This window comes from Bos taurus, chromosome 29 (genome assembly GCF_002263795.3).
Source record: "Bos taurus isolate L1 Dominette 01449 registration number 42190680 breed Hereford chromosome 29, ARS-UCD2.0, whole genome shotgun sequence".
Taxonomy (NCBI): Eukaryota; Metazoa; Chordata; class Mammalia; order Artiodactyla; family Bovidae; genus Bos; species Bos taurus.
In genome coordinates this window covers 38,765,349-38,837,437 of record NC_037356.1, presented here as the reverse complement: position 1 = coordinate 38,837,437, position 72,089 = coordinate 38,765,349, and the positions used below count along the sequence as shown (strand labels likewise).

The 72,089-nt window shown below is 41.7% G+C and overlaps 1 pseudogene; it reads left to right on the top strand.

Annotated features, from left to right (window-relative positions):
• The first annotated feature begins 42,820 nt into the window (after positions 1-42,820).
• On the top strand, positions 42,821-52,035 carry LOC619012 (pregnancy-associated glycoprotein 1-like; annotated as a pseudogene).
• Positions 52,036-72,089: the final 20,054 nt, after the last annotated feature.

Genomic DNA, 72,089 nt, shown 5'->3' with positions numbered 1-72,089 from the left:
GACATATATTTACAAGTGAGTCAAGTGACAGCCCTGCACTCTGGAAGCTGCGGTCTAGTGTGGGCTTCAGGAACTGAAGCAAGAACAAAGCAACATGGTGGGGACAGCTTCAAGATGCTGTAGGAACACTTGGAAGGGGAGCCTAAATCACTCCTCATTTCAGGAGGTTTCTTGAATTAACGACAATCTTCTATTGGTCTCCTTAAAAATAGGCCATAATGCCAAGTTTCATGTAAAAGTGATGCATTTCAAATTCCTTCCAGAGTGTTTTCCCTTTTGATCCAGTGTTTAAGATATGTGTTTGAGACCTGGCTTGGGAAGATTTTAAATGCCCCAGGGCAACTAAACCGGTGGGCCACAACTACTGAGACTGAGTGCCCTAGAGCCTGTGATCTGAATCAAGAGAAACACAGGATTGAAAAGCCAGTGTACTGCAATTACAGAGTAGCCCCAGCTCACTGCAAATAGAGAAGTCCTGAGCAGTAATGAAGACCTAGTACAGCCAAATTTTATTATTTTTTTATTATGGGGAAATTAACAATAACACAAGAATTGTGGGAGACTTTAATATCCAACTGACACCTATGGATAGATCAACTAAATACAGAAATAACAAGGAAACACGAACTTTAAATGATACAATAGCCCAATTAGACCTAATTGATATCTATAGGACATTTCACCCCAAAACAATGAATTTCACCATTTTTGCAGGTGCACATAGAACCTTCTCCAGAATAGATCACATCCTGGGCCATAAATCTAGCCTTGGCAAATTCAAAATAATTGAAATAATTCCAAGCATCTTTTCTGGCCACAATGAAGTAAGATTAAATGTCAATTACAGGAGAAAAACTATTAAAAATTCCAACATATGGAGGCTGAACAACACGCTGCTGAATAACCAACAATCCACAGAAGAAATAAAAAAGGAAATTAAAATATGCATAGAAATGAATAAAAGTGAAAACACAACAACCCCAAAACTATGGGACACTGTAAAAGCAGTGTTAAGGGGAAGGTTCATAGCAATACAGGCTTATCTCAAGAAACAAGAAAAAAGCCAAATAAAAAAACTAACTCTACACCTAAAGCAACTAGAAAGGGAAGAAATGAAGAACCCCAGGGTTAGTAGAAAGAAAGAAAACTTAAAAATTAGGGCATAAATAAATGCAAAAGAAACAAAAGAGACCATAAGAAAAATCAGCAAAGCCAAAAGTTGGTTCTTTGAGAGGATAAATAAAATTGACAAACCATTAGTCAGACTTATAAAGAAACAAAGAGAGAAGAATCAAATCAACAATATTAGAAATGAAATTGGAGAGATCACAACAGACAACACAGAAATACAAAGGATCATAAAAGACTACTCTCAGCAGCTATATGCCAATAAAATGGACAACTTGGAAGAAATGGACAAATTATTCTAAAAATAACTTTTCAAAACTGAACCAGGAAGTAATAGCACATTTTAACAGACCCATCACAAGCACGGAAATTGAAACTGTAATCAGAAATCTTCCAGCAAACAAAAGCCCAGGACCAGATGGCTTCACAGCTGAATTCTACCAAAACTTTAGGGAAGAGCTAATACCTATCCTACTCAAAGTCTTCCAGAAAATTGCAGATGAAGACAAACTACCAAACTCATTCAATGAGGCCACCATCACACTAATACCAAAACCAAACAAAGATGCCATATATAGGCCAATATCACTGATGAACATAGATGCAAAATCCTTAACAAAATTCTAGCGAACAGAATCCAACAACATATTAAAAAGATCATACATCATGACCAAGTGGCCTTTATCCCAGGGATGCAAGGATTCTTCAATATCCACAAATCAATCAACATAATACACCACATTAACAAATTGAAAGATAAGAACCATATGATTATCTCCATAGATGCAGAGAAAGCCTTTCAAAAAATTCAACATCCATTTATGATAAAACCCTCCAGAAAGCAGGAATAGAAGGAACATACCTCAACATAATAAAAGCTATATATGACAAACCCACAGCAAACATTATCCTCAATGGTGAAACATTGAAACCATTTCCACTAAAGTAAGGAATAAGACAAGTGTGCCCCTTGTCATCATTACTAATAAACACAGTTTTGGAAGTTTTGGCTACATCAATCAGAGCAGGAAAAGAAATAAAATCAATCCAGACTGGAAAAGAAGTAAAACTCTCACTGTTTGCAGATGACATGATCCTCTACATAGAAAACCCTAAAGACACCACCAGAAAATTACCAGAGCTAATCAACGCATATAGTAAAGTTGCAGGATATAAAATCAACACACTCAAATACCTTTCATTCCTATACACTAATAATGAGAAAATAGAAAAGAAATTAAGAAAACAATTCCATTCACCATTGCAATGAAAATAACAAGATACATAGGAATATATCTACATAAAGAAACAAAAGACTTATATATATAAAGTATAAAACACTAGTGAAACAAATCAAAGAGGACAATAATAGATGGAAAAATATACCATGTTCACGGATAAGAAGAATCAATATAGTGGAATTGAGTATACTACCCAAAGGAATCTATAGATTCAGTGCAATCCCTATCAAGCTACCAATGGTATTTTTCACAGAACTAGAACAAATAATTTCACAATTTGTATGGGAATACAAAACACCTGGAGTAGCCAAAGCAATCTTGAGAAAGAAGCATGGAACTGGAGGAATCAACCTGCCTGACTTCAGGCTATACTACAAAGCTACAGTCATCAAGACTATAGTACTGGCACAAAGACAGAAATATAGATCAGTGAAACAAAATAGAAAGCCCAGAGATAAATCCATGCACCTATGGACACCTTATCTTAGGCAAAGGAGGCAAGAATACACAATGGAGAAAAGACAATGTCTTTAACAAGTGTTGCTGGCAAAACTGGTCAACCACTTGTAAACGATTGAGACTAGAACACATTCTAATGCCATACACAAAAATAAACTCAAAATGGATTAAATATCTAGACATAAGACCAGAAACTATAAAATGCCTATAGGAAAACATAGGCAAAACACTCTCCAACATAAATCACAACAGGATCCTCTATGACCCAACTCCCAGAGTATTGGAAATAAAAGCAAAAATCAACAAATTGGACCTAATTAAACTTAAAAGCTTTTGCATAATGAAGGAAACTATAAGCAAAGTGAAAAGACAGCCTTCAGAATTGGAGAAAATGATTGCAAATGAAGCAACTGACAAAGAATTAATCTTAAAAATACATAAACAACTCCTGCAGGTCAATTCCAGAAAAATAAACAACCCAATCAAAAAATGGGCCAACGAACTAAAAAGAATTTTCCCAAGAAAACATGCAGATGGCTAACAAATACATGAGAAGTTGCTCAACATCACTCATTATCAGGGAAATGCAAATCAAAACCACAATGAGGTACCATTTCACGCCAGTCAGAATGGCTGCTATCCAAAAGTCTATAAACAATAAATGCTGGAGAGGGTGTGGAGAAAAGGGAACCTCATACACCATTGGTGGGAATGCAAACTAGTACAATCACTCTGGAGAACAGTGTGCAGATTCCTTAAAAACCTGGAAATAGAACTGCCTTATGACCCAGCAATCCCACTGCTGGGCATACACACTGAGAAAACCAGAAGTGAAAGAGACACATGTACCCCAATGTTCATCGCAGCACTGTTTATAATATCCAGGACATGGAAGCAACCTAGATGTTCATCAGCAGATGAATGGATAAGAAAGCTGTTGTACATATACACAATGCAGTATTACTCAGCCATTAAAAATAATACATTTGAACCAGTTCTAATGAGGTGGATGAAACTGGAGCCTGTTATACAGAGTGAAATAAGCCAGAAAGAAAAACACCAATACAGTATACTAATGCATATATATGGAATATAGAAAGATGGTAATTATAACCCTGTATGCGAGACAGCAAAAGAGACACAAATGTATAGAACAGAATTTTGAACTCTGTGGGAGAGGGAGAGGGTGGGATGATTCGGTAGAATGGCATTGAAACATGTATAATATCATGTAAGAAATTAATCGCCAGTCTAGGTTCGATGTAGGATACAGGATGCTTGGGGCTGGTGCACCAGGATGACCCAGAGAGATGATATAGGGAGGAAGGTGGGAGGGGGGTTCAGGATTGGGAACTCATGTACACCTGTGGCAGATTCATGTTGATGTATGGCAAAACCAATACAGTATTATAAAGTAAAATAAAGTAAAATTTAAAAAAAGGAACAACAACAACAAAAAAAACTTGGAAATAGAACTGCCATATGACCCAACAATCCCACTGCTGGGCATACACACCAAGGAAACCAGAATTGAAAGAGACACATGTATCCCAATGTTCATCACAGCCCTTTTTACAATAGCCAGGGCATGGAAGCAACCTATATGTCCATCAGCAGACAAATGGATGAGAAAGCTGTTGTACATATACATAATGGAGTATTACTCAGCCATTAAAAAGAATACATTTGAATCAGTTCTAATGAGGTGGGTGAAACTGCATCCTATTATACAGAGTGAAGTAAGCCAGAAAGGAAAACACCAATACAGTATAGTAACACATTTATAAGGAATTTATAAAGATGGTAACCATAACCCTATATGTGAGACAGCAAAAAAGACACAGATGTATAGAACATTCTTTTGGACTCTGTGGAAGAGGGCGAGGGTGGGATGATTTTGGAGAATGACATTGAAACATGTATATTATCATATGTGCAATGGATCACCAGTCCAGGTTTGATGAATGAGACAGGGTGCTTGGGGACAGTGCACTGGGATGACTCAGAGGGATGTGATGGGGATGTGGGTGGGAGGGGTAAGGATGGGGAGCACATATACACCTGTGGCAGATTCATGTCAATGTATGGCAAAACCACTACCATATTGTAAAGTAACTAGCCTCCAGTTAAAGTAATTCAATTTATATTAAAAAAATATTCTCATAGACAAATCGGTGAAGTCTCAGGGGAAGCAGGACATGAAAAAGGATGAACCAATCTGGGTCTGATGTCATGCAAGTTGTTGAGAGGAAAGCTACAGCCTGTTTTCATAGGGAACTTGGGACATAAGTTGTGCCTCAAACGTGCCCCAACCCAAGACTAAGGAGTTGGGATTTCACTCCCCCACTAGCACCTCCCTCTCATCCTTCAACTAACACCGAACTGGTGTCTCAGGGCCTTTGTATTAGATTCTCCAAAGACAAATCAAAGGTGACACTGGAAGCAGAAAGACATCAAAGCTCAGGAAAATGCAACCTCAGATAATGTCTCAATTTCTGCACCCACTCTGCCATCTCCAGCATCATATCTGGAATCATGTGAGTCTAAAGAACTCCATGAGTCTCTAGACATAAACATTTTTCAAAATTCAGCTTTTAATTTATATAGGAGTATACTTAATTTACAGCATTGTATTAATATTAGTTATATAGAAAATTAATTCCCTTATACATACACATGTATCCATTCTTTCTTAAGTTTTTTTCCCCCCATTCAGGTTATTACAGACTATTAAGCAGAATTCCTTTGGTGTACAGTAGGTCTGTGTTGATTATCTATTAAATAAATTATTATACAGATATTAATCTCAAACTCTCAATTTATCCCTCTCCCACCTTTCCCCTTTGGTCACTATAATTATTGTTTTGATGGAGTGAAGTGTTTATAGGCAATTTTTGGATCAGGGTCTGTGCATGTGAGAGTGGAGTGGCCAGGAAAAGCAAGCCTGAGAGTGACTCATTTGAGATGATGGTAAATGTTGAGAAGGACTTGGCCAAACAAAAACTCAGAGAAAAATATTGTAGATGTGGAAAGTAGCACCTGCTAAGGATCAGGGTAACCAAGCTTAATAAATGGCTGCCCTTCCACTACAATCTTTCCTTCTATGCTTGGAACTTGGCCTACAGGTCAACCACCATGACCTCATCCCATGCTTCAGTTGTGAGTTAGCAGCAAATGAGCCATGTTAGCCTTCCCAAGAAGGGAGAACCTGGGGCTATCATGAGGCTGAATATGCTCTGGACTCAGGGATGTGTCCACAAACTGGTTATTACCAGGAGCATCAGGTGCCAGGGGCACCACCAATGCCTCTGACTATCTCCATGTACTTGTTCTCAGGAGTAGAAACGCCAAGGAACTGATAGAGCAAAGAAACAAGTAATGACTCCTGTTTCATATTATCCCAGGTGATTCCCACGGCTCTTTGAACACACTGCTCTTTGCTCAAAAACTCTTTCCTCTATTCCTTCTTCAAAGGTGGCTTGTGAATAACATCAGCACCTGACTCTGAAGCCTGGTGGCTGGAACTTAACTCACAGTCAGCTGGGACCCAGAAATGTCCAGCCTTGTCCTGTGTTTCTGTCCTTTTCTCCAACCAGATTCATAAAGTAAAGTCCTGATAAAACATAAGTGTGGTTGTAACCCTCTCAAGGCCTTTGAAGCTCCAAGGTCTATTTTGAGCATTAAAGCAGGAACAGATACATTTCATTCAGGCTAGTCTCAGACCCAAGCCTTGCTCACCAGGGGTCCCCTGAGGAAACATAAGACATTTATCTAAGTTACCAGAAGGCTGAGAAAGGAATGCTTCTTGATTGAATGCAGGTGCATGTTATCCAGTCATCCAGGGTCTGTGTTGTGTGAATGAGGAGCGGTAGCTCTGGAGATTCTGAGTTGGGAGTGAGTCAGTCACCACCAACAGGACTGCCTCCTGGGGTCACTACAGCTAGGGCTCCCCCACTGTGCCTGGAATCCAGAAGAAACAGCTCTAAATATTGCTTTCCTGCTGCTACATGGAGGCAGGTCTGCTGATAAAATCAGAACCTGACTTGAGGGGCAAAGGGAATGGAACTTCCACTCTGGTGCTTGCAGACATCTGAGAGCTACCCAGCAGTGGATGCAATTGAGCTTTCTCTCATCTTTCCCTTCCTTGAAGTCTCCTAGCCTAGGAACCAGAGTTCCTGGGTCCCAGGTCTTCACTAACTTACCTGCAGCATTAAGGTGAATCATACACCCCAGGGTTCAGTTTCCCATCTCTTGGATGAGGGAGACTGGACTTGCTCCAGAACACTTGTTCCAGACTGAAGCTCAGTACCAATCAGTGGCCAAGCGGCTCAGAGATGGGTGTTGTTGAGGAAGCTGATTCTGCCTCTCGTGGGCAGGGGGCTGTAACTGTCTGGTGATGTTCATGGGTCCTGGGCTCAGGACTGGGAGTGGTAGACCACTTGGCACACAGCTTCTGTGACACCGAGGACCTTAGAGGCCTTGCCCACTGGAACTTACCATCATTTAGGTTCTGTGGGATGAGATCGGGTAGTTATAAGTCAGAAGTTACCAATGGGGAAGCTTGTAGATTCCTCAGCAGAACCCAAATGAAGCTAACAAATCATCTCTCCTAAAAAACTCTGGGAACAAGATATGCCAGGACACTTAGACAAATTTTGTAGTATTTTAAATACTATTTAAAGTAGGTCATTTTTTTCTCTGATGTGCCATTTGCTCTCTGGCTTGGGATGATGCCCACAGTTAGAGTGTAATCAAAGGGCTCCTGGTGGAGGCTGTCCCTCTCCCCATGACTCATTAGCAGTGAGTACAGCTCTATCCCCTCCAAATCTGGAGTAGAAATTAAAGCAGGAAGGAAGCAACATCCAAGTTTAACAGGAAGACTCAAGTAGGTCTGGCCCTCAGGTAGGCACTATTCTTTCCCCGGTGCTTCTTCCTTCCCTCCTGTGTCCTGTGCAAGCTGCCCACCTCTTGGTTATTGGATTGTGAATTCCTCCTCCCTTCTCTTGCAAATATGCTGAGCCCTGGGGCTGGCCAGAGCCTCCCACAAAACAAACCACCTGAGAGTAAAGGGCTGTCTGGGACACTGATCATTCTGAAATAAATGTGGAGACAGCATACCATGCTGGCATGGTGGAGTTGCAAGGTGAAGGGAACACTCAGGTCCTAAGTCCTCTAAGAGCTTCAGTTCAATCTGAACCCTCAGATGGAAGAACACGGAAAGTCAGCTCTAGCAGCCTTGAAATAAGTCATGTGACAAGGAGAATGGCTGGGGACAGTCCCAGTGTGCTCTCCCACCATAGGGATTAACAGTCTCCCTTCACTTCTCTCAGTTTTCCTGGTTTGGATGATAAATCACATGGTCACCCTAGTTCTAGGATGCATCTTCCCCAACTCTGGCCAGGTGCCCACTTTGAGAGTCAGGCTACCCGACCCCTCTGTGGGGAGGCTGGATGCTAATGTGAATAAAGGGTGCACAGTGACTGAGCAGCCCCAGCACAGGGTTGAGGCTTCATGTCAGATTCTTAGGGGAGTTCAGAGCTGGCTGATAGGCTCAAAGAAGACTTTGAGGAAGGGAGGGAATTTCAGGAATACTACTCATGGAACCATATGAAGGGTTGCTTGGTTCTAGGCAAAACTGCACTGGATTCTATGCAAATGGCATCCCAAGGTGCTCTGCATTGGGGCACTGGGGACTTACTCGGGGTGATAAGAGCTACGGACTGACCAGTGGGGATGGGGAACCAGAGTATGTTACCCAACCAAACCTGGAGTGACCAAAGAGGGTGAGTGCAGACCGAAGGAAGCTTCCCAGAGTTCCTAAGTTAAGTCATCAAGAACGTGTTGAGGGCACTGCTCTATTTAAGATGGATAACTAACAAAGAGTTACTGTGTGGCACAGGGAACTAGGCTTAATTATATGACAACCTGGATGGTAGGGGTATTTTTGGGACCAGGATACATGGATACATATGGTTGAGTCCCTTTACTGTCCACCTGAAACTCAGAATATTGTTAATCTGCTATACTCCAATACAAAATAAAGTTTTTTGATAAAGTATGGATTGTGGGGATGCAGGAGGAGAACCAATATTCTCTGCAGAGAAAACAAGGATCAGGAGTCAGAAGGAAAGAAACAGGGAGAGAGAACTATGAACACTCTTTTTCTTTTCTAAAATTTTTATTGAAGTGTGGTTAACCTTCAGTGTTGCATTAAGTTCTACTGCACAGCAATGTGACTCAGTTATTCACATACAGAAATATATATTTTTTTCCTTATTCTTTTTCAGGCAGTTTATGACTGGATATTTAATATCTTTCCTTATGCTCTTCAGTAGGACTTTGTTTATCATTCCTCTGTATCTTGAACTACCAGTCCTCCCCTCCCCAACACCCGGCCTCATGGCAACCGCATGTCTTGGCCGTTTTTGGTTGTTGATGAACCCTCATATCCCCTGCTAATGAGAAAATCCCCTTGATACTTACCAAAAGAGGGAAATACAACCAAGTGTTGTGCTTGGACTGGATATTTGTGGGAGTCGCACGTAAGGGCTCATGCTGACTGGTGTGTGTCTCTGACTCCCCCACGATTCTAGAGGCCACTGCTATATCACCTTTAAAGAGAACACAGTTAGGGCGTCTAGAGAGACCTGGATCCTGGGTAATGTCTTCTTGAGGCTGTATTTCTCAGTCTTTGATAGAGGAAATGACAGGATTGGCCTGGCACCAGCAGTATAAATGCTTGGAGTGGTTCAAGAATCATTAAGGCCATTCCGAGCAAACAATCACTCACATTTAGGGTGCTCTTGCCCAGGATGCTGGTGAACAGTATTTCGTGGTCTGCACACCCTATGCTCATTAAATAATAAAGGGTTTCACTTATAAGGGTGATGAAACAAATATGTGCCTTTTTTTGTGTGTTTGGGAGGTGTACAGTGATTGGGAAGGATCTAGAACCAAGTCTAAATCACAGTTGAGAGGAGCCCACCTTTAACTGGCTTCAAAGAAAGGGGAGAATCACTGAAATGATTCTGGGAATCCAGGACACAAGACTCAGAGCAAATACAAAGATCTCAGTGACTGGACCCAAGAAATCAGAAGTCATCTGTTCTCTATTTCACACCCTCACTGTTTCATTCCCTCTTCTTTGATGGTCTTAGCCTGACAATTTTCTTCCTTAAGGCTTCTACACCTATTGAGGGAGTCCAAGCTACCTACCCTAGGGTTTTATATCCTGAAGGCATCTCCAATAAGAAAATAAAAGATTGAAGACCTCAGAGATCGAGGGTGTTCTCTGAATGACCCACCTCATATCATGTGTACAGTCCTAGATAAGCCATCCGGGCAGGGCCATGGGGTACTATGATTGGCTTTGCATGGTCATTGACCCTGACTCAGAAGCACACATGATTGTCAATTTCCTCCAGAACTACATGCTTAAAGTTGGGGAGAGGCAGAGCCAAAGAAAGTGACTGGGAGATAGTCTAGGTCATGAAGAGTTTGTGATGACCCACCAACTCCACCACCTGCTCATTCAGAGAAATTATAAGGGATAATGAAATAGACTCTCTTCATCCCATCTCAGATAAACTTATCACTGGGCTTCTCCTCCAAGGGAGTTTGGGTGAGGTACTTCATGTAGAGCTGGTTCCCTTTTGTCCCACACCCAGTCACCAGGTCTCTGAGACATAAGCCAGCTCTGTCCTTTCCAGTCCTACTTGGTAAGTGATGGCCCCAGTGGATCCTTGATCCATCCCCCTCCTCCAGGGCCCAGAATGCCCCTTCCTTGGCTTCCAATGCTGCTGGGGAGAATGCAGCACATGTATCTGGAGACCCAGGGTACACAGAGCCTTCAGCCTTTCTGATCTTCTCTATGGGTGGGGCTACAAACTGTTTGCTTGGAGCTGCCATGGTTAGGCACTTTTGCAGTGGAAGCAAACGTTCTTTCCATCTGGAGGTCCTCAGTAGATGCCTCAGCTGAGACAGCAGGGGTCAGAGGTTGATTTCCTTTCAGGTTGACTGGTTTGATCTTGTTGTATAAGGGACTCTGAAGAATCTTCTCAAGCACCACAGTTCAAAAGCTCAATTCTTTGGCATTCACTGCTTCTTATGGTCCAGATTGCATATCTGTACCTGATTACTGGAAAAACCATAGCTTTGACACTACAGATCTCTGTAGCAAAGTGAGTCTCTGCTTTTTAATACACTGTGCAGATTTTTCATAGCCTTTCTTCCTTCCAAGGAGCAAGTGCATTTTAATTTTGTGGCTGCAGTCAAGGTCCATAGTGATTTTGGAGCCCAAGAAAATAAATCTGCCACTTTTTCCAATTTTCCCTCATCTATATGCCACGAAGTGGTGGGACTGGATGCCATGAATGTTGAGTGTCTTTTTGTGAACAGTTTTTTGAATGTTGAGTTTAAGCTAGTTTTGCCATCTCCTCTCCTGATCGAGAGGCTCTTTAGTTCTTCTTTGCATTCTGCTATTAGGGTGGTGTCATATTCATATTTCTGGATGTTGATACTTCTCCCAGCAATCTTGAATCCAGCTTGGGATTTATCCAGACCAGCATATTGAATGAAGTATCCTACATATAAATTAAATAACCAGAATGACAATGTATACCTTGGCATTCTCCTTTCCCAATTTTAAATCTTTCAGTTGTTCCTTGTCTGATTCTAACTTCCGCTTTTTGACCTACATACAGACTTGTTAGGAGAAAGGTAAGGTCATCTGCTACTCCCATTTCCTTAAGAATTTTCCACATTTTGTTGTGGTCCACACAGTGAAAGGCTTTAGCATAATCAGAGAAGCAGATGGAAACATTTTTCTGGGAATCCCTTGTTTTCCCTATGATCCACTGGATGTTGGCAATTTGATCTCTGGTTCCTCAAACCAGTGTGTATATCTAGAAGTTCTCAGTTAGTGTACTGTTGAAACTTAACTTGAAAGATATTGAGCATTACCTTGCCAGCAAGTGAGATGAACAAAATGGCATAATAGGTTGACATTCTTTGGAATTGCCTTTCTTTTGGGTTGGAATGAAAACTGACTTTTCCAGCACTGTGGCCACTGATGAGTTTTCCAAATTTAATGACATATTGAATGCTGCACTTTTACAGCCTCATTCTTTAGGAATTTTAAACAGCTCAGCTGGAATTTCATCACCTTCCCTAGCTTTTCCTGTAGTGATGTTTCCTAAAGCCCACTTGACTTCATAAACCAGTATATCTGCCTTTACGTGAGTGACCACAGCATCATCCCTACCCTGGTCATTATGGCCTTTTTTTTGTATAGTTGTTCTGTGCATTCTTGCCACCTCTCCTTAATCTCATTTGCTTCTGTTAGGTCTTTGAATTTTCTGTCATGTATTGTGCCCATCTTTGCATGAAGTGTTCGTCTGGTATCTCCATTTTTCTTGAAGAGATCTATACTCTTTACAATTTTATTGTTTTCCTCTAATTCTTGCACTATTCACTTATGAAGAGTTTCTTATCTCTCCTTGCAATTCTCTGGAAGTCTGAATTCCATTGGGTATATTTTTCCCTTTCTCCTTCGCCTTTTACTTCTCTTATTTTCTCAGCTATTTTTAAGGCCTCTTCAGGCAACCACTTTGCCTTCTCACATTTGTTTTTATTGAGGGTGATTTTGATGACCACCTCCCGTACAATGTTGCAAAACTCCATCCACAGTTCTTCAGGCTAACAGACCTAATCCCTTGAATCCATTTTTCATCTCCACTATATAATAATAAGGGATTTGATTTTGGTCATAGTTGAATGTTCTAGTGGTTTTCCTTATTTATTCAACTTAAACATGAATATTGTTTGCTTCTCCCTAAGCATTGCTTCCAGATCACCACCCACCACCCCCAATGGGTGTGGAGCAAAAACACACAATTTGAGGACTGTTACCCTGGGTTTGTGCTTGGCTTTTCACATGCTTAGCTGTATGAGCTTGATCAAGTCTCTTAATCTCAGTTTTCTCATCTGGAAAATGGGCGTCGTGATGACAATTCCACCTTCTACATTGCATGTGTGCCTGCAAAGAGCAAGTGACCCTGAGTGGGCTTTCTGGGTTCCTGAGTCTGGTACAAATATGAATTATTCTGCAACCTGGGAGAAAGAAGTCTTCTGTTTAGACATTATGACTGCCATCCCCAAGGCTAATTATTGATTCAAGCCAATTGATGTCTATCTCTGAACCATGACACAGAACTCTGACTGAGCTGATGCTTCTGTTTTCTGGGGTCCCAGAAAAGCTAATGATTACTGGCTCAGATTACTCCCTTCCTCAGCCTTACCAGTCAGCCTTTCCTTGTCAACTACTTCTCCCCTTAAAACCAAACTGCAAGGAAAGTATCTTGTCAGTTTCCCACATCTCCAGCATAGCAACAAGTAGCTATTACGGCTGTTTGTCATAGCAACAACTATGGCAACTTGTACAGTCCAATCTCAGCCTGTTAAATGAATTTTTCCCCATTTGGCCCCTCATGTTTAAATTACCTATAGTTGCCTTAGTAACCTTCCTTTGCTTGCTGTTTAATGTCGAAATATGTGTGGACCTCATCTAGTTGTTTTTCCCAACCCTAATTCCAACCATGCAATTAAGTAACCAAACATTTAGTCATCTAGCTACCCACAGGAATCTGCAAATGCAAACCACCCATCATGCATTTCTTGCTTGCCCCAAAACACCATTGAAGTGATCTGCTGAAACAATGTAATATATTGGCATGTACACTCCAGAAGGGACATGTTTTCTCTGGATTTGCTTTCCATCTAGTGCAGAATGTCTATCATAAGCCTGACCCTCTAGCAGCTGGTCACCTAATTTTTGCAGACTTAGCCCATTCCATATCCCTTCCACACCCCACAGTAAAATCTTGAGAACAGACTCAGTCAAAGCTCTCTGTCCTTCAGAAAACAGTTTTTTTGTTGTTGTTTTGTTTTGTTTTTTTTTTAGAAAACAATACTCGGTAACACGTTCAAGATCTTGTGCTCCTTGCCTTGGATTCAAGGACCTGCACCAGAGAATGGGAAGCCTCCCCTTAGACCTAAATCTTTCACACCTCCCACAAGGGTCACAGGCTTTACTGGACAAAGACTTCTACCGGCCCCCTGATGTCCTCTGTACATCAGTTCAGTTCAGTCTCTCATTCATGTCCAACTCTGCTATATCATGGGGTGCAGCATGCAATATTTCCCTGTCCATCACCAACTCCCAGAGCTTGCTCAAACTCATGTTCATCAGGTTGGTGATGCCACCCAACAATTTAATCTTCTGTCTTCCCCTTTGCCTTCTGCCTTTAATCTTTCCCTGCATCAGGGTCTTTTCTAATGAGTCAGTTCTTCTCATCAGGTGGCCAAAATATTGGAGGTTCAGCTTCAGCATCAGTCTTTCTAATGAAGATTCAGGACATATTTCCTTTAGCATGGACTGGTTGGATCTCTTTTCAGTCAGGGGACTCTCAAGAGTCTTGTCCAACACCACAGTTTAAAAGCATCAATTCTTTGGTACTCGGCTTTCTTTATGGTCCAACTCTCACATCCACTCACCATTTCTGGTAAAACCATATCTTTGAATCTACAGACCTTTGCTGGTAACGTAATGTCTCTGCTTTTTAGTATGCTGTCGGGTTTTTCATAGCTTTTCTTCCAAGAAGCTAGTGTGTTTTTTTTTTTTTTTCACAATTGCAGTAACTATCTATATTAATTTTTAAGCCCAGGAAAATAAAGTCTGTCACTGTTTTCATTGTTTTTCGAGGTATCTGCCATGAAGTGATGGAACTGGATGCTATGATCTTCACTTTTTGATCTGTATATATCACATCAAGACCATCCCAAAGAAAAAGAAATGCAAAAAGGCAAAATGGTTGCCTGAGGAGGCCTTACAAATAACTTAGAAAAGAAGAGAAGCAAAAGGCAAAGGATAAAAGAAAGACATACCCATCTGAATGCTGAGTTCCAAAGAATAGCAAGAAGAGATTAAAAAAAAAAAAAAGCCTTCCTAAGTGATCAGTGCAATGAAATAGAGGAAAACATTAGAAAGGTAAAGACCAGAGATCTCCTCAAGAAAATTAGAGATAGGAAGGGAATTTTTCAGGCAAAGATGGGCACAATAAAAGAGAGACATGGAATGGACCTAACAGAAGCAGAATATATTAAGAAGAGGGTGAAAGAATACATTGAAGAACTGCACAAAAAAGATGTTGATGGCCCAGATAAGCACAATGGTGTGATCACTCACCTAAATCTAGACAATCCTGAAATGTGAAGTCAAATGTGGATTCAGAAGCATCACTAAGGGCAAAGCTAGTGGAGGTGATGACATTGCAGTAGAGCTATATAAGTTCCTAAATTTGATGCTGTTAAAGTGCTGCACTCAATATTACCAGCAAATGTGGAAAACTCAGCAGTGCCCACAGGACTGGAATGGTTGTTTTCCTTGCAATCCCCCAAAAAGGTGATTTCAAAGAATGTTCAACTATCACACAGTTGCACTCTTCTCACATGCTAACAAAGTAATTTCTCCAAGCAAGTCTTCAACAGTACTAGAACTGTGAAATTCCTTATGTTCAACCTGGATTTAGAATAGGCAGAGGAACCAGAGATCAAATTGTTAACATTCATTGGATTGTAGAAAAAACAAGAGACTTCTAGAAATACACCTACTTCTGCTTTATTGACCATGCAAAAGCCTTTGACTGTGTGGATCACAACACACTGTGGAAAACTTACATAGGTGGGAATACCAGACCATCTTACCTGCCTTCTGAGAAATCTGTATGCAGGTCAAGAAGCAACAGTTAGAACTGAACATGGAACAGCAGACTGGTTCCAATTTGGGAAAGGAGTATGTAAAGGCTGTATATTGTCACCTTGCTTATTTAACTTATATGCAGAGTACATCATGTGAAATGCCCAACTGGATGAAGCAAAAGCTGGAATCAAGATTATTGGGAGAAATATCAATAGCCTCAGATGTGCAGAAGACACCATCCTAAAGGCAGAATTTGAAGAGGAACTAAAGAGCCTCTTGATAAAAGTGAAATAGGAGAGTGAAACATTTGGTTTAAACTTCACATTCAGAAAATCAATATCATGGCATTTGGTCCCATCACTTCATGGCAAATAGATGGAGAAATAATGGAAACAGTGAGAGACTTTATTTCCAGGGCCTCCAAAATCACTACAGATGATGACTGTAGCCATGAAATTAAAAGATGCTTGTTCGTTTGAAGAAAAACTATGACAAACCTATACAAATGTTTTAAAAGTAGAGACATTAATTTGCTGAAAAAGTTCAGTATAATCAAAGCTATGATTTTTCCAGTTGTCATGTATGTATGTGACAGTTGCACCATAAAGAATGGTGAGCAATGAAGAATAGATGGTTTTGAACTGTGGTTTTGGACAAGACTCTTGAGAGTCCCTTGGACTTCAAGGAGATCCACCCAGTCATCCTAAAGGAAATCAAACCTGAATATTCATTGGAAGGACCGATGCTGAAATTGAACCTCCAATACTTTGGCCAACTGATGTGAAGAACTGAATCATTAGAAAAAACCCTGTTACTGGGAAAGATTGAAGGCAGGAGCAGAAGAGTTTGACAGAGGATGAGATGGTTGGATGGAATCACCAACTCGATGGACATGAGTGTGCCCAAGCTCCAGGAGTTGGTGAAGAACAGTGAGCCCTGGCGTGCTGCAGTCCATGGGGCTGCAAAGAGTCAGACATGAGTGAGCAAATGAACTGAACTGAAGAGACAACATAGCAAATTCTATTTGTAATTGGCCTGTTTCTCCAGAAAGACTGGGGCTCCCTAAGGCCCTAACACATATCCCCAGTCAAGTTTGTCCCCATGCACAAAAGTCAGTGCCTAGCATTCACAAGGCATTCAGTGAATTCTGATTGCAGGGGGACCTCCATTATAGTCAACATAAAGAAGTAAATGACACATTTATCCTCCTGTCTCAAATAACTCCAAAGTAGAAAAGACAAATGAAAGAGCATCGTTTTACACCAAACAACTGGAAGAAGAGAATGGATTCTTGAGGCAGGCAGCAAGCAAGGAGAGTTCTTCAATTGCCCCAACTCTAGAAATAGTTTCCAACACATACATGGAAGGTGTACATAGGCAGAGACAGTCTCCCTAAGAAGAGAGATTTATGACTCTATATAGTTAGAGTTCACAGGAGAGAGCTACATACAGGGAACTGTGGGAAGGAACAGGTGATACTCTTCCAGGTTTCATCAGAGTTGATAGTACTGGTCTGAATTATAGCGAATAATCCTTCAGTCTCAAATTGCACCAAGTCTAATTGTGTCCCACCCACCAGCATGAAAATTACTCATATTTCAAATATAAATTTATTTATTTTAAGTGAAGCTAATTACTTTAAAATATTGTATGATTTTGCCATACATTGACATGAATCTGCAATGGGTGTACACCTGTTCCCCATCCTGTACCCCCCTCCCACCTACCTCCCCATACCATTCCTCTGAGTCATCTCAGTGCACAAGCCCCGAGCATCCTGTATCATGCATCGAACCAGAACTGGAGATTTTGTTTCACATATGATAATATACATGTTTCAATGCTATCCTCCCAGATCATCCCACCCTCGCCCTCTCCCACAGAGTCCAGAAGACTGTTCTATATATCTGTGTTTCTTTTGCTGTCTTGCATACAGGGTTATGGTTGCCATCTTTCTAAATTCCATATATATGTGTTAGTATACTGTATTGGTGTTTTTCTTTCTGGCTTACTTCACTCTGCATGATAGGATTCAGTTTCATCCAACTCATTAGAACTGATTCAAATGTATTCTTTTTAATGGCTGAGTAACACTCCATTGTGTATATTTACCAAAACTTTCTTATCCATTCGTCTGCTGATGGACATCTAGATTGCTTCCATGTCCTGGCTATTATAAACAGTGCTGCGATGAACATTGGGGTACACATGTCTCTTTCAATTCTGGTTTCCTTGGTGTGTATGCCCAGCAGTGGGATTACTGGGTTGTATGGCAGTTCAATTTCCAGTTTTTCAAGGAATCTCCACACTGTTGTCCAGAGTGGCTGTACTAGTGTACATTCCCACCAATAGTGTAAGAGGGTTCCCTTTTCTCCACACCCTCTCCAGCATTTACTGCTTGTAGACTTTTGGATAGCAGCCATTCTGACTAGCGTGAAATGGTATCTCATTGTGGTTTTGATTTGCATTTCTCTGATAATGAGTGATGTTGAGCATCTTTTCATGTGTTTGTTAGCCATCTGTATGTCTTCTGTGGAGAAATGTCTGTTTAGTTCTTTGGCCCATTTTTTGATTGGGTCATTTATGTTTCTGGAATTAAGCTGCAGGAGTTGCTTGTATATTTTTGAGATTAATTCTTTGTCACTTGCTTCATTTGCTATTTCTTTTCACCTTGCTTATAGTTTCATTTGTTGTGCAGAAGCTTTTAATTTTAATTAGGTCCCATTTGTTTTCTTTTTGCTTTTATTTCCAATATTCTGGGAGGTGGGTCATAGAGGATCCTGCTGTGATTTATGTCGGATAGTGTTTTGCCTATGTTCTCCTCTAGGAGTTTTATAGTTTCTGGTCTTATGTTTAGATCTTTAATACATTTTGAGTTTATTTTTGTGTACAGTGTTAAAAGTGTTCTAGTTTCATTCTTTTACAAGTGCTTGACCAGTTTTCCCAGCAACACTTGTTAAAGAGATTGTCTTTTGTCCATTGTGTATTCTTGCCTCCTTTGTCAAAGAAAAGGTGTCCATAGGTGTGTGGATTTATCTCTGGGCTTTCTAGTTTGTTCCATTGACCTATATTTCTGTCTTTGTGCCAGTACCATACTGTCTTGATGAATGTGGCTTTGTGGTATAGCCTGAAGTCAGGTAGGTTGATTCCTCCAGTTCCATTCTTCTTTCTCAAGATCGCTTTGGCTATTTGAGGTTTTTTGTATTTCCATACAAATTGTGAAATTATTTGTTGTAGCTCTGTGAAAAATACCATTGGTATCTTGATAGGGATTACATTGAATCTATAGATTGTTTTGGGTAATATACTCATTTTCACTATATTGATATTTCCGATCCATGAACATGGTATATTTCTCCATCTATTAGTGTCCTCTTCGATTTCTTTCACCAGTGTTTTATAGTTTTCTATATATAGATCTTTCATTTCTTTAGGTAGATATAGTCCTAGGTATTTTATTCTTTTCGTTGCAATGGTGAATGGAATTGTTTCCTTAATATCTCTTTCTATTTTCTCATTATTAGTCTACAGGAATTCAAGGGATTTCTGTGTGTTGATTTTATATCCTACAACTTTACTATATTCATTGATTAGCTCTAGTAATTTTCTGGTGGAGTCTTCAGGGTTTTCTATGTAGAGGATCATGTCATCTGCAAACAGTGAGAGTTTTATTTCTTCTTTTCCAATTTGGATTTCTTTTATTTCTTTTTTTTGTTCTGATTTCTGTGGCCAATGCTTCTAAAACTATGTTGAATAGTAGTGGTGAGAGTGAACACCCTTGTATTTTTCCTGACTTTAGGGGAAATACTTTCAGTTTTTCACCATTGATGATAATGTTTGCTGTGGGTTTGTCATATATAGCTTTTATTATGTTAAGGTATGTTCCTTCTATTCCTGCATTCTGGAGGATTTTACCATAAATGGATATTGAATTTTGTCAAAGGCATTCTCTGCATCTATTGAGATAATCATATGGCTTTTATTTTTTAATTTGTTAATGTGGTATATTATATTGATTGATTTGCAGATATTGAAGAATCCTTGCATCCCTGGGATAAAGCCCACTTGGTCATGATGTGTGATCTTTTTAATGTGTTGTTGGATTCTGATTGCTAGAATTTTGTTAAGGATTTTTTCATCTATATTCATCAGTGATATTGGCTTATAGTTTTCCTTTTTGGCGCATCTTTGTCAGGTGTTGGTATTAAAATAATGATGGCCTCATAGAATGAGTTTGGCAGTTTGTCTTCCTCTGCAATTTTCTGGATGAGTTTGAGTAGGATAGGTGTTAGCTCTTCTCTAAATTTTTGGTAGAATTCAGCTTTGAAGCCATCTGGTCCTGGGCTTTTGTTTGCTGGAAGATTTCTTATTACAGTTTCAATTCAATGCTTGTGATGTCTCTGTTAAGATTTTATGTTTCTTCTTGGTTCAGTTTTGGAAAATTGTACTTTTCTAAGAATTTGTCCATTTCTTCCATGTTGTCCATTTCATTGGCATATAATTGCTGATACTAGTCTCTTAGGATCCTTTGTATTTCTGTGTTGTCTGTTGTGATCTCTCCATTTTCATTTCTAATTTTATTGATTTGATTTTTCTCCCTTTGTTTCTTGATGGGTATGGCTTGTGGTTTGTCAATTTCATCTATCCTTTCAAAGAACCAGCTTTTGGCTTTGTTGATTTTTGCCATGGTCTCTTTTGTTTATTTTGCATTTATTTCTGGCCGCATTTTGAAGATTTCTCTCCTTCTACTAACACTGGGGTTCTTCATTTCTTCCTTTTCTAGTTGCTTTAGGTGTAGAGTTAGGTTATTTATTTGACGTTTTTCTTGTTTCTTGAGGTATGACTGGAGTGCTATGAATCTTCCTCTTAGCTCTGCTTTTACAGTTTCCCACGGGTTTTGGGTTGTTTTGATTTTCATTCATTTCTATGCATATTTTGACATCTTTTTTGATTTCTTTTGTTATTTGTTGGTTATTCAGCAGCATGTTGTTCAGCCTTCCTATGTTGGAATTTTTAATAGTTTTTCTCCTGTAATTGACATCTAATCTTACTGCATTGTGGTCAGAAATGATGCTTGGAATGATTTCAATTTTTGAATTTACCAAGGCTAAATTTATCGCCCCGACTGCGATCTATCTTCAAGAGGGTTCTGTGTGCACTTGAGAAAAAGGTGAAATTCGTTGTTTTGGGGTGAAATGTCCTATAGATATCAATTAGGTCTCATAGATCTATTGTATCATTTAAGTTTGTGTTTCCTTGTTAATTTTCTGTTTAGTTGATCTAGCCATAGATATGAGTGGGGTATTAAAGTCTCCCACTATAATTGTATTATTGTTAATTTCCCCTTTCTTACTTGTTAGCATTTGTCTTATATATTTCAGTGCTCCTGTGTTGGGTGCATTTATATTTATAATAGTTTTATCTTCTTCTTGGATTGATAGCTTGATCATTATGTAGTGTCCTTATTTGTCTCTTTTCACAGCCTTTTTGTTAAAGTCTATTTTATCTGACATGAGGATTGCTACTCCTGCTTTCTTTTGGTCTCTATTTGCATGGAATATGATTTTCCAGCCCTTCACTTTCAGTCTGAATGTGTCCCTTATTTCGAGGTGGATCTCTTGTAGACAACATATATAGGCATCTTGTTTTTTATCCATTCAGCCAGTTTGTCTTTTCTTTGGGGTATTCAACCCACTTACGTTTAAGGTAATTATTGATAAGTATGATCTCGTTGCCATTTACTTTATTGTTTTGGGTTTGAGTTTATACACCCTTTCTGTGTTTCCTGTCTAGAGAATATCCTTTAACATTTGTTGGAGAGCTGGTTTGGTGGTGCTGAATTCTCTCAGCTTTTGCTTGTCTGTAAAGCTTCTGATTTCTCCTTCATATTTGAATGTGATCCTTGCTGGGTACAGTGATCTGGGCTGTAGGTTTTTTTTTTTTTTTCCTTTCATCACTTTAAATATGCCCTGCCATTCCCTCCTGGCCTGAAGAGTTTCTATCAAAAGATCAGCTGTTATCCTTATGGGAATCCCCTTGTGTGCTATTTGTTGTTTTTCCCTTGCTGCTTTTAATATTTGTTCTTTGTGTTTGATCTTATTAATTTGATTAATTTGTGTCTTGGGGTGTTTCCCCTAGTGTTTCTCCTTTTTGGGACTCTTTGGGTTTCTTGGACTTGTGTGATTATTTCTTTCCCCAATTTAGGGAATTTTTCAACTATTATCTCAAGTATTTTCTCTTGGTCTTTCTTTCTGTCTTCTTCATCTGGGACTCCTATGATTCGAATGTTGGGGCATTTAACATTGTCCCAGAGGTCTCTGAGATTGTCCTCATTTCTTTTAATTTGTTTTTCTTTTTTCCTCTCTGTTTCATTGATTTCTACCATTCTATCTTCTACCTCCCTTATCCTATCTTCTGCTTCTGTTATTCTACTCTTGGTTCCATCCAGAGTGTTTTTTATCTCATTTATTGCATTATTCATTATATATTGACTCTTTTTAAATTTCTTCTTGGTCCTTGTTAAACCTTTCTTGCATGTTCTCAATGCTTGTCTCCAGGCTATTTATCTGTAATTCCTTTTTGTTTTCAAGATTTTGAATCATTTTCACTTTCATTATTTGGAGTTCTTTATCAGGTAGATTCCCTATCTCTTCCTCTTTTGTTTGATTTGGTGGACATTTATCCTGTTCATTTACATGCTGGGTATTTCTCTGCCTCTTCATCTTGTTTATATTGCTGTGTTTGGGGTCACCTTTCCATATTCTGAAAGTTTGTGGAGTTCTCTTTATTGTGGAGTTTCCTTGCTGTGGGTGGGATTTGATGGGTGGCTTGTCAAGTTTTCCTGGTTAGGGAAACTTGTGTTGGTGTTCTGGGGGGTGGAGCTGGATTTCTTCTCTCTAAAGTGCAATGAAGTGTCCAGCAATGAGTTATGAGATGTCAATGGGTTTGAAGTGACTTTGGGCAGCCTGTATATGGAAGTTCAGGGCTATGTTCCTGTGTTGCTGGAGAATTTGCATGGTATGTCTTGCTCTGGAACTTGTTGGACCTTGGGTGGTGCTTGGTTTCAGTGTAAGTATGGAAGCATTTGATGAACTCCTATCCAGTAATGTTCCCTGGAGTCAGGAGTACTTTGGTGTTCTCCGGATTTGGACTTAAGCCTCCTGCTCCTGGTTTTCAGTCTTATACTTACAGTAGCCTCAAGACTTCACCATCTGTAGAGCACCAATGATAAAACATCTAGGTTAAAAATGAAAAGTTTCTTCACAGTGAGAGACACCTAGAGAGGTTGACAAAGTTACATGGAGAAGAGAAGAGGGAGGATGCAGATAGAGGTGACCAGGAGGAGAAAAGGGGAATCAAAAGAGGAGAGAGCGAGCTAGCCAGTAATCACTTCACTATGTGCTCTCCACAGTCTGGATCCCTCAGAGATGTTCAGAGTTACACAGAGAAGAGAAGAGAAGAGGGAGGAAGGAGACAGAGGTGTCCAGGAGGGATAAAGGGGAGAATCCAAAAGAGAGAGACTGATTCAGCCAGTATTAAGTACCCTAAGTGTTCTCCACAGTCCGGAACACACAAAGAGATTCACAGAGTTGGACAGATAAGAGAAGGGGCAGGGAGGAGACAGAGACGATCTGTTGGAGAAAAACGAGATCCAAAAAGGAAGAGAGCAATCAGGCCAGTGATCTCGCTCGCATATAAAAATGGTTACTGAAGATTGGGTTCTTAAAGGTACAAAATTGATAACAAATAACAAAAATCAAAGATTAAAAACCTAGAGTAGCGTACGGATTCTCAAAAATATAATATTAAAGGAAAAAACAAAGTAACAAAAATTATATATCAGATCAGATCAGATCAGATCAGTCACTCAGTCATGTCCGACTCTTTGTGACCCCATGAATTGCAGCTCGCCAGGCCTCCCTGTCCATCACCAACTCCCGGAGTTCACTGAGACTCAAGTCCATCGAGTCAGTGATGCCATCCAGCCATCTCATCCTCTGTCGTCCCCTTCTACTCTTGCCTACAATCCCTCCCAGCATCAGAGTCTTTTCCAATGAGTCAACTCTTCGCATGAGGTGGCCAAAGTACTGGAGTTTCAGCTTCAGCATTATTCCTTCCAAAGAAATCCCAGGGCTGATCTCCTTCAGAATGGACTGGTTGGATGTCCTTGCAGTCCAAGGGACTCTCAAGAGTCTTCTCCAACACCACAGTTCAAAAGCATCAATTCTTCGGCGCTCAGCCTTCTTCACAGTCCAACTCTCACATCCATACATGACCACAGGAAAAACATAGCCTTGGCTAGACGGAACTTTGTTGGCAAAGTAATGTCTCTGCTTTTGAATATGCTATCTAGGTTGGTCATAACTTTCCTTCCAAGGAGTAAGCGTCTTTTAATTTCATGGCTGCAGTCACCATCTGTAGTGATTTTGGAGCCCAGAAAAATAAAGTCTGACACTGTTTCCACTGTTTCCCCATCTATTTCCCATGAAGTGATGGGACTGGATGCCATGATCTTCGTTTTCTGAATATTGAGCTTTAAGCCAACTTTTTCACTCTCCACTTTCACTTTCATCAAGAGGCTTTTTAGTTCCTCTTCACCTTCTGCCATAAGGCAATGCCAAAGAATGCTCAGACTATCGCACAATTGCACTCATCTCACATGCTAGTAAAGTAATGCTCAAAATTCTCCAAGCCAGGCTTTTGAGTATTACTTTACTAGCATGTGAGATGAGTGCAATTGTGCGACGATAGTTTGAGCACTCTTTGGCATTGCCTTTCTTTGGGATTGGAATCAAAACTGACCTTTTCCAGTCCTGTGGCCACTGCTGAATTTTCCATATTTGCTGGCATATTGAGTTCAGCACTTTCAAAGCATCATCTTTCAGGATTTGAAATAGCTTAACTGCAATTCCATCACCTCCACTAGCTTTGTTCATAGTGATCCTTTCTAAGGCCCACTTGACTTCATATTCCAGGATGTCTGGCTCTAGGCCAGTGATCACACCATCATGATCATCTGGGTCGTGAAGATCTTTTTTGTACAGTTCTTCTGTGTATTCTTGCCACCTCTTCTTAATATCTTTTGCTTCTGTTAGGTCCATACCATTTCTGTCCTTTATCAAGCCCATCTTTGCATGAAATATTCCCTCGGTATCTCTAATTTTCTTGAAGAGATCTCTAGTCTTTCCCATTCTGTTGTTTTCCTCTATTCTTTGCATTGATTGCTGAGGAAGGCTTTTTTATCTCTCCTTGCTATTCTTTGGAACTCTGCATTCAGATGCTAATATCTTTCCTTTTCTCTTTTACTTTTCACTTCCCTTCTATTCACAGCTATTTGTAAGGCCTCCCCAGACAGCCATTTTGCTTTTTTTCCTTTCTTTTCCATGGGGATGGTCTTGATCCCTGTCTCCTGTACAATGTCATGAACCTCATTCCGTAGTTCATCAGGCACTCTATCTATTAGATCTAGGCCCTTAAATCGATTTCTCACTTCCACTGTATAATCATAAGGGATTTGATTTAGGTCATAACTGAATGGTTTAGAAAAGGCAGAGGAACCAGAGATCAAATTGCCAACATCCGCTGGATCATCAAAAAAGCAAGAGAGTTCCAGAAAAACATCTATTTCTGCTTTATTGACTATGCAAAAGCCTTTGACTCTGTGGATCACAATAAACTGTGAGAAATTCTGAAAGAGATGGGACTACCAGACCGCCTGACCTGCCTTTTAAGAAATCTGTATGCAGGTCAGGAAACAACAGTTAGAACTGGACATGGAACAACAGACTGGTTCCAAATAGGAAAAGGGGTACGTCAAGGCTGTATATTGTCACCCTGCTTACTTAACTTATATGCAGAGTACATCATGAGAAACCCTGGGCTGGAAGAAGCACAAGCTGGAATCAAGACTGCCAGGAGAAATATCAGTAACCTCAGATATGCAGATGACACCACCCTTATGGCAGAAAGTGAAGAGGAACTCAAAAGCCTCTTGATGAAAGTGAAAGAGGAGAGTGAACAATTTGGCTTAACGCTAAACATTCATAAAACAAGGATCATGGCATCCGGTCCCATCACTTCATGGGAAATAGATGAGGAAAGAGAGGAAACAATGTCAGACTTTATTTTTTTTGGCTCCAAAATCACTACAGATGGTGACTGCAGCCATGAAATTAAGACGCTTACTCCTTGGAAGGAAAGTTATGACCAACCTAGATAGCATATTCAAAAGCAGAGACATTACTTTGCCAACAAAGGTCCGTCTAGCCAAGGCTATGGTTTTTCCTGTGGTCATGTATGGATGTGAGAGTTGGACTGTGAAGAAGGCTGAGCGCTGAGGAATTAATGCTTTTGAACTGTGGTGTTGGAGAAGACTCTTGAGAGTCCCTTGGACTGCAAGGACATCCAACCAGTCCATTCTGAAGGAGATCAGCCCTGGGATTTCTTTGGAAGGAATGATGCTGAAGCTGAAACTCCAATTCTTTGGCCACCTCATGCAAAGAGTTGACTCATTGGAAAAGACTTTGATGCTGGGAGGAATTGGGGGCAGGAAGAGAAGGGGATGACAGAGGATGAGATGGCTGGATGGCATCACTGACTCGATGGACTTGAGTCTCAGTGAACTCCGGGAGTTGGTGATGGACAGGGAGGCCTGGCATGATGCAATTCATGGGGTCGCAGAGTCGGTCATAACTGAGCAACTGAACTGAATATATATATATATATATATATATATATATATATATACACACACATACATATATATATATATATATACATATATATATTTATAAATAGGGTCTTTTTTTTTCAATGTAATAGTAGGTTATAAAAATAAAAATTAAAGGAGTAGTAGAGGAGTTAAAATTAAAAATAATAAATTTAAAGAATGAAAATAGTAAAAATATATCTAGGACTTTCTCTGGTGTTGTTGTGGACATTGTGAGGTCAGCTCACTTTCAGATAGTTCCTTGATCAAGCTTATACTTCTATAAGTTCTATAGGCCCCTTCCCATGTTCACTTCAGTTCAGTTCAGTCACTCAGTCGTGTCCGACTCCCTGTGACCCCATGAATTGCAGCACGCCAGGCCTCCCTGTCCATCACCAACTCCCAGAGTTCACTCAGACTCGCGTCCATTGAGTCAGTGATGCCATCCAGCCATCTCATCCTCTGTCGTCCCCTTCTCCTCCTGCCCCCAATCCCTCCCAGCATCAGAGTCTTTTCCAATGAGTCAACTCTTTGCATGACGTGGCCAAAGTACTGGAGTTTCAGCTTCAGCATCATTCCCTCCAAAGAAATCCCAGGGCTGATCTCCTTCAGAATGGACTGGTTGGATGTCCTTGCAGTCCAAGGGACTCTCAAGAGTCTTCTCCAACACCACAGTTAAAAAGCATTAATTCTTTGGCACTCAGCTTTCTTCATAGTCCAACTCTCACATCCATACATGACCACTGGAAAACCCATAGCCTTGACTAGACGGACCTTTGTTGGCAAAGTAATGTCTCTGCTTTTGAATATGCTATCTAGGTTGGTCATAACTTTCCTTCCAAGGAGTAAGCACCTTTTAATTTCATGACTGCAGTTACCATCTGCAGTGATTTTGAAGCCCCAAAATTAAAGTCTGACATTGTTTCCACTCTTTCCCCATCTATTTCCCATGAAGTGATGGGACCAGAAGCCTATGTAGTCAGTGCTAATTGCAGGGTTTTAATCTATTGCACCTGTCACTTCCAGGGCAGTTCCCACTGTTGTAGCTTCTGTTTTCTGGTCTCTTAAGTGTCTAATTTCTGCCCTGTCCCAATGGGGTGATGGTGGACAACTTTTTTAGGCTCACTTTTTCAGTCATGCTGTGGGGAGGGAGGAACACTGCAAACAAATTTCACTGGCATGTGTGGGGAGTGCTCCCAGTGTCTCGGGCACACTGGGTTTGTCCCCGCTCATGGCGTGTGTCCTTTCCCAGTCTACACTGCTCAGGCTCTAGGTTGCTCTGCTGGGAACTGTCTGAGGCGGGCCCTGGGTTGCATCTGCTTCCCAGGTCTGAGCCGCTCAGGTGACCAGGTGTTTGGCAAGCACAGTCGCTCCTACTTACTGCCTCTCCCATCCCTTCCATTCAGTTTTCTGGGTGTACAAATGGCACACCTTATTAGGCTGATATTGACCGTCCAGAATCCCAAGAAATCTTGGTTAGCAATGAAGCCTGCTTGCAGTTTGGTAGATGATGCCTCTCTGGGGCTGCGATTGCCCCCTTCCAGCCCTGGCTTCCCTCGCTCCCCTGTCTCTGGCAGAGTATGGACTGCTCTGCAGCTTGATACCTCTGCTCAGTCCTTTGATCTGTTAGCAGGCCTGGTGGTGTCTTAGTTTAGGGGTTTTCACCGGGGTAGCTATCCTAGGGCCTGGTTTGCTATTTCAAGTTAGTTCCCTCAGATTGCCCTCGGGGCATTCAGGCCTGGTCCTTAATCTAAACAATGCAGCCTGCACCTCCCTGCCCAGCCCCCTCTTGTTAGGAACAGATGCAGGTGTCTGTGCTGCTTCCCCGCTGGGAGTTACCATTGGGCATGTAATCTGTGGGTTTAAATTTTTTATTTATTTTTCCTCCTACTTATGTTGTCCTCTGAGGTTTCAAGGCTTGCCACAGACTCGCCAGTGAGAGTGTTTCCTGGTGTGTGGAAACTTCTCTCTTTTTTAAGACTCCCTTCCCAGGACAGATCTTCATCCCTACCTCTTTTGCCTCTCTTTTTATCTTTTAAATTTTTTCCTACCTCCTTTTGAAGACAATAGGCTGCTTTTCTGGGTGCCTGATGTCCTCTCCCTGCATTCAGAAGTTGTTTTGTGGCATTTACTCAGCGTTCAAATGTTCTTTTGATGAATTTGTTAAGGGAGAAACTGATCTCCCTGTCCTATTCCTCTGCCACCTTAGGACTTCCCCGGAAATTACTCATAATTCACATGAGATCAATAGGGCCTTAAAGACAATATTTCCTTGCTAGTGGAAAATAGTAAACCTGGTCTAAAGGCTGGTTTCATCTCAGCTTAAAAAGCTTTACAGCAAGCCTTCAAAAAATGCAATTGTTTCCAAAAAATTAACAGTGTTTGCAAACAGTGAAAGGAACAATTTATAAAAATTAAAAAATATCCAGCATCCAAAGGTAAAGTGACTGTATACACAATCCAATTTAAAATTTCCATATACATTGTGAAAATATTTGTCCTAGTTTCATCTCAATTTTGTAAGGTGATTTTCCTTTAATTAAGATAAATAAATAAATTTAAAAAGAAAAAAAAATCCAGATGTGTAAAGAAGCAAGATAATCAAAGCACAAGTAAAATATATATTACTTAATTAGCAGGGAAGGACATTAAAATGCTTGCTACATCAATAATGCTTATATTCATGAAGCTGAAGAATATTGAGTATGTTAAATAGAGACATGTAATATAGAAATGCAAAGACTGTGGGAAAAATTAATTGTGCATCAGTGAGCTTTGAAGTAACTTTAAGAGTGCTAAAATATATGTAAATGGAATCCCACAGGAAGTGAAAGACAGGAGAATAGAGCAAAGAACTTCATAATTACTGGCTAAAAATTTTCCAGATATGATGAAATCTTTAAACCCATTAACACAGAAGCTCAATTAAGTCAAGGACAAGAAATATGACAACTCTACAAAGGCACATCATAATTCACGGCTTGAAACAATCAACCAAAGAAATGTAACCAGAATGAAAAACAGTCACGGTAGAACAAAAAATGAGGATGACAGCAGATTAGGCAAATGAAACAATGTTAGCCAGAGGACACTGGCACCATATCTTAAATGCTGAGAGGAACGTAACTGACTCACAATTATACACCCAAGAAAAATACATATCAAAAACAAGATAAAATACTTTCTCAGACATACAACAAATGAAAAACTGCATCACCACCAACAGACCAATGTAGTAAATGTTTCTTAAAGGTCTCAAGTGAGAAGGAATTTAAAACGAAGTGAAAATATGGATCTACAGGGGGAATGAACATTACCCAAAATGATAAACAGGTAATATGTATTAAAAGGTAAATATAGGGACTTCCTTGGTGGTCCAGTGGTTAAGGATCTGCTTTACAATGCAAAGCATGTGCAAATGGCAACGTTTTGTTCCTTTGCCAGAGAACTGTGATCCCACATGCCACTGAGCAACTAAGCCTGCATGTCTCAAATAGAGTTTACATTCTGCAAATACTGAGCATGCTCCCCTCAGATAGAGAGTTCCTTCCACAAGGAAGATCCTGCATGCCACACTAATACCCAGCACAGACAAAGAAATGGTAAATAAATATATAATTTAATAATTGTCATATTTAATAATGATAGACTGGCAAGCTAAAGATGCATCCCATGGATCTTAAAACTACTTAAAAAAGTTACAGTTAATAAAATGACAAAGGATATAATAGGGAATCAGAAAAACTACTCAGTCACAGAGAAGTCAGGAATAAAAAGAGACATGGAAAGAAAGAACAAGGGACAAACTGAAGATAAAGAGCAAGATGATCGAATTAAACCCAATTAGAGTTAACACCTCAGATGTGAACCCAGACTGAAGATATAACCCAGGGCCCAGACAACAGCAGATCCCCATACACTGCACTCCATCCAAAACAGAGCCTGCCAGGCCTCTTGGCCCCTTGAGCCTGGGCACAGAACAGCACCAAAAGTTTATATGGAACAGTAAATTAGAAGACTTCAATCATACAAAGTACATCCTCCATTAATAAAGAAATGGCATTAGAAATCAATGTTCACTAGACAGAAGAAGAATAAGGTGCTAGCATAGTGCAGACCTTCCCTGTTTTACAACTCTAATTCTTCTCAGGAGGGAGCAGATAAATTGACAGGACTTACATCTCTTCAATACTAGACATACATAGACAATACTAGACATTTATGTTTGATTTAAATGGTTCAGTCTCCTCTCTCTTCTCCTGTCTTGCTCATCCTGGGCAACAGGGACTGTTCCTTTAAACCACATCTCAATCACTAAACACAAAGCTGGATGATATTTGCCGAGTCTTTAACATAAACCAGTGAAAACTTGTTTCCTCCTATTTCGCACTTTTGGCTCTTTTCAACCAACCACGGCTCTTGTTCTACCTTCTGGGACTCTGGTCCTCTGTCACTTGCAGCCATGTTCCCATACACCGGGCCTCAATTACACCCAGTGAAATTCCTATTAACAGTGGCCATAATACATGCAAAAAGGGAAAGAACAGGCAGCTCCTTACTCTGCTCTCTTGTTCCTTCACTACATACATTCACTGAAAACCTGTGTAGCAAGTTTGTTACATACAAACGTTCAAGTTGAAACTTTCAAACATGTAAAAGTGCATTTGCATGTGCAATCATATCAGTTAGATCACAGATCTGACACACATTGTCGTGGGTAAATCCAAGACAAGTTGGTGTGCATTTGTGTACTTTACTGTACAGAACTGTATGGAGTACAATAGTGCAGGACTTTATTTCAAGCCTACGCTGTCTGAAAGGAAGCATAAATGCAGTGGTAATGTATATGGTACTACTATTCTATTTTTAAAGGTGTGCTTAGTTGCTCAGCTATGTCTGAATTTTCAACATATGGACTGCAGTCTGCCAGGCTCCTCTTGCCATGGGGATTGTCCAGACAAGAATACTAGAGTGGGTTGCCATGCCCTATCCAGGTACTGCAAGATTAAAAATGTTTTCTATATTGTGTTTGTTTTTTTATGTATTATTTGTGTGAAAAGTATCATAAAGCTATTAAATTGCAGTAACATATAGCCACTTGTCTTAGTTGGCTGTCTAAGTAACTTTGCTGGACTTACGAAGAAATTGGGATTTTTGAACACTCTTTTGAAATGTAATTTGTTCATACTCAGGGGACTTACTGTTCTGCTAAGACCTGTGGATCCAAAAGTGAGTGCATCCCCTCCAGGTCCAAGGAAGTCACATTCTTAGTTGGAATTTTAGAGGAAATGTGAGACCTCCATAATTCTAGGCATATCAGTTCTTCAAAAGACCTTGATCAGGAGAAACTAATATTAAAGTAGAAATAGTCATTGTGTTTCTACCCACTTCTAGAAAGTGTTGCTAAGTTCTCAATACTGGATATTGTAATGCTGGTAGACTAGATGGAGAAGTGATGTGAACAGAAATAAGGAAGGTCAGAATGTAAGGTAACAAAGACAAGATATTTAAAAGCTAAAGAATTGAGAGAGATTTGGGACCTGAGTTGGAAAAGCAGTTTTCAAAACAAATTGGGTAATGTGGTATTTGTAATCCTCACTTCAATCATTAGGAGATCTCTACTGACCAGTCTGCCTCTATTTTCTGGAGCACAGTTCAGATCGATCTAGCTGTTTTTCATTGCTGTTCCTTCCTCCTGGCTCCCACACTGTGGCCAACCATTCAGCCTATTCCATTCTTTTTGTTGTTGTTGTTGTTCTTTAAGGTGGGTGCTGCAGGCTACCTGCAAAATGATCTATTCTTTGATTCTCTTTCAAAACTGAAAATAGTTTGTTATATATCCATGATCCCAGTAGCTACAGGACTGCACTTCCTACTCACCTGTGCTCTTAGTCATGATAGGTGACTTAGAGATGCAAGCAGAACTGTAAGAGGGATTCCTTGGAAGACTGCTTTCAAGGAGCTGATTTAGCTGAGAGATGGGACTCTTCCCTTCCCCACCTACTTCTTAACTGTTGTCTGGGTTTTAGTTGTGATGGCTGGAACTCCCACAGTTATAGTGGACAATCATGTAACCTTGGAGATGAATAGCCTCCAAGCTCTGGCTTGCCCACCTCCAGCTTTGTTTCAGTGGGAGAGAAAAATCAAGTTTATCTTGCTAAAGTTATGGTTGTTTTAGTTTTATGCAATATGCATCCAAACTTAATCCTGATACTACTATGTGTTTAATATGATATAGTCTTATTATTTTGTTGGGTTTAGTGAATATATTTATATTTTATATTTCTCTTTTTTATTTTATAAATTCATTCATCAACCATTATACCTAAATTGTATAAATGCAAAATTATGATTATAAGCATGTTTTCCTTTTGATTTTGCATTTTTATACTTTTTTTTAATCTTTTGATTCATATTTTCTCCATATTTGTTTTTTCCAGTAGCCTGGGCCATGTCCTCTCTTATAACCTCATCCATATCCATATCTACAGGCCAAAACAGACTGAGAGCTGTGTGGGTAGAACCAAAGAAGAATGAATTACAGAGACATGAATGAAGGGTGGTGGCCCTTATTACTCATCATGAATGTTCTTCAGTAGGATCACATTCCCCTGCCCTTCTGTGTGCCCACCACCCCCAGGTTTGCCATGACCATGGAAGATACTTTGGCCAGTGGAACTTGAGTAGAGGTGATATGTCACTTCCAAATGGAAGTATTAATTTCTGCCCCACTAGCTGGAATGCACATGTAATGACAGGAGCTTGAGCAGCCATGTTAGACCAGAGGTAAGTAACACAGGCGGAAGCTGTGACAAGAAAGAAGTGGGCCCTCATCTCTATGGAGAGACCTGCACTAACACTATATGACAGAGAATTGAAACTGTATTGTATTTAAGACAATATTACTAAGATTTTGATTACAGTCGTTGAACTTGTAACCTAACACTCATAATAAAATAACTGATCTTTGTGTTAGCCTTGTCTTGACATTAGGGTCTGAATGAGACAATATCTACTGACATATACTTACAAGTGAGTCAAGTGATAGCCCTGCCCTCTGGAAGCTGTGGTCTAGTGTGGGATTCAGAAAGTGAAGGAAGAACAAAGCCACATGGCAGGAAAGCTTCAAGTTCCTGTAGGAACCCTTGGGAGTTCATCAGTCCTGATCTCAGGAGGTTGCTTGAAGCAGGGACAGTCCTCTATCACTCTCCTTATAAGTAGGCCATGGTGCCAAGTTTCATGTAAAACTTATTTATTTCAAATTACTTCCAGAGTGTTTTCCCTTTTGATCCAGTGCTTAAGATATGCGTTTGAGACCTGGTTTGGGAAGATTGCAAATGCCCCAGGGCAACTAAGCCATTGGCCACAACTACTGAGCCTGAGTGCCCTCGAGCCTGTGATGTACATCAAGAGAAACACATGGTTGAAAAGCCAGTGCACTGCAATTACAGAGGAGCCCCCGCTCACTGAAAATAGAGAAGTCCTGAGCAGCAATGAGACCTGCTGCTGCTGCTAAGTCACTTCAGTCGTGTCTGACTCTGTGTGACCCCATAGACGGCAGTCCACCAGGCTCCCCCATCCATGGGATTCTCCAGGCAAGAACAGTAGAGTGGGTTGCCATTTCCTTCTCCAATGAATGAAAGTGAAAATTGAAAGTGAAGTTGTTTAGTTGTGTCTGACCCTCAGCGACCTTATGGACTGCAGCCTTCCAGGCTCCTCTGTTCATGGTATTTTCCAGGCAAGAGTACTGGAGTGAGTGCCATTGCCTTCTTCACAATGAAGACCTAATGCTGCCAAAATTAAAAAAAAAAAAAAAATTCTCCCAGAGAAACCACTGAGGTCTCAGTGGAAGCAGGGCATGAAAAAGGATGAAACCAGTCTGGGTCTGATATCATGCAAGTCATGGAGAGGGAAGCTACAGCCTGTTTTCACAGGGAACTTGGGATATAAGTTGTGCCTCAAACGTGCCCCAACACAAGGCTAGGGGGCTGGGATTTCCCTCTCCCACTAGCACCTCCCTCTCATCCTTTAAGTAACACCCAGCTGGTGTCTCCAAGCCTTTGTATTAGATACTCCAAAGACAAATCAAAGGTGACACTAGAAGCAAAAGACACCACAGCTCAGGAAAATGCAACCTCAGATAACGTCTAGATTTCCACACCCAACCTGCCATGTCCAACATCATATCTGAAATCCTGTGAGTCTAAAGAACTCCATGGATCTCTACATGTAAGCATTAAAAAAAATCAGGTTTTAAATTATATATGAGTGTAGTTGATTTACAGCATTGTATTAATATTAGTTGTATGGGAAATTAATTCCCTTATACATACACATGTACCCATTGTTTCTTAGATTTTTTTCCCATACAGGATATTACAGACTATTGAGCAGTATTCCTGTGCTGTACAGTAGGTCTTTGTTGATTATCTATTAAATAAAGTAGTATACATATATTAATCTCAAACTCTCAATTTATCCCTCTCCCACCTTTCCACTTTGGTAACTATAATTATCGTTTTGATGGAGGGAAGTGTCTAGGCACTTTTTGGATGAGGGTCTGTGCTTGTGAGAGTGCATGGCCAGGGAATGCAAGTCTGAGAGAGACTCATTTCAGATGATGCTAAGTGTTGAAAAGGACCCGGCAATGCAAAAATTTGGAAGAAAAACATTGTAGATGTGGGAAGTAGCCCGTGCTAAGGACCAAGGTAACCAAGCTTAATAAATTTCTACACTTCCACTGCCATCCTTCCTTCTATGCTTGGTACTTGGCCTATAGGTCAACCACCATGACCTCATCCCATGCTTCAGTTGTGAGTTATCAGTAATGAGACATGTCAACCTTCCCAAGAAGAGAGAACCTGGGGCTCTCACGAGACTGAATATGCTCTGGATTCAGGGATGTGTCCTCAAACTGGTTATCACCAGGAGCGTCAGGTGTCAGGGGCACCAACAATGCCTCTGACTATCTCCACGTACTTGTTCTCAGGAGTAGAAACGTCAAGGAACTGATAGAGCAAAGAAACAAGTAATGACTCTTGTTTCATCTTACCCCATATGATTCCCACGGTCCTTTGACCATACTGCTCTCTGACGAAAAACTCTTTCCTCTATTCCTTCTTCAAAGATGGCTTGTGAATAACATCAGCACATGACTGTGAAGCCTGGTGGCTGGAACTCAACTCACAGTCAGTTGGGACCCGGAGATGTCCAGCCTTGTCCTGTGTTTCTGTCCTTTTGCTCCAACCAGATTCATAAAGCAAAGTCCCTACAAAATATAAGGGTGATTGTAATTCTCTCAAGGCATTTGAATCTCGAAGATGTCTTTGGTGCATCAAGGAGGGAACACATCCCATGAATCCAGGCTAGTCTCAGACCCTGAACTCGCTCAGCCAGTGGTTCCCTGAGGAAACATAAGGCATATATCTAAGTCGCCAGAAGGCAGAGAAGACAATGCTTCTTGCTGTGAATGTAGGTTCATGTTACCCAGTCAGCCAAGGGTCTGTCTTGTGTGAAGGAGGAGCGGGAGCTCTGGGGACTCTGAGTTGGGAGTGAGTCAGTCATCACCTGCATTACTGCCTCCAAGGGTCACTACAGCCAGGGTTCTCCCAGTGCCTGAACCCGGAAGAAACAGCCCTGCATATTGCTTTCCTGCTGCTACACAGAGGCAGGTCTGCTGATAAAATCAGAACCAGACTTGAGGGGCAACCAGAAAGAAACTTCCACTCTGGTGCTTGCAGACATCTTAGAGCTACCCAGTAGCAGGAGAAATTGAGCTTTCTCTCATCTTCAACTTCCTGGATGTCTCTTAGCCTGGGAACTAGAGTTCCTGGGTCCCAAGTCTTCACTAACTTACCTGCAGCTTTAAGGTGAGTCATACACCCCAGGGTTCAGTTTCCCATCTCTTGGATGAGGGAGACTGGACTTACTCCAGAACACTTGTTCCAGACTGAGGCTCACTTCCAGTCAGTGGACAAGGGGCTCAGAGGTGGGTGCTGCTGAGGATGCTGAGGCTGATTCTGGTGGACAGGGGGCTGTAACTGTCTGGTGATGTTCATGGGTCCTAGGCTCAGGACTGGGAGTGGTAGACCACTTGGCACACAGTTGCTGTGACACTGAGGACCTTAGAGGCCTTGCCCCCTGGAACTTACCATCATTTGGGTTCTGTGGAATGAGATCAGGTAGGTATAAGTCAATAGTTAGCGATGGGGAAGCTTGTAGGTTCTTCAGCAGAAACCCAAATTAGGCTGATGAATCATCTCTCCTAAAAAACTCTAAGAACTAGATATGCCAGAACTCTTAGCCAAATTTTGTATATTTTAAATACTATTTAAAATAGATCATCTTTTGGATGACCTGCCATTTGCTTTCTGGCTTGGGATGATACCTGCAGTTAGCGTGGAATCAAAGGGTCTCTGGTGGAGGCTGTCCATCTCCCTGTGACTCATTAGCAGTTAGTACAGCTCTCTCCCCTCCACATCTGCAGCAGGAATTCCAGCAGGAAGGAAGTGACCTCCAAGTTTAATCGGAAGACTCAAGAAGTCCTGGAACTCAGGTAGGCACTATTCTTTTCCCAGTGCTTATTCCTTCCCTCATGGGTCCTGTGCAAGCTGCCCACCTCCTCGTTACTGGGTTCTGAATTCCTATTCCCTTCACTTGTAGATATGTAGACAGTCCCACTTGTGGCTCCATCCCTAGCCAGTCTCAATGCCTCACCTGCAGATGGCACTAAAGAAGGGAAAACCAAGATGGGTCTTCTCAGTACGTTCTTTCTAAAACTGTCTATATTCCTTCTGCTTCCAGACTTTGTCCTGAATCATCAACATCTCCAGCTAGATGACTCAGCTTAAGAGAGGAATGGAGATGAAGATGGGGAAGGGGCGTGGTAAGGGTTTCAGGTGTGGGGGACAGTTTTCAGATGACAAGAGATGTGTTGGAGTAAGGAGCATGTAGTCTTCCAACCACTCAATTGTTGGGGACCTGCCTGAATCTGTTATCTTGGGATCTTCAGGGTATCACTAAGACAGAGACTTCAAAATGGACTTTCTATAAACTTCTTGCTGCTGCTAAGTCGCTTCAGTCATGTCTGACTCTGTGCGACTCCATAGACGGCAGCCCACGAGGCTCCCCCGTCCCTGGGATTCTCCAGGCAAGAACACTAGAGTGGGTTGCCATTTCCTTCTCCAGTGCATGAAAGTGAAAATTGAAAGTGAAGTTGTTCAGTCGTGTCTGACTCTTAGCGACCCCATGGACTGCAGCTCACCAGGCTCCTCCATCCATGGGATTCTCCAGGCAAGAGTACTGGAGTGGGGTGCTTTTTACTGCAAAACAATTTCAAACATGACAAATATAAGAAAGAAGAGTGTCATGAACCCTATATTTCATCATTCAGCATCAATAACTACAAAACTAACCTCTTAGTCCCTCAGGTTGTCATAGACTGGAGACTATGCAACATCAAGGTGGTGGCCAATTGAGTTCCCAGCAGAAATATTCTTGACTTGCATCAGTCTTTATCTTGTTGGTATGTTCTCACATGCGGTGGTTTAAGGGAAGGAAGAAGAGGGAGAATAAGAGAGAAAAAGAGGAAAAGGCTAATCCCATCATGAGGGACCACCATCAAAACCCTATGTCAACCTGGGTACCTCCCAAAGGCCCTACTTCCTAATACCATCACATTGGGAATAAAGGGTGGACACAATTCAATCCATAGCAGCTATGCATAGCATAGCATAGCAGCTATCTGTTTTTTAATCAAGACAGACCATCATTTCATTCTCTTTTTACTCCTTATTCATTTTTCCTGAAGTATTTTAGGACAAGATGAACATTTCAACAAATGTACATAATGAGTATTTTGGGTAGAATGATAAGATATGAAAAAAAAAATGTTCTTTGGTTCCCTCCAAAATGAATATTTTATATCCAGTCCATGTGCAAATTTCCCTGATTCTCAAAAAGCAGATGTCTTTTCACAGTTTACTGAAAGAATGTTGTCCTATGTTGCACTTGGTTGTTCTCCTTTAGGACTAAATAAGTGTTTCTTCTAATTTTAATGCCATTTATTTGTTCAGAAATGGAGAGGAAGTAGTGTGGTTTGTCTTACAGAATGTCCCACTATTGGGTTTAGAGCAGGAGTCCACAATACCAGCACAGTAGGTCAGGACCAGTACCAGTCCTTGGTCTATTAGGAATCAGACCTCCACAGCAGGAGGTGAGCTGCAGGCCAGTGAGTGAGGCTTCATCTCTATTATAGCAGCTCCCCATCACTCTCTCATCACCCCCAGAAGGGACAGTCTAGCTTGTTTTCCTGAAGCTGTTTGTAGTTATATAACCTATGCTTAATAGAAACAAAAATAACATAAACATTGATGATTATTTTCTTTTCTCAGTGCTCAGAATGGTGAGTTGGTGCCCTAGCAGTCTACCACAGTGACAAATTAGATGCTGCCTATTAACATTTGGACACATATGGCCAGCTTAAAATTAAATATTAAAAAGCTAAGATCATGGGATCCAGCCTCGTCCTTCATGGCAAATAGAAGGAGAAAATGTGGAAGCAGTCACAGATTTCTTCATCTTAGCCTCTAAAACGACTGTGGATGCTGCCTGCAGCCATGAAATCAGAGGACGTTTGCTTCTTGGCAGGAAAGCTATGACAAACATAAACATTGTGTTGAGAAGCAGAAACACCATTCTGCACACACACACAAAAAAACTGGTAGGTATTTGGCCTTTTCATTTGGATTCCTCAACTTTCTGTCCAATCCCCATTGGTCTTTGAAGTCCCTCAGCTTTCTGGTCCTTCACGATTCCCAAGATCACTTTGTGCATTTCTTTACCCATTCCTGAAATGAGCCATCTCTTTAAGATCATCTAATGGGAAATGTAGTTAGAAGCTACAAGTTAGACCTCAGAATAGTCACTGTTATCAAGTTGTCACTGCTTCTAGGCTTTACAGTGGTCGGAGGAGGAAGTACACATTTTCTTTAAAAATTAAAATAAAAAGGACTATAATTAGTTGGTACAAACTTGTACTTTCAGTTCAAGATTTAAGACAGCAGGGTTTGAACTGAACTTCTATATATTATGTGTGAACCTCTTTTTCTAGCCACTGAATGGCTTACTTCAGAACATTAGTTTTAATTATTATCTTGCTTTTACCTGTTAACATATATACGATTCTGTCACAATAACAGAAACAATATGTGGAACAATAAGTTGTTGAATTATTGCTGGCCTCAGCTGCAATGGCGGTGCAGATGTATGGCGGCTGCCACGTCAGTGCCAAAGCGTGGTGGAAAGGAACTTCCCCACATCCAAATCAGGGGCGGCAGCCAAGAGGAGCTACCCCACTACCAAGGTAAGGAGCAGTGGCTGTGCTTTGCTGGAGCAGCTGTGAAGAGATACCCCACGTTCAAGGTAAGAGAAACCCAAGTAAGATGGTAGGCATTGAGAGAGGGCATCAGAGGGCAGACAGACTAAAACCACAATCACAGACAACTAGCCAATCTGTCACACGGATCACAGCCTTGTTTAACTCAAGAAACTAAGCCATGCCATGTGCAATCAAACAAGATGGACAGGTCATGGTGGAGAGGTCTGACAGAATGTGGTCCACTGGAGAAGGGAATGGCAAACCACTTCAGTATTATTGCCTTGAGAACCCCATGAACAGTATGATAAGGCAAAAAGATACGACACTGAAAGATGAACTCCCCAGGTAGGTAGGTGCCCAATATTTACTGCAGATCAGTAGAGAAATAACTCCAGAATGAATGAGGGATGGAGCCAAAGCAAAGACAACACCCAGTTGAGGGTGGGACCGGTGATAGAAGGAAGATTCGATGCTGTAGAGAGCAATATTGCATAGGAACCTGGATTGTCAGGTCCATGAATCAAGGCAAATTGGAAGTGGTCAAAGAGGAGATGACAAGAGTGAACATAGACATTCTGGGAATTAGCGAACTAAGGTGGGCTGGAACGAGTGAATTTAACTCAGATGACCATTATATCTACTACTGTGGGCAGGAATCCCTTAGAAGAAATGGAGGAGACATCATAGTCAACAAAAGAGTCTGAAATGCAGTACTTGGATGCAATCTCAAAAATGACAGTATGATCTCTGATCATTTCCAAGGCAAACCATTCAATATCACTGTAATCCAAGTCTATGTCCCGAAAGTAACACTGAAAAAGTTGAAGTTGAAGGGTTCTATGAAGACTTACAAGACCTTCTAGAACTAAAACTCCTAAAAGATGTCATTTTCATTATAGGGGACTGGAATGCAAAAGTAGGAGTCAAGAAACACAAGGAGTAACATGCAAATTTGGCCTTTGAGTACAGAATGAAGCAGAGCAAAGGCTAAAAGAGTTCTGCCAAGAGAACACACTGGTCATAGCAAACACCCTCTTCCAACAACACAAGAGAAAACTCTGCACATGGATATCACCAGATGGTTGGAACCAAAATCAGAGTAATTATATTCTTTGCAGCCAAGAATGGAGAAGCTCTATACAGTCACAACAACAAGACTGGGAGCTGACGGTGGCTCAGATCGTGAACATCTTGTTGCCAAATTCAGACTGAAATTGAAGAAAGTGGAGAAAAGCACTAGACCATTCAGGTATGACCTAAATCAAATCCCTTATGACTATGCACTGGAAGTGAGAAATAGATTTAAGGGACTAGATCTAATAGACAGAGTGCCTGATGAACTATGGGCGTAAGTTCATGACATTGTACAGGAGACAGGAATCAAGACCATCCCCAAGAAAAAGAAATGCAAAAAAGAAAAATGGCTGTCTGAGGAGGCAGAGCTGTGAAAAGAAGGGAAGCAAAAAGCAAATGAGAAAAGCAAAGCTATACCCGTTTGAATGCAGAGTTCCAAAGAATAGCAAGGAGAGATAGGAAAGCCTTCCTCAGCGATCAAAGCAAAGAAATAGAGGAAAACAATAGCATGGGAAAGACTAGAGATTTCTTCAAGAAAATTAAATATACCAAGGGAATATAGTTGTTGAATATAGTGTCAGGTTTCTTTCCTTTTTTTCTTTTGGTTTTCTTTGGTTTTGTTTTTGATGGCCAATATTTTTTTTTCCCTTAGAAGATATTCCACTCTGCATGTAGATTCATAAGTCTGAATTTTAAAGCCACTTAAGTAATGTGTTGTTATAGGTAGCTAGTCAACAACTTGATTCAATTAGATTAATTAGTCTTTTTTCTCAATTTGTTCAGTTTAGTTCAGTCCTTCAGATGTGTCTGTCTTTTTGCAACACCATAGACTGCAGCATGCCAGGCTTCCCTATCCATCACCAACTGCCAGAGCTTGCTGAAGCTCATGTCCATCAATTTGGTGATGCCATCCACCCATCTCATCCTCTGTCTTCCACTTCTCCTCATGCCTTCAATCTTTCCTAATATCAGGATCTTTTCCAATGAGTCAGCATGTTTACTATGAATTCAGTCTCTTTAAAAATCAACCAACATGGACTAAATTCCTCTCTGTCCCCACTGCACTCCCAACTCTAGGCCAGAAACAAAAATCTGTGGAGACTGAAGGCTGATTCCAGCACATCACTGTGGAGATTTCATTCCCACTGTTTTTTTTTGGGGGAAAAAAAGATTAGTTGCTAATATTAAAATCAGTGGATTGTACATAAATATCCAAACTTCTGATTCTCTTGAAAACATGGCCATCTGGCCTGCTTTCCAACAAGGGTGAAGTGGAGGAAAAGCTGCACCCAGTGGTAAGGCTTGTGCTGCCCCGATTCCAACAAGGCCACCTAGTCCTAGGATCATATCTCCTGCCTTCTGGGGCCATGGATTTGTGAGAACTAGACTTCTAGCTCTCTTGAGCTAATGACTATTTTTGTCTTGATCAACTTTGTCTTTGAAGCCTTTAATCCACAACCTAGCACACAGTTCTTCCTTGTACAGTTGTTAGATGATATAAAATATCTTGAGGATGCATATGACATTTCTTCCAATACTGAAACCATGAAATTGAAGTACTGCTCTGCCCTAAATCTTTGATGCAGCCTGGCATCATAGGTGCCCCTGACGTCTGCCATTAGACCCACTACCTAGGCCAGTTGTGTGTCCCTGGGCTGTCCCTGAAGTCTTCACTTTGCCATTCGACAACTTATCCTCCTAGCAATCTCCTCTCCAATGAAGACAGCAATGCATATTTCATGAAATGGCTAGGAAGATGACATGAAACCACACGTGTCGAGCATGGCCCCTAGAATCCATTTTCATGATGTTCTTAGCTGTTTTTCCTCCAAGTAGGCAAGGTTCTCTGTCTTCTTAGATATCCATGCAGATTAGTTTGATTTTCCAGCCAAACTTCAAAGAAGAGATTACAGTTCAATTCTCTGTATTCTGAGAAGCTTCAAAGTCCACTCGCCAAGGACACTGATGAAGGTAAAGATTTTATCGAGAACTTTGTGATTTTTTTCAGATCTTTTAGTGGCCTAAACGGGAAAACTAGGGTAGGTCAGAGCATATATAACTAGGGTCACCACTACATGCTACAAACCCAAACTTCCCTGAGTACTTGGAGCCAGGAAAGAAGCATGAAGTGGCTTGTGCTCCTCGGGCTGGTGGCCTTCTCAGAGTGCATAGTCAAGTAAGTATGGGGACTGTATGTCGCATCATATTCTTTTCTCAGACTTTTCTTTTCATCTGATTATTCTTCCACCCACCAGGTTTAGAAGGGAATGGAATATTTCCCTAAGAGTCTTAAAGTTCAACTCTTACTTACTGATAAGTAACTTACTATAGGAACTGTGGATCCCAAGGTCTTGGTGTAGATTTGCATGGTTGCACAAATCTTGGGGTCCAATCATGTCATGACCTATTGAAAATGCAACTCCTTGCAACTGTTCAGTGCACAGTCTAGGAATATATCAATGTGATCCTGCGGAATAGCACTTTTCTACATTTTATTCAACATGTCCTCTTTTTTCCCTGTCAACTTCAGTGTGTATATGCCTATGTCTGCATCTATGTATCACTGTCATTTATCTCTCCATCTCTTTGGAAGTCACTGGGAGTGTATTTCTCTTTCTGTTGTTTCTTTTAATTTTTCATTTGACTTGTCCTTCCTTCTCAAGCCTCTGGATTTCCCTTACTTGTTCCCTATATCTTGGATTCTTCTTTCAACTCTCTCTTCTCTGACAACTTGGAGAAAGATACACTGTTTTATATCTGACAAGCAGTGTGACTACAGCCAACTCAGAAACCTCTTGCATTTCAAATTTCTCCCTTGTAAAAGAGAATAAGAGTTCCCCATCTACCTCCTTCCTTGAGGTTCTATGAGAAGGATAGTGTGGGATGGCAACAACAATGTTAATGGCTGTCATTGTTGAGATTTCTTATTTATCAGGTACCTTATATACATCACTTCTCTTATCCCCAAGATATTCTATTTTGAGGGTTTGTATTGTTACATTCCACCATTTTACCAAAGGGGAGACTGAGACACCACATGGTCATATGGCTTATCCAAAAGATAAGAACCTGTATTCAAATCTATGTCTTTGCCATGGTATAGGCATAAAATTCTGATAATAATGTACCTCATAAAAATGATTAGAAAATACACAGGGCCATTACAATGACAGTTATACCTTAACACTGACAGCTAATTGTAGCATCTTCTTTGTTTTCTTTGTCAAATGCTTGGTGAAAGAATACCTCTAAGGCAAGTGAAGACCATGAGAAAAACCCTCAGTGGAAAAAACATGCTGAAGGATTTCTTGAAGGAGCATCCTTACAGACGGTCCCATATTTCTTTTCGTGGCTCAAAACTAACTACCCGCTGAGAAACATCATGGATGTGAGGTATTTGGGGAGGATGGCGCTCCACAGCACCCCCTTGTTCTCTAGCCAAGCATGGGGCTCATTTGGAGGTGCCAGGTGGGATGTTGAGGTTGGGGTTCCTGCAGGAGGCAGAGATACTGGAAAACAGGGACCCCAACCAGAGGAGAAGGCACTCTCATCCTCAACTGTTGGTCTTGGTGACTGGGCCTGGCAATTACCAGGTGGCAGGTAAATATTTATTTCTCTGTCAAACATGTGTCATTAGTTTGATGGTGATTGCTCCTTCTGAACTACATGAGCCACTCAGCTACAGATGAAGAGTGAGCCATCACTAATCAAAAGGTAGAACCAACTGCAAAGCAATTGTGAATCCCCAGGCAGAGGAATTCAGTTTCCACAGATGCAAGAATGACAGCAGTAAAAAGTTACTGAATCTGTATTCCATGTATGGCCATAATGATCACTGTGGTCACTGTTTTGAGATTAGATAAAGGGCTTATTTTGTCTTCAAGAATGCCCATGCCAGCCTGAGACATAGGCAAAGGGTAAATACATGTCAAATGAAAGTGTCACCTGTGCGGTGTTGATTGGATGTGGTCTGAGTTTAGAGGGAGTGGCTGGGTTGATCAAGAAGGAGCACCTGGAGAAGCAGGTGCTAAGGCTGGGTTGGAGAAGCAGGTGCTAAGGCTGGGTTTGAAGAGATTACAGAGCTTCTCAAATGAAGGCACCAGGACCTCCTTGGGTGTCCAGCGGTCCTAGAGGCCCAGTGGTTATGCCTCTGGGCTTCCCATGCAGGAGGTTCCACTTCAACGCCTGGTCATAGAGTCAATATCCTACATACAATGTAGCACAGGAAAAATATATCAAATGCAGATACATCTGTGACCAAAGTCTGTGAGGTGCACAGTGGTTAGAAAGTGATCTCAAGAGATATGTGACACCCAGAGGGAGGCATCAGTGTGGGAATAGAGGGTAGCCAGTTCTGCACTAACCCACTCCCTCCTTCTCCCTGTAGTTGGTCTACATGGGTAACATCACCATTGGAACACCCCCTCAGGAATTCCAGGTTGTCTTTGACACAGCCTCATCTGACTTGTGGGTGCCCCCCGTCTTTTGCACCAGTCCAGCTTGTTGTGAGTACAGATACCCGCTACCCAGACCATCCTTCACTTGCCCTGCTGCCCTGTTTTCCACCCTTGGCACCTGATGACACTCATCTCTTGTGTCTGCAGCTACACACATTAGGTTCAGACTTCTTCAGTCTTCCACCTTCCGGCCTACCCATAAGACCTTCACCATCAACTATGGATCTGGGAGAATGAACGGAGTTGTTGCTTATGACACAGTTTGGGTAACAGTGTAACAAATGCTGAGTCAGCACTGGCTATGGTGTGACCACAGCTTGCAAAACACATGCAGGACCATCTGGAAGGACCCTTCCTAGCCTAATTCCCATATATATTGGCCATGATATCCATAGGATATGTTTCTGGGGAGGCAGTGCCTGTGGTGACACAGAAGTAAACAAATTAGCTAACCCAGAGATTTGCTTGAGATGTGGACTTGAAGCTCCTCTGCCCATGACCAGTTCAAGGTTCATTTTGCTGGGAGAGAGGAGAAGGGATAAAAGCACACACTTTTATATTAACAGACTGTTCCAGGCACTTTCAGGTGGTAACTGGTTTAATCCTGCAACAACCCCACACAGCAGTTACTCTGATTAGTTCATGAGACATATGAGGAAACTGAAGTACAGACCACAAGGGCCTTGCTGAGGGCACACATGTGGTAAAAGGTAGAGTTAGGCTGGCTTTTCAGGGCTGAAGTTGCTGTGGGGTATTTGGGGACAGGATAAAACTGATCTGGGGACCCTGGGGGCAGTCAAGGGCTTCAGGTATCCAGATTGGGAAACTGGGGGCCTGAGAAGTCAAGGGGCCTGATAAATGAGTTCTTACTCTAGGGGACCCTTGAGAGTCTAATAAACCTATGGCATGCCTCCCCCAAAATACCTGAGTAGTTCCCCTCTCTCTCTTTCTCTCTCGTACACATTCACAGAAATATACATGTATCCCCAAAAGTGAATTCCTCAGGCAGTAATTTCATAGATCCCGGAAGCAAGATTGTGTTTTCAGCTTCTGTCTTCCTGGACAGATGCAGAATCCACAGTACATTACAGAGAATGCAGTCTATTCCTGTCATTAGGTCACAGTGATGCCAAAGAGAAGGCTACCTTGCCCTCATTCATTTTATCCATAAGGTGGCACCAATGGGACCTGGCCTGACTCTTGGTTGCCCCACTTGTACAGAAGCCATGAGGCCAATTTGACTCACTCAGGTGGTGTTTTTCAGAGGGTCGGATGTTTTAAAATTCATAGCCTCTCTCAAGTGGAACCCAGATTCCCCTCCCAGCTTTGTCTAACCGTCTGTGGGTCACCAAAGATAGAGCCCAGCCTCAATTCTTCTCTGAGGATCTAACAGCAAAGCATCCCAGGCCAGTCCTAGCCCCACTTCACATATCTTTAAGTGGGATCACTCTTCTCTCCCACAGGTTGGGGACCTTGTAAGTCCTGACCAGCCATTCGGTCTAAGCGTGACGGAATACGGGTTTGAAGGCAGAACTTATGATGGCATCTTGGGCTTGAACTACCCCAACATATCCTTCTCTGGAGCCATCCCCATCTTTGACAAGCTAAAGAATCAAGGTGCCATTTCTGAGCCTGTTTTTGCCTTCTACTTGAGCAAGTAAGTCTGAGATGGACAATCACTTTCTCCAAATAAGCTGTAAGTTGCTTTCAGTTGCATGAAAATTATAGAACACTTGCTAAAGAAGTATCCTGAGAGATAATCTAACCCAGGATAACTATGGCCCCTGGGCCCTACCTGGCATCACTACTGGCTTTTATAAATAAAATTTTATTGGAACACAACCCTACTCCTGGGCTCAAGATCAGTAAATTGGTCTCCAGGGGTGAGTGAGGAGGAAGGCTAATGGAAGGCAACAGGAAACAAGTTGAAGGAAAAGGCACTAGGATTTGCTTATTAATTTGATAAGGAAGGAAGGAGAAGGATGGTGGATATCTTTCCTTCCTCATTAGCATTTCACTGGGAGCCCAGGACCAGCTACCCAATTTGTGGAGCCAGTGCGAAATGAAAGTGTGGGACACAAAAGTGTGGTACCCCTTGTTCAAGAAATATTAAGTGTTTCAAGACAGGGAGAGCAGAGTTGGGGTCCCTTCTGAGTGTGGGACCCTCTGGACAGTAGAGGTCACAGGTCAGTAGAGCCAAATCTGGGTGACCTGAAGCCACACCCTTAGAACTCCCAGGCCTTGATTTTACTGAAAAATGACAAGGTGGACAAGGGGAAAGCCAAAACACTTCAGCACCCTGTCCTCTGAGGGTGTCTGAGTACTCAGGTCACAGGAGATCCACGGCATCTTCAGAAGACATAGTGGGTGGAGCCCAGCCAAGTGATTTAACTTCTAACCTCCTCTGTGCCACTCCTTAGTTAGTAACAGACCTCAGTCTGGATCTCAATCTCTCCTAAATGCTATTTCTGCATCTGTACATGGGGACCTTATTAGGGCCTTGATGAGTGGACAAGCACAGCTCTCAGACAGTGCTGTGGTTATTGTCCTCCAAGTATCCCAGCCTGTCTTCTCTACAGAGACAAGCAGGAGGGCAGTGTGGTGATGTTTGGTGGGGTGGACCACCGCTACTATAAGGGAGAGCTCAACTGGGTACCATTGATCGAAGCAGGTGGTGGAGTGTACACATGGACCGGTAAGCCTCTCCCTCTGAGGGTCAGCCCAAGTGGTGTTCCCACTACTGTACATGGACACAGGCAGACACACACAAATACATTCTTAAACATACAGTCACATAGACATATACACCACCCACAACGACACAGACAGACACACAGACACATGGAAACACACTAGCAGACACATATAAACCTTCACAGAGACACATAAGAACATGCATAGCTAGTCAGAGACACACAAGCACTCACAGAGACACATACAAACACACATACAAACAAACACACAAGCACATAAATACACACAAAAAACATGGGTTCATAATACCCAGGCCTTCTGAGAAAGGCTCTGACCACGGTCCTAAAAGGGTCCAGAGAGGTCTGTGCAGCTGGGAGAGGGCTGCACCCACTGCCCTGTGAAACATGGAGCATGGTTAGAGGACTCTACAGTGTGGTAAATAGAGGATCAGGGAGAATTTCTCCAGCCTGAACAGAGTTATGATAAGATGACCAACTGTCCAGGGCTACTTAGGACATAGGAAGTTCTCAGTACAGATAAATGTCATTTTAAAAACAGGGACAGTGAGAAAATGGGGAAAACTGGTCTTCTTAGGGAGCAACTACCCAGCAGTGGAGAGAGGTTGGCTACAGGCTTAAGACGTGAAAGCAACTAATAAAAAAACATTCCACGTTCTTGGGCACACAGTGGGACAGGGGCTATTACAGAGAATCAGGAAGGTGGGATCCAGGAGTGACCTGAGGATAAGAGGCATAATTGATAGGATTCTGTGTGATACCCTCAGACAAAAGCTGACCTGTCCTTTGGAATTTCTGTGGGCTAGTCATGTATTTCCTGGCCAGGGTCTCAGCGTCTGAGCTGGTTGTAGGAGCAGTGCTGGCAGACACCCTCTCCCAGAGGAGCCCCTCTCTCCTACTATGAGAATCTGCTGCCCTTGCGAATCTCCATCTCCACTCTGTGTGCGACCCGTTATTTGTTCCCCATCACATACAGCTCTCTTGATGTTTCTTATTGTTTTCTAAGTCTTCATTCACTCATTGAACAGACCAGCATTGGGCATCCACTGTGTGCCAGGAACTTTAGGGAGGCAAGGAGAATAAAACTCGCCATCACATCTAAGAAGGCAGATGTACATGAAGTGACTCACCTACATAGTGAATTGTGACTTTGGTACATGCTAGACATGAGGAGGAGGAGGCAATGTCAACCCAGTCCAGTACTCTTGCCTGGAAAATCCCAGGGACGGCGGAGCTTCATGGGCTGCCCTTTATGAGTTCTCCGAGAGTCAGACACGACTGAAGTGAGTCAGCAGCAGCAACAGCAGCAGACATAAGGAAGGGTCTACAGAGAGACCAAGACAGGAGACTGATAAACACCAGGGGAAAGACTTCCCGAAAACAATACAATTAAGGTGGAATCTGGAAGATGAGAAGAAATTTGCTAGTCAAAGTGGAGTGGAGTCTTCTAGGAAGGAAGACCAACTTGTGTCATGGTACAATATATCCTGGTGCATTCAAGTACTGCATTCAAGGATGTCAAGAAAGGTGCTGTGTCGAGAGCAAAGGAAAAGAGGGCAAGAGACAAAGGGCTGTTTAGGAGACAGTCAGGAAGGGGGCAATTCTGGGAAGAATCTGAGTCACCTTGATGCCCTCTTTCTTCCATTGTCTCTCAGCATCTCCATGAAAAGAAAGTTTATTGCTTTTTCTGATGGCTGTGAGGCCCTTGTGGATACTGGGACATCACAACTGAAGCCCCAGGAAGACTGGTCAATAATATACAGAAGCTTATCGGCGCCAGGCTACAGGCTTCTAAGGTGAAGGGTCATGCCCCAGGGTTACTTCCAGTCTCCAAACACAACAAGGAACTCCAGGGCCAACCTCTCACCCTCTCTCTCTAATTGCACTACGTTTATTGTTCTGTGGTCAATACCCTTCCCTCTATTATCTTCACCATCAACGGCATCAACTACCCAGTGCCAGCTCGAGCCCTCATCCTCAAGGTGAGGGAACAATATTGAGGGTTGGTTCTCAAACCGGAGCTTGTAGGAACCCTTGGGCTACTGCTGGGAGGAGGGCCCCCTCTGCAGGCCATGTCACACCACTGCAGATGCTGCTGAGCCCTGTGGCTGGGCTGGTGCCTCCCACAAAACCAATCACTTGAAAGTAAAGGGCATTGTGGGACACTGATCTTCCTGAAATAAATGTGGAGATACCACACTATATGGCATAGTGGGAGTCAGGCAGAGGGGAATACTAAGGTCCTCAGTCCTCAAAGAGCTTCAATTCAATCTGAACTCAGAGGTGCATGAACATGAAACTCAGCACTAGCAGTCCCTGAAATAGGCCATGTTACAAGGAGAATGGCTGGGGACAGTCCCAGTGTGATGTCCCAGCATAAGTTAACAGGCTCCTTTCCCTTCTCAAAGTTTTCCTGGTTTGAATGATAAATTACATGGTCAGCCTAGTTCTCAGCTGCATCTTCCCCTTGCTCTGGCCAGGTGCCTCCTTTGTGAGTTGGGGTACCCGACCCCTCTGTGGGGAGGTTGGATGCTAATGTGAATAAAGGGTGCACAGTGGCTGCTCAGCCCTGGCACAGGGTGGAGGCTTCATGTCAGCTCCCTGAGAGAGTTCAGAGCAGGTTGATGGGCTCAAATAAGGCTTTGAGGAAGAGAGGGAATTTCAGGAATTCTAAAACCACAAACTCATTGAGCCATGTGGAGAGTCCTTGGTTCTAGGCAAAACTGCACTGGATGCTATACAAATGGCATCTCAAGGTGGTCTGCACTGGGACACTGGGTACTTACTAGGGGTGATGAGGGCTACGGACTGACCCGTGGGGCTGGGGAACCAGAGTACCTTACCCACCCAAGCCTGGAGTGGCCAAAGAGGGTGAGTGTGGGCCGAAGGCAGCTTCTCAGATTTCCTGAGTTAAGCCTTCAAGAACGTGCTGTGGGCACTGCTCTATTTAAGATGGATAACCAACAACGAGTTTCTTTGTAGCACAGGGAACTCCCCTCAGTTATATGACAGCCTGGATGGAAGGGGTGTCTTTGGGACCAAGATACCTGGATACATACAGTTGAGCCCCTTTACTATCCACCTGAAACTCAGACTATTGTTAATCAGCTATACTCCAATACAAAATAGAGTTTGATAATAAAGTACGGATTGTGGGGACGCAGGAGGAGAACCAGCAGTCTCTGCAGAGAAAAAAAAGAGCAGGAGTCAGAAGGAAAGAAACAGGGAGTGAGGAGAGCTATGGACACACTTGTTCTTTTCTAAATAATTATATTGAAGTGTGGCTAATCTGCTGCTGCTGCTGCTAAGTCGCTTCAGTCGTGTCCGAAGTTGCACAGTGGTCGACTCTGTGCGACCCCATAGACGGCAGCCCACCAGGCTCCCCCTTCCTGGGATTCTGCAGGCAAGAACACTGGAGTGGGTTGCCATTTCCTTCTCCAATGCATGAAAGTGAAAAGTGAAAGTGAAAAGTGAAAGTGAAGTCGTTCAGTCGTGTCCAACTCTCAGCGACCCCATGGACTGCAGCCTACCAGGCTCCTCCCTCCATGGGATTTTCCAGCAGGAGTACTGGAGTGGGGTGCCACTGCCTTCAGTGTTGCATTAAGTTCTGCTGCAGAGCAATGTGACTCAGTTATACACATAAAATTATATTTTTTTCTTATTCTTTTTCATGTGGTTTATCACTGAATATTGAATATATTTCCTTACGCTCTACAGTAGGACTTTGTTGTTTATCATTCCTCTGTTTCCCAAACTCCCAGTCCTCCCCTCCCCCACACCCTTCCTCATGGCAACCTCATGTCTTGGCCCTCTTTGGTTTTAGATAAACTCTCATACCCCCTGCTGCTGAGAAAACCCCTTGATGCTTACCAAAAGAGGGAAATAAAACAAAGAATTGAGCTGGGTCTGGATAGTGGGGGGAGTCACCAGTAAGGGCTCATGCTGACTGGTGTGTGTCTCTGATTCCCCCAGGATTATAGAGGCCACTGCTATACCGCCTTTAAAGAGAGCAAATTGAGTCCATCTACAGAGACCTGGATCCTGGGTGATGTCTTCCTGAGGCAGTACTTCTCAGTTTATGATCGAGGAAATGACAGGATTGGCCTGGCACAGGCAGTGTAAATGCTTGGAGTGGTTCAGGAATCCGTAAGGCTGCTCCTAACACACACTCACGCACACTTTGGGCACTCCTGCCCAGGATGCTGGTGAACTGTATTTGGTGGTCTGTACACCCTATTCTCAGTAAAGAATAAAGGGTTTCACTCTTAATGGTGCTGAAATAAATGTTGCCTCTGTTTGTGTCAGGGAGTGAAATCTGAATCAAAATTGAGAGGAGCCCTACTCCAACTGGATTCAAGGAAAAGGGAGACTCATTGAAATGATTCTGAGAATCCAGGATACAAGAATCAGAGCAAATACAAATATCTCAGTGACTGGACCCAAGAAATCAGAAGTCATCAATTCTCTCTCACCCTGACTCTTTCCCTTCACTCTTCTTTGACAGTCTTAGCCTGGCAACTTTCTTCCTTAAGGCTTCTACACCTAGTGAGGGAGTTCAAGCTACCTGCCCTAGGGTTTTAAATCCCGAAGGCATCACCTAGTAAGGAAAGAAGATTGCAGACATCAGAGTTCAAGGATATTCTATGAATGACCCACCTCAGATCACTTGTACAGCATTAGATCAGCCATCCTGGCAGGGAAATGGCGTATTATGACTGGCTTTACATGGTCTTTGACCCTGACCCCTCAGGACATGATAGTCAATTTCCTCCAAAACTACATGACTGAAGCTGGGGAGAGGCAGACCCAAGGATAGCAGCTAGCAGATGGTCTAGGCCATGGAAGAACCTGTGATGACCCACCAACTCAACCACCTCCTCATTCAGAGGAATTATAAGGGATAATTAAATAGACCCTCTTTGTCCCATCTCAGATATTCTTATCACTGGGCATATCCTCCAGGGGATTTTGGGTGAGGTACTTCATTGAGAGCTGGTTCCCTTTTGCCCCACATCCAGTCACCAGCTCTCTGCCACATATGCCTGCTCTGTCCTTTCCAGTCCTACTTGGTAAGTGGTAGCCCCAGTGGATCCCAGAGCCATCCCCATCCTCCATGGCCCAGAATGCCCCTTCCTTGCCTCCAATGCTGCTGTGGAGAATGCAATTCATGCATCGGGGGACCCAGGGTACACAGAGACTTCAGCATTTCTGAGCTTCTTTCAGGGATGGAGCTATAAACTATTTGCTTGGAACTGCCATGGTTAGGCACTTTTTCAGTGGAAGCATCTGTTCTTTCCACCTGGAGGCCCTTAGTAGATGCCTCAGCTGAGCCAGCAGGGGTCACAGGTTGATTTCCTTTCAGATTAACTGGTTCGATCTCCTTGTTGTATAGGGGACTCTCAAGAATCTTCTCAAGCACCACAGTTCAAAAGCTCAATTCTTTGGCATTCACCATTTCTTATGGTCCAGATCGCACATCTGTACATGATTACTGGAAAATCATGGTTTTGACACTGCAGACCTCTGTAGCAAAGTGAGTCTGCTTTTTAATACACAGTGCAGGTTTTTCATAGCCTTTCTTCCTTCCAAGGAACAAGTGTGTTTTAATTTTGTGGCTGCAGTCAAGGTCCACAGTTGTTTTGGAGCCCAAGAAAATAAAATCTGCCACTGTTTCCACTTTTCCCTCATCTATATGCCATGATGTGGTGGGATCAGATGCCCTGAATGTTGAGTATATTTTTGTGGATAGTTTTTTTGAATGTTGAGTTTTAACCAGTTTTTGCATCTCCTCTCCTCATGAAGAGGCTCTTTAGTTCTTTGCTCTCTGCCACTAGGGCAGTGTCATCTTCAGATCTGTGAATGTTGATATTTCTCCCAGCAATCTTCATTCCAGCTTGGGATTTATGCAGTCCTGCATATCGAATGGTGTATCCTATATAGAAGTTAAGTAACCAGAGTGACAATGTACACGTTGTCACACTTCTTTCCCACTTTTAAATCTTTCAGTTTTTCTGTATATGATTCTAACTGCCGCATTTTGACCTACATACAGACTTTTCAGGAGACAGGTAAGGTGATCTGTTACTCCCATTTCCTTAAGAATTTTTCACAGTTTGTTGTGGTCCACACAGTGAAAGGCTTTAGCATAGTCAGTGAAGCAGATGGAAATGTTTTCTGGGATTCCCTTGCTTTCTCTATGATCCAATGGATGTTGAAATTTTATCTCTGGTTCCTCAAACCAGTTTGTATATCTCGAAGTTCTCAGTTCATGTAGCACTGAAGCTTAACTTGAAGGGTTTTGAGCATTACCTGGTTAGCAAGTGGGATGGGTGCAATTGCATGATAAGTTGAACATTCTTTGGAATTGCCTTTCTTTTTTTTTTTTAATTTAATTTAATTTTATATTTTAACTACAATATTGTATTGGTTTTGCCGTATATCAACATGAATCCACCACAGGTATACATGTGTTCCCCATCCTGAACCCTCCTCCCTCCTCCCTCCCCGTACCATCCCTCTGGGTCGTCCCAGTGCAGCAGCCCCAAGCATCCCGTATCATGCATCGAACCTGGACTGGTGACTCGTTTCATATATGATATTATACATGTTAGTGTGGCCACTGCAGAGTTTTCCAAATTTGCTGACATTTTGAATGCAGCACTTTTACAGCCTCATTCTTTAGGATTTTTAAATAGCTCATCTGGAATTCAATCAGCTCTCCTAACATTGTTTGTAGTGATGCTTCCTAAGGCCCACTGACTTCGTACTCCAGGATATCTGGCTTTACATGAGTGACCCAAGCATCATCCCTATCCCAGTCATTATGACCATTTTTGCAAAGTTATTCTGTGCATTCTTCCTACCTCTTCTTTATCTCATCTGCTTCTGTTAGGTCTTTGACTTTTCTGTCCTTTATTGTGCCCATCTTTGCATGAAGTGTTCCTCTGGTAGCTCCAATTTTCCTTAAGTGATCTATAATCTTTACAATTCTATTATTTTCCTCTAATTCTTGCAGTGTGCACTTACGAAGACTTTCTTCTCTCTCCTTGCTATTCTCTGGAAGTCTACACGCCACTGAGTATATCTTTCCCTTTCTCCTTTGCCTTTCACTTCTCTTATTTTCTCAGCTGTTTTTAAACCTCCTCAGGCAACCCCTTTTCCTTCTCACATTGTTTTCCTGGGGATGGTTTTGGTGACCACCTCCCATACAGTGTTACAAACCTCCATCCTAGTTCTTCAGGCTACCAGACCTAATCCCTTGAATCTACTTTTAATCTCCACTATAAAATCATAAGGGATTTGATTTAGGTCATAGCTTAATGGTCTAGTGGTTTTCCTTAGTTACTTCAATTAAACCTGAATACTGCTTGCTTCTGCCTAAGCATTGGTGCCAGATGACCCTCACCACTCCCAGTGGGTGTGGAGCAAAAACACACAATTTGAGGACTGTTACCCTGGGTTTGTGCTTGGCCTTTCATGTACTTAGCTGTGTGAGCTTGATCAAGTCACTTAACCTCAGTTTTCTCATCTGGAAAATGGGCACCATGATGATAGTTCCACCTTCTAGATTGCGTGTGTGCCTGCAGAGAGCAAGTGGCCCCAAGAGGGCTTTCTGGGTTCCTGAGTCTGGAACAAATATGAATTATTCTGCCACCTGGGGAGAAGGAAATCTTCTGTTTAGAGGTTATGGCTGCCATCCCCAAGGCTAACTATTGATTCAAGCCAAATGACATCTCTCTCTGAACCATGACACAGAACTCTGACTGAGCTGATGCTCCCACAGAGCTAATGATTACTGGCTCAGATTACTCCCATCCTCAGCCTTACCAGTCAGCCTTTCTTTGTTAACTACTTCTAGTCTGAAATCACTCTGCAAGGAGAGTTGTAAGGCTTTTGGTCTCTTTTCAGTTTCCCACATCTCCAGCATAGCAACAAGTAGCTGTGATGGCTTCTTGTCATAGCAACAACTATGGCAACCGGTACAGTCCAGTCTCAGCCTGTTAAATGAAACTCTCTGCATGAAAGGTTGTTGTTGAATAATGACGCCAGGATTCTTGGCCCCAAAGGAGAAGAATTCCATCCGGGCCAGAGACGAGGCTTGATCGCTCAGAGCTTTTGTGTAATAAAGTTTTATTAAAGTATAAAGGAGATAGAGAAAGCTTCTGACATAGGCATCAGAAGGGGACAGAAAGAGTGTCCCCCTGCTAGTCTTCAGCTGGATGTTATATAGTCACTAGCAGTCTGTTAATGACAGAAAAGAATGTCTTAAAACTCTGAATGGCACCAGGCCCCTCACCCATAAGATGCATTCTGTGATAACTTGGCACCAAATGGTTCATCTTGGGCCATAAAATGATGAACTTGAAGAAGGGCAGATCACCATACAAATAGTTTAATTTACACAGATTGGAGGAACAATATCTGAGTATAACATACTGGTTTGTCAAGTAGGTTCTGAGCCAAAAGGTGGAACCGACTTAAAGACAGAGTTTGCGGTAAATGTATAGTATATTAGCATATCTTAAGACAAACATTTCCATAAGAAAAAGGCATTGGTTATCTCTAGGTTTGAGAATAGTTAACTTCAGGTGATACCTGGTGTCATTATGGCAACACAGTATTTTAAGAGAAACCTCCTTTTATTTATTTATTTTTAATTTTATTTTATTTTTAAACTTTACATAATTGTATTAGTTTTGCCAAATATCAAAATGAATCCACCACAGGTATACATGTGTTCCCCATCCTGAACCCTCCTCCCTCCTCCCTCCCCATACCATCCCTCTGGGTCATCCCAGTGCACTAGCCCCAAGCATCCAGTATCATGCATCGAACCTGGACTGGCAACTCGTTTCTTACATGATATTTTACATGTTTCAATGTCATTCTCCCAAATCTTCCCACCCTCTCCCTCTCCCACAGAGTCCATAAGACTGTTCTATACATCAGTGTCTCTTTTGCTGTCTCGTACACCGGGTTACCCAGAGAAAGCTCCTTTTAAATTTGTATAGAGAAGGAAAAAATACCATTAGTTTGTTTCCCTCTGTTGCTTAAGAGAGATAAAAATGTCTGACACTTGCAGGCTATCTCCTCCCTTTGGAGACCCCTGGCCTTCCTGCCTGTTACCCTCTCACCCATTTATCCCCTCATGTTTAAATTACCTACCATTGCCTTAGAAACCTTCCTATGATTGCTGTTTAAGGACAAATATGTGTGGAGTTGATCTAGTTTTCTTTCCCAAGCATGATTCCAACTATGCAATAAAGTAACCTGACATTTAGTCATCTAAATACCAACGGGAATGGAGAAAAGCAAACCACCCATCCTACATTTCTAACTTGCCCCAAAACAACATTAAAGTGATCTGCTAAAATAATGTGATACATTGGCATTCACACTCCAGAAGGGACACTTTTTCTGAATTCATTTCCCACCTAGTGCAAAATACCTACAACAAGCCTCGCACTCCAGCAGCTGGTCACCTGGTTTTTGCAGTCTCAGCCTGACCCCAATCCCTTTTAAATCCCTCAGTAAAATCTAGAGAACAAACTCAGTCAAAGCTCTCTCTCCCGCAGAAAACAGTTTTTTTGTTGTTGTTGTTTTTTTTTTTTTTAGAAAACAATGTTTGGTAACACATTCAAAATCTTGTTCTCCTTGCCTTGGATTCAAGGACCTGCACCAGAGGATGGGAAGCCTCCCCTTCCACCTAAATCTTTCTCCACTCCAACCAGGACCAGAGCCTTCAGTGGTCTCTGTGTCTTCATTGGTATTGTTCAGTTGCTAAGTCATATCTGACTCTTTGTGATTACATGTTCAGCAAAAAAGCAGGCTTCCCTGTCTTTCACTAATTTGTGGAGTTTCTTCAAAGTCATGTCCTTTGAGTTTGTGATGCCATCTCACAATCTCATTCTTTTATTCCCTCTCCTTCTGCCCACAATCTTTCCCAGCATCAGGGTCTCTTCCAATGAGCTGGATCTTCACATCAGATGGCCTAAGTGTTGGAGGTTCATCTTCAGCATCAGTCCTTCCATTGAATATTGTTCTACAACTTCCAAAACAAAACTCTTTTTTCCAAACACTTAACAATATTGAGCATTGATAAAGTTTAGTAGAACAAAGATCTTGTCCTCTGGGAAATCCCAGCACTGCTGCCCTGCCTTTCTCTTACCATTCTCTCCACCTGGCATAGACTTGTTTCCCTAAAGATTCTCCAGCTTGAAATGACCTGCTGACCCAAAATTGTCAGCTATCCAGAAATTGTTCTTTCCTCCTTCCTTAAAGACTTCTGCCTGCTCCCTGATTGTCCTCTGTACATCATTTCAGTTCAGTCTCTCAGTCATGTCCAACTCTTTGCTATATCATGGAGTGCAGCATGCCAGGTTTCCCTGTCCATCACCAACTCCTGGAGCTTGCTCAAACTCACGTTCATCAAGTTGATGATGCCACCCAACAATTTTGTCTTCTGTTTTCCCCTTTACCTCCTGCCTTTAATTTTTCCCAGCATCGGGGTCTTTTATAATGAGTTAGTTCTACCCATCAGTTGGCCAAAGTAATGGAGGTTAAGCTTCAGCATCAGTCCTTCCAATGAATATTCAGGACTGATTTCCTTTAGGATGGACTGATTGGATCTCCATTGCAGTCCAAGGGACTCTCAAGAATCTTGTCCAACACCACAGTTCAAAAGCATAAATTCTTTGGTGCTCAACGTTCTTTATGGTCCAACTCTTACATCCACTCATGACTTCCGGAAAAAACATAGGTTTGACGACACAGACCTTTGTTGGTAAAGTAATGTCTCTGCTTTTTAGTATGCTGTCAAGGTTTTTCATAGCTTTTCTTCCAAGGACCAAGTGTCTTTTTTTTTTTTTTTCCACAGCTGCAGTCACCATCTGCAGTGATTTTGGAGTCCAGGGAAATAAAGTCTGTCACTGCTTTCATTGTTTATCCATGTATTTTCCATGAAATAATGGATCTGGATGCAGTGATCTTTGTTTTTTGATCTGTATGTACAACATCAAGACCATCCTCAAGAGAATGAAATGGAAAAAGGCAAAATGGTTGTCTGAGGATGCCTTAGAAATAAATTAGAAAAGAAGAGAAGCAAAAGGCAAAAGAGAAAAGACACACATACCAATCTGAATGCAGAGTTCCAAAGATAGCAACAACAGATTAAAAAAAAAAAAGCCTTCTTAAGTGATCAGTGCAAAGATATAGAGGAAAACAATAGAATGGGAAAGACCAGAGATCTGCTCAAGAAATTTAGAGGTAGGGAAGGATCATTTCATGCAAAGATGGGCCAAATAAAAGACAGAAATGGCATGGAAATAAAAGAAGCAGAATATATTAAGAAGAAGTTGAAAGAATATATAGAAGAACTATAAAAAAGGATATTAATGACCCAGATAACCATGATGGCGTGATCACTCACATAGAGCTAGACATCCTGAAATGTGAAGTCAAGAGGGCCTTAAGAAGCATCACTACTAGTAAAGCTAGTGGAGCTGATGGAACTGTAATTGAGCTATTTCAAACCCTAAAAGATGATGCTGTTAAGGTGCTGCACTTAATATGCTAGCCAATTTGGAAAACTCAGCAGTGGCAATCCCAAAGAAAGGCTATTTCAAAGAATGTTCAATTACCACACAGTTGCACTCATATCACATACTACCAAAGTAATTTCTCCAAGCAAGTCTTCAACAGTACATGAACTGTGAATTTCCATATGTTCAAGCTGGAATTAGAAAAGGCAGAGGAACCAGAGACCAAATTGCCATCATTCTTTGGATCATAGAAAAAGCAAGAGAATTCCAGAAATATACCTACTTCTGCTTTATTGACCATTCAAAAACCTTTGACAGTATGGATAACAACAAACTGTGAAAAACTTACTGAGATTGGAATACCAGACCATCTTACCTGCCTTGTGAGAAATCTGTATGCACGTCAAGAAGTAACAGTTAGAGCTGAACATGGAACAGCAGACTGGTTCCAAATCAGGAAAGGAGTAATTAAAGGCTGTATACTGTCACCCTGCTTATTTAAATTATATGCTGATCACATCCTGCAAAATGTCCAACTGGATGAAGCACAAACTGGAATCATTGTTGCTGGGAGAAATATCAATAACCTCAGATATGCAGATGACACCACCCTCGTGGCAGAACATGAAGAGATACTAAAGAGCCTCTTGATGAAAGTGAAAGAGGAGAGTGAAACATCTGGCTTAAACTCCACATTCACAAAATGAAGATCATGGCATTTGGTCCCGTCACTTCATGGCAAATAGACAGGGAAACAATGGAAACAGTGAGAGACTTTATTTTTGGGAGCTCCAAAACCACTGCAAATGATGACTGCAGCCATGAAATTAAAAGATGCTTGCTTGTTTGAAGAAAATCTATGACAAGCCTAGCAGCATTTTTAAAAGCAGAGACATTACTTTGTTAAAAAAGTTCAGTATAAACAAAGCTATGATTTTTTCCCCAGTTGTCATATATGGATGTGACAGTTGTAGCATAAAGAATGGTGAGAAATGAAGAACTGAAGGTTTTGAACTGTGGTGTTGGACAAGAATCTTGAGTGTCCCTTGGACTACAAGGAGATCCACCCAGTCATGCTAAAGGAAATGAATCCTAAATATTAATTGGAAGGACCGATGCTGAAGCTGAAACTCCAATACTTTAGCCAACTGATGTGAAGAACTTACTCATTAGAAAAGACCCTATTACTGGGAAAGACTGAAGGCAGCAGTAAAAGAGGATGACAGAGAGTGAGATGGTTGGATGGCATCACTGACTCGATGACATGAGTTTGAGCAAGATCAAGGAGTTGGTGAAGGACAGAGAAGCCTGGCGTGCTGCAGTCCATGGGGTTGCAAAGAGTCAGACATGACTGAGTGACTGAACTGAGCTGAACATACCCCATAGCAAATGCTAGTTGTAATTGTCAAGTTTCTCCAGCAAGACAGGGCTCCCCAAAGCCCCAACACATATCCCTAGTTAGTCTGCACCCATGCACAGAAGTCACTGCCTAGCATTCACAAGGCATTCAGTGAGTTTTGATTTCAGGGGGACCTCCATTTTTGTAGACATAGAGGAGCAAAGGACACATTTATTCTCCTGTCATAAACAACTTGAAAGTAGAAGACATAAATGAAAGAGCAGTTTTTTACATCAAATGTCAGACAGCAGAAAGTGGATTCCTGAAGCAGGGAGCAAGCAAGGTGAGTTCTACAATTGCCCCAACTCTAGAAATAGTTTCCAACACATACATGGATGGGCTATCTGAGCAGAGACAAACGGTCTCCACAAGAAGAGAGATTTGAGACTCTAGATAGTTAGAGTTCATAGGAGAGAGTTACACACAGAGAACTGTGCGAGTGTACAGTGATACCCTTCCAGTTTTCAGCAGAGAGTTGATAGTACTTGTCAGGATTATAGGGAACAATACTTGAGTCTCAAATTGTGCCAAGTCTAATGGTGTCCCCAGTCACCAGCATGGAAATTACTCATAATTCACATGATGTCAGTATAGTCCTGAAGAAAATATTGCTTTACTAGTGGGGAACACTAAACATGGTCTAAAGGCTGGTATTGTATCAGCTAAAAAACCTGAACAGCAAGCCTTCAAAAAATACCATTGTTCCCAAGAAATTAACAGTGTTTGCAAACAGTGCCAGGAATAGTTTATAAAAATTAAGAATATCCAGCATCCAAAGGGAAAAAATTTCCTTATCTAATATCCATTTAAAATTTCCATGTGAATTGTGAAAATATTTGTCCTAGGTAAATAAAAATATTGTAAAGTAATTATCCTCTAATTAAGGTAAATACATAAATTTCAAAAGAAAAAAAATTTCCAATGTGTAAAGAAGCAAGAAAATGTCCATAATGAGGGAAAAATCAATTAGTAAAAACACAGTTAAAATATACATCACACAAATAGCAGGAAGGACATTAAAATGCTTCCTAGAATAATAATCTTTACATTCATGAAGCTGAAGAATACTGAGTATGTTAAATAGAGACATGGAAAATAGGAATGAAAAGACTGGGAAAAATTAATTGTGCATCACAGAAATTTGAAACAACTTTAAGAATACTGAAATATATGTAAATGGAATCCCACAGGAAGTGAGAATAGAGAAAAAAACTTCATAATTACTGGCTGACAATGTTCCAGATATGATGAAAGCTTTAAACCCATTAACACAGAAGTTCAATTAATTCAAAGACAAGAAATAGGACAACTATTCAAAGGTGCATGATAAGTCATTGTTTAAAACAATCAACCAAAGAAATGTAACCAGAATGAAAAGCAGACACAGTAGAACAAAAAATGGGAAAGAGAGCAGATTAGGCATATGAAACAATGTTAGCCAGAGGACACTGGCATCACATCTTAAAATGCTGAGAGAAATATAATTGACTCAGAATTCTATACCCAAGAAAAATACATATTAAAAACAAGATAAAATACTTTCTCAGACTTGAACAACTATGAGACTGCATCACCACCAACAGGCCAATGTAAAAAGAAATGGTTTTTAAAAGTCTCAAATGTGAGATCTCCATAATTCTAGCCATATCAGTCTTTCAAAAGATCTTGATCAGGAGAAACTAATATTAATGTAGAAATAGTCATTGTGTTTGTAAACACTTCTAGAAACTATTGCTAACTCCTTCAGTACTGGATCTTGCAATGCTGGTGGACTAGATGGAGAAGTGATGTGAACAGAAATAAGGAAGGTGAGACAGGTAGGTCAGAATGTGAGATAACAAAGACAAGATATTTAGAAGCTGAAGAATTGAGAGAGATTTGGGACCTGAGTTGGAAAAGCAGTTTTCAAAGCAAATTGCATCATGTGGTATGTATAATCCTCACTTCAGTCCTTAGAAGATCTCTACTGACCAGTCTGCCTCTTTTTTCTGGAGCACAGTTCAGGTCCATATAGTTGTTTCTCATTGCTGTTCCTTCCACACTGTGCCCAGCCTAATCCATTCAGAAAATTCAGCATAATCCATTCAGAAAAGGTTTGTTCTTTAAGGCAGGTGCTGCAGGCTACCTACAAAATGATCTAGTCTCTGCTTCTCTTTCAAAACTGAAAATAGTTTGTTATATAGCCATGAGCCCAATAGCTGTTGCTGCTGCTGCTAAGTCACTTCAGTCGTGTCCGACTCTTTGCAACTCCATAGAAGGCAGCCCACCAGGCTCCCCCATCCTTGGGATTCTCCAGGCAAGAACACTGGAGTGGGTTGCCATTTCCTTCTCCAACGGGTGAAAGTGAAGTCACTCAGTTGTGTCCAACTCTTAGCAACCCCATGGACTACAGCCCTTCAGGCTCCTCCATCCATGGGATTTTCCAGGCAGGAGTGCTGGAATAGGGTGCCATTGCCTCAGGACTGCATTTCCTGCACACCTGTGGTCTTAGTCATGACTGGTGACTGAGATGTAAGCAGATCTGTAAGAGGGATTTCTTGGAAGACTGCTTTCAAGGAGCTGATTTAGCAGAGAGATGGGACTCTTCCCTTACCTACTTTCATCCTAACTGTTGTCTGGATTTCAGTTGTGATGGTGGAACTCTTGCAGTTGTATTTGACAATCATGTAACTTTGGAAATGGATACCACCAAAGCTCTGGCTGACCCACCTCCAGCTTTGTTCCAGTGGGAGAGAAAAATCAAGTTTATCTTGCTAAAGTTATAGTTGTATTAGATGTTTGCAATATGCATCCAAACTTAATCCTGATACTGCTATGTGTTTAATATAATATAGTCTTATTATTTTGTTGGGTTTGGTGAATATATTTATGTTTTACATTTCTTTATTTTTTTTATTTTATAAATTGATTCATCAACCATTATACCTAAATTGTATAAATGCAAAATTATGATTATAAGCATGTTTTCCTTTAGATTTTGTATTTTTATACTTTCTTATCTTCTTTCCTTTCTTGTTTTCTCCATACTTTACAGCCTGGACCATGTCCTCTCTTATAACCTCATCCATATCCATATTTGCAGGCCAAAACAGACCGAGAGCTGTGTGCAGAGAACCAAAGAAGAATGAATACGGGGGATATGAATGAAGGGTGGTGACCCTTGTTACTTATCATGAATGTTCTGAAATGGGATCACATTCCTCTGCCCTTCTGTGTGCCCACCACCCGCAGTTTTGCCATGAACATGGAAGATACTTCCGCCAGTGGAATTTGAATAGAGGTGATATGTCACTTCCAAATGGAACTATTATTTCTGTCACACTAGCTGGAATGCAGATGTAATGACAGGAGCTGGAACAGGCATGTTAGACCAGAGGTAAGTAGCACAGGCGGAAGATGTGACAATAAAGAAGTGGGCCCTCATCTCTGTGGAGAGACCTGCACTAACATATGAAAGACAATTGGAATTGTATTGTATTTAAGATAATGTTATTTAGGGTTTGATACAGTCATTGAACCTGTAATCTAACACTCATAATAGAATAACTGACCTTTGTGTTAGCTTTGTCTTAACATCAGGGTCTGAATGAGACAATATCTGACATGTACTTAGAAGTGAGTCAAGTGACAGCCCTGCCCTCTGGAAGCTGTGCTCTAGTGTGGGATTCAGAAACTGAATCAAGAACAAAGCCACATGGCAGGACAGCTTCAAGATTCTGTATTAACCCTTGGGAGGGGAACCTCAATCAGTCCTGATCTCAGGAGGTTGCTTGAAGTAGGGACAATCCTCTATCTTTCTCCTCATAAATAAGCCATGGTGCCAAGTTTCATATAAAAGTGACTTATTTCAAATTCCTTCCAAAGTGCTTTCCCTTTTGATCCAGTGCTTAAGATATGTGCTAGAGACCTGGATTGGGAAGACTGCAAATGCCCCAGGGGAACTAAGCTGGTGGGCCACAACTACTGAGCCTGAGTGCCCTAGAACCTGTGATCTACATTAAGAGAAGCACAGGATTGAAAAGTCAGTGCACTGCCATAACAGAGCAGCCCCCACTTGCTGCAAAAATTAAAAAAAGAAAAATTCTCCCAGAGAAAACAGTGAGGGCTAAGTGAAAGCAGAACACGAAAAAGGATGAAACCTGTCTGGGTATGATATCATGCAAGGCATGCAAAGGGAAGATACAGCCTGTTTTCACAGGGAATGTGGGATATAAGTTGTGCCTCAAACCAAGGCTAGGGAGCTGGGATTTCACTCTCCCACTAGCGCCTCCTTCTCATCCTTCAACTAACACCCAGCTGGTGTCTCCAAGCCTTTGTATTAGATCCTTCAAAGACAAATGAAAGGTGACACTAGAAGGAGAAGACACCAAAGCTCAGGAAAATGCAACCCCAGGTAATGTCTAGATTTCTTCACCCAGTCTGCCATCTCCAGCATGATATCTGAAATCCTGTGAGTCTAAAAAACTCCATGGTTCTCTACATGTAAGTATTTTTTTTTAAAATCAGGTTTTAAATTATATATGAGTGTAGTTGATTTACAGCATTGTATTAATATTAGTTGTATGTGAAATTAATTCCCTTATACATACACATGTACCCATTGTTTCTTAGATTCTTTTCCCATACAGGATATTATAGACTACTGATCAGAATTCCTGTGCTGTACAGTAGGTCATTGTTGGTTATCTATTAAATAAAGTAGTATACATATATTAATCTCAAACTCTCAATTTATCCCTCTCCCACCTTTCCACTTTAGTAACTATAATTATTGTTTTGATGGAGGGATGTGTCTAAGCATTTTTTGGATCAGGGTTTGTGCTCATGAGAGTGCAGTGGCCAGGGAAAACAAGCCTGAGAGACTCATTTGAAATTATGGTAAATGTTTAGAAGGACACGGCCATGCAAAAAGCTGGGAGAAAAACATTCTAGATGTGGGAATTACCCCTGCTAAGGACCAAGGTAACCGAGCTTAATAAATGGCTACCCTTCCACTGCCAACCTTCCTTCCATGTTTGGAACTTAGCTACAGGACAACCACCATACCTCATCCCATGCTTCAGTTGTGAGTTAGAAACAATGAGGCATGTCAGCCTTCCCAAGAAGGGAGAACCTGGGGCTATCACGAGGCTGAATATGCTCTGGTTCAGGGACATTTACACAAACTGGTTATCACCAGGAGCAACAGGTGCCAGGGGCAGCACCAATGCCTCTGACTATCTCCATGTACTTGTTTTCAGGAGTAGAAATGCCAAGGAACAGATAGAGAGAAGAAATAAGTAATCACTCTTGTTTCATCTTGCCCCATGTGATTCCCATGGCTCTTTGACCACACTGCTCTCTGCCCCAAAACTCTTTCCTTTATTCTGTCTTCAAAGGTGGCTTGTGAATTACATCAGCACCTAACAGTGAAGCCTGGTGGCTGAAACTCAACTCACAGTCAGCTGGGACCAAGAGATGTCCGGCCTTGTCCTGTGTTTCTGTCCTTTTTCTCCAACCAGATTCATAAAGCAAAGTCCCAATAAAATATAAGGGTGATTGTAATTCTCTCAAGGCTATTGAATCTCCAAGGTCTATTTGAAGCATCAAAGAGGGATAATGGCAGATTATCTGCATTCAGGCTAGACTCAGACCCCAACCTCGCTCAGGCAGGTGTTCCCTGAGGAAACATAAGGCACTTATCTAAGTTTCCAGAATGCTAAGAAGAGAACACTTCTTCTCTGAATGCAGGTTCATGTTATCCAGTCAGCCAAGGGTCTGTCTTGTGTGAAGGTCGAGTGGGAGCTCTGGGGATCTGAATTGATAGTGAGTCACTCAGCACCTTCTCAACTACCTCCTAGGGTCACTACAGCTGGCCTTCCCACTGTCCCTGGAACCAAGAAGAAACAGCCCTGAATATTGCTTTCCTGCTGTTACATGGAGGCAGGTCTGCTAATAAAATCAGAACCAGACTTGAGGGGCAATGGGAAAGAAACTTCCACTCTGGTGCTTGCAGACATCTAAGAGCTACCCAGCAGTGGATGCAATTGATCTTTCTCTCATCTTTCCCTTCTTGGAAGTTTCCTAGCCTGGGAACCAGAGTTCCTGGGTCCAAGTCTTCACTAACTTACCTGCAGCTTTAAGGTGAGTCATACACCCCAGGGTTCAGTTTCCCATCTCTTGGATGAGGGAGACTGGACTTGCTGCATAACACTTGTTCCAGTCTGAGGCTCAATGCCAATCAGTGGACAAGTGGATCAGAGGTGCATGTTTCTGAGAATGCTGAGGCTGCCTCTGGTGGGCAGGGGGCTGTAACTGTCTATTGATGTTCATGGGTTCTGGGCTCAGGACTGGGAGTGGCAGACCACTTGGCACACAACTGCTGTGACACCAAGGATCTTAGAGGCCTTGACCACTGGAACTTACCATCATTTGGGTTCTGTGGGATGAGATCAGGTATTTATAAGTCAGAGTTGCCAATAGGAAGCTTGTGTATTCCTCAGCAGAAACCCAAATTAGGCTAACGAATCATCTCTCCTAAAAAACTCTGGGAACTAGATATGTCAGGACTCTTAAACAAAATTTGTAATATTTTAAATACTATTTAAAGTAGGTCGTTTTTTGGATGATCTGCCATTTGCTCTCTGCCTTGGGATGATATCCACAGTTAGAGTTGAATCAAAGGGTCTCTGGGGGAGCCCCTCTCCCTGTGAGTCATTAGGAGTGAGTACAGCTCTCTCCCCTCCACCTCTGGAGCAGGAATTCCAGCAGGAAGGACATGACCTCCAAGTTTAACTGAAAGACTCAAGAAGGTCTGGCCCTCAAGTAGGCACTATTCTTTCCCCAGTGCTTCTTCTTTCCCTCCTGGGTCCTGTGCAAGCTGCCCACCTCCTGGTTACTGGGTTCTGAATTCCTACTCCCTTCACTTGTAGATATCTATGTAGTCCCACTTGTGGCTCCCTCCCTACCCAGCCCCAATCCCTCACCTGCAGATAGCACTAAAGAAGGGAAAACCAAGATGGGTCTGCCCAGTTTTTCTTTCTAAAAATATCTGTATTCTTTCTGTTTCCAGACCCTGTCCTGAGTCATCAACATCTCCAGCTAGATGACTCAGCTTAGCAGAGGAATGGCGATGCAGATGGTGGTGGTGGTGGGGGGGGGGGGGCGGGGGCGGGGAGCATTAAGGATGTCAGGTGTGGGGACAGTTTTCAGATGACAAGAGATGAGTTGGGGTAAGGAGCATGTGGTCCTCCAACCACTCATTCATTGGGGACCTGCCTGAATCTGCTATCTTTGGCTCCTAAGGGTATCACTAAGACAGAAACTTCAAAATGGACTCTTTATAAACTTCTTACTGCAAAACAATTTAAAACATAACAAATATAAGAAAGACGGGTGTCATGAACCCTATATTTCATCATTTGGCATCAATAACTACAAAACTAACCTCCTAGTCTCACAGGTTGTCATAGACTGGAGACTATGCAACATCAAGGTGGTGGCCAATTGAGTTCCCAGGGAAGACATTCTTGACTTGCATCCGTCTTTCTCTTCTTGCTATGTTCTCACATGTGGTGGCTGAAGGGAAGGAAGAAGAGGGAGAATAAGAGAGAAAAATAAGGAGAGGCTAATCCCATCATTAGGGACTACCATCAAAATACCATGTCAACCTGGGTACCTCCCAGAGGCCCTAATTCCTAATACCATCACACTGGGAGTCAAGGATGGACACAATTCATCCATAGCAGCTATGCATCGTGTAGAAGGTATCTCTTTTTAATTCAAGAGAGACCATCATTTCATTCTCTCTTTTACCCCTTATTCATTTTTCCTGAAGTATTTTGGGAAAAGATGAACATTTCACAAAATATATATAATGAGTATTTTTGGTAGAATGATAGGATATGAAAAAAAAATGCTCTTTTGTTCCCAATAAAATGAACATTTTATATCCAGTCCATGTGCAAATTTCCCTATTCTCAAAAAGCAGATGTCTTTTCACAGTTTATTGAAGAATGTAGTCATATGTTGCACTTGGTTGTTCTCTCTTAATATGAAATAAGCAGGGCAAAGACTAATAGAGTTTTGCCAAGAAAATGCACTGGTCATAGCAAACACCCTCTTCCAATAACACAAGAGAAGACTCTACACATGGACATCACCAGATGGTCAACACTAAAATGAGATTGATTATATTCTTTGCAGCCAAAGATGGAGAAGCTCTATACAGTCAACAAAAACAAGACCAGGAGCTGACTGTGACTCAGATCATGAACTCCTTATTGCCAAGTTCAGATTTAATTGAAGAAAGTAGGGAAAACCACTAGACCATTAAGGTATGACCTAAATCAAATCACTTATGATTATACAGTGGAAGTGAGAAATAGATTTAAGGGCCTAAATCTGATAGATAGAGTGCCTGATGAACTATGGAATGAGGTTCGTGACATTGTACAGGAGACAGGAATCAAGACCCTCCCCATGGAAAAGAAAGGTAAAAAAGCAATGGCTGTCCAGGGAGGCCTTACAAATAGCTGTAAAAAGAAGAGAAGTGAAAAGCAAAGGAGAAAAGGAAAGATATAAGCATCTGAATGCAGAGTTCCAAAGAATAGCAAGAAGAGATAAGAAAGCCTTCCTCAGCAATCAATGCAAAGAAATAGAGGAAAACAACAGAATGGGAAAGACTAGAGATATCTTAAAGAAAATTAGAGATACCAAGGGAACATTTCATGCAAAGATAGACTCGATAAAGGACAGAAATGGCATGGACCTAACAGAAGCAGAAGATATTAAGAAGAGGTGGCAAGAATACACAGAAGAACTGTACAAAACAGATCTTCATGACCCATATAAGCACGATGGTGTGATCACTGACCTAGAGCCAGACATCCTGGAATGTGAAGTCAAGTGGGTCTTAGAAAGCATCACTACAAACAAAGCTAGTGGAGGTGATGGAAATCCACTTGAGCTATTTCAAATCCTAAAAGATGATGCTGTGGAAGTGCTGTACTCACTGTGCCAGTAAATTTGGAAGACTCAGCAGTGGCCACAGGACTGGAAAAGTTCAGTTTTCATTCTGATCCCAAAGAAAGGCAATGCCAAAGAATGCTCAAACTACTGCATAATTGCACTCATCTCACATGCTAGTAAAGTATTGCTCAAAATTCTCCAAGCTAGTCTTCAGCAATACGTGAACCGCGAACTTCCTGATGTTCAAGCTGGTTTTAGAAAAGGCAGAGGAACCAGAGATCAAATTGCCAACATCCTCTGGGTCATCAAAAAAGCAAGAGAGTTCCAGAAAAACATCTATTTCTGCTTTATTGACTATGCCAAAGCCTTTGACTGTGTGGATCACAATAAACTGTGGAAAATTCTGAAAGAGATGGGAATACCAGACCACCTGACCTGCCTCTTGAGAAACCTGTATGCAGGTCAGGAAGGAATGGTTAGAACTGGACATGGAATAACAGACTGGTTCCAAATAGGAAAAGGGGTACGTCAAATAAGCAGTATTATCACCCTGCTTATTTAACTTATATGCAGAGTACATCATGAGAAACACTGGGCTGGAAGAAACACAAGCTGGAATCAAGATTGCCAGGAGAAATAACAATAACCTCATATATGCAGATGACACCACCCTTATGGCAGAAAGTGAAGAGGAACTAAAAAGCCTCTTGATGAAAGTGAAAGAGGAGAGTGAAAAAGTTGGCTTAAAACTCAACATTCAGAAAACGAAGATCATGGCATCCGATCCCATCACTTCATGGGAAATAGATGGGGAAACAGTGGAAACAATGTCAGAGTTTATTTTTTGGGGCTCCAAAATCACTGTAGATAGTGAGTGCAGCCATGAAATTAAAAGATGCTTACTCTTTGGAAGGAAAGTTATGACCAAGTTGTATAGCATATTCAAAAGCAGAGACATTACTTTGCCAACAAAGGTCCTTCTAGTCAAGGCTATGGTTTTTCCAGTGGTCATGTATGGATGTGAGAGTTGGACTGTGAAGAAGGTTGAGAGCCGATGAATTGATGGTTTTGAACTGTGGTGTTGCAGAAGACTCTTGAGAGTTCCTTTGACTGCAAGGAGATCCAACCAGTCCATTCTGAAGGAGATCAGCCCTGGGATTTCTTTGGAGGGAATGATGCTGAAGCTGAAACTCCAGTACTTTGGCTACCTCATGCAAAGAGTTAACTCATTGGAAAAGACTCTGATGCTGGGAGGGATTGGGGGCAGGAGGAGAAGGGGACGACAGAGGATGAGATGGCTGGATGGCATCACTGACTCCATGGACATGAGTCTGAGTGAACTCCGGGAGTTGGTGATGAACAGGGAGGCCTGGCGTGCTGCGATTCATGGGGTTGCAAAGAGTCGGACACGACTGTGACTGAACTGAACTGATCTGAACTGAACTGTTCCTCTCCCAATTATAATGTCATTTATCTGTTCAGAAACAGGGAGGAAGCAGGGTGGTTTGTCTTACAGAATGTCCCACTATGGGGTTTAGAGCAGGAGTCCACAATACCAGCACAGTGGGTCAGGACCAGTACCAGTCCTTGGTCTATTAGAAACCAGACCTCCACAGCAGGAGCTGAGCTGCAAGCCAGTGAATGAGGCTTCATCTGTATTATAGCTACTCTCCATCACTCTTTCATCACCCCCAGAAGGGACAGTCTAGCTTGTTTTCCTGGAACTGTTTGTAGTTATATAATCTATGCTTAATAGAAACAAAAATAGCATAAATATTGTTGACTGTTTTCCTTTCTTGGTGCTCAGAATGGTGAGTTGGTGCCCTAGCCATGTATCACAGTGACAAATAAGATGTTGCCTGTTAACATTTGGACACATTCAGCCAGCTTAAAATTAAATATTAAATAAGCTAAAATCATGAGATCCAGCCCCATCCTTCATGGGAAATAGAAGAAGAAAGGGTGGAAGCAGTGACAGATTTCTTCATCTTAGCCTCTAAAACCACTGTGGATGGTGCCTGCAGCAATGAAATCAGAGGGTGATTGCTTCTTGGCAGGAAAGCTATGACAAACAGTGTGTTGAGAAGCAGAAACATCATTCTGCCCAACAAACTGGTAGATGTTTGGCCTTTTCATTTAGATTCCTCAACTTTCTGTCCTGGTCCCATTGGTCTTCGAAGTCCCTCAGCTTTCTGGTCCTTCAAGATTCCCAAGATTAATCTGTGCATTTCTTTACCCAGTCCTAAAATCAGCCATCTCTAAGAAACCATGCATTGTCTGATGGGAAA